The sequence below is a fragment of the Sycon ciliatum genome, chromosome 1 (genome assembly GCF_964019385.1).
Source record: "Sycon ciliatum chromosome 1, ocSycCili1.1, whole genome shotgun sequence".
Lineage (NCBI taxonomy): Eukaryota > Metazoa > Porifera > Calcarea > Leucosolenida > Sycettidae > Sycon > Sycon ciliatum.
The window spans coordinates 32,601,595-32,673,683 of record NC_088643.1 but is presented as its reverse complement, the minus strand read 5'-3'; the positions used below and the strand labels follow the sequence as shown (position 1 = coordinate 32,673,683).

The 72,089-nt window shown below is 45.2% G+C and overlaps 2 protein-coding genes across 2 annotated transcripts; both read right to left on the bottom strand.

Annotated features, from left to right (window-relative positions):
• Positions 1–23,127: 23,127 nt before the first annotated feature.
• LOC135829163 (uncharacterized) lies at positions 23,128–28,062 on the bottom strand. Its single transcript, XM_065341597.1, has 2 exons — positions 24,918–28,062; positions 23,128–23,183 (listed from the first exon to the last, which is right to left on the bottom strand). Exons 1-2 carry the CDS (start codon positions 28,060–28,062, stop codon positions 23,128–23,130), a joined length of 3,201 nt encoding a protein of 1,066 aa, XP_065197669.1.
• A 26,483-nt stretch (positions 28,063–54,545) lies between these two features.
• On the bottom strand, positions 54,546–55,814 carry LOC135829066 (uncharacterized). Its single transcript, XM_065341505.1, has one exon. The coding sequence runs from the start codon at positions 55,812–55,814 to the stop codon at positions 54,546–54,548; it is 1,269 nt and encodes a 422-aa protein (XP_065197577.1).
• Between the last annotated feature and the right edge of the window lie 16,275 nt (positions 55,815–72,089).

The following is a 72,089-nucleotide window of genomic DNA, read 5'->3' as shown; positions in this document are numbered from 1 at the left end:
ACATCATTCGACTTGCTGAAAATCTCAAGATTGCAGTCCTGCAAGTCAGCGTTAAAATGCTCCCAATTTATCCTCCACACTCGCCTCTTTCGAGATGCGACTCGTTCGGACTGCCGGGTGGCGACGATAATGTTGGCCACAAATGCGTAGTGGTCGCTGATGTCACACTTGATGACCGTGCATGTTCCAACTAGAGAGTTAGGGGCGAGGAGCAGATCTATTAGGGTGGAAGTTGATGCCGTTACTCTTGTCGGTGTCCGGATGTGGTTTTCCAGATCAAACCGCTGGAGCATGGTGTGCATCCGGCTGTGTCCCGAGCACATGTCCACATTGAAGTCACCAATGGCGACCACGCGGTTGTTTCGTCGCAAGGTTAGATTGTTCAGACTGATTTCTAGGTCTTGCCATACTGCAGCAGTAGTGGAAGGCGGAAGGTAGAACGTAGCGAGGGTGATGGGTTCACCGGATTCTGTCTTCAAGGTGAGTATCAGATTTTCGATTGTGTCACTCTCGAGTTCAGCGTGTCTGGAAACAGCCAGGGTATCTCGACTGTATACAGCTATACCGCCACCAGGTCTGTGCCCGCGATCGCGCCTAAAGAGTCTATAATGAGGTATATGAATGGATGAGTCAGAAATCGAACAATCAAGCCAAGTTTCAGCAATGCCGAAGATATCTACATTGTGGTAGTTTATGAAGTTTTGGATTTCGCCTAACTTCTTTCTAAGGCTGCATACATTCAGAAAAGCAAGTTTACAAGACTTCTGTCGACCGACAGTAGCTCTATGTAATTGTGGATTCATTTAATAGATCTATAAGGAAGAACTACATCTAGAAACTAATCCAAAACCTAAAACAAAAATACACAGGCAGTTCAAGCATACTATTTCAAGGTGCAGTTCACTGCACCACTTCATGACGGCTCCTACCGCGGCCGTCGTCACCCTCACACTCTTCCTCCCAGTCCGACCCAGTACCATAGAAGTCGTCTGTCTTGGTGGTCGGGCAGACAGCCTTCGCGGACAAGTCGGCACTGGATGATGCGTCACTCCTGGCTCCTCGCTTACGCTTCCTCTCCATGGAGTGCTCCAGCGCACTAAAGCGGTTCGCGACAGAGGGAAAAGCGGAGGCGGTTTGTTGCAAGATTATTGGAGAAAAAGTAGAACACTTTCCACCTGCGACGTGCCAATCTTGCACCGGGGTAGGGACAGAAGATCCAGGAGCTGGAGTGGAAGTTACAGCTGCTTCAGTACCGGTTACATGTACTGCATTTGTATTGGACGCAAGGCTATTGTTGTGTTGCACGTGGTCGTTAGAAGATGCAGCCACAAAAGGTTTCTGGGGAGTTGTGTTGTCTCCTTTACCACCGGGTTCAGTTACGTTTCCCGCGGCAGGTGGGACTGGTACGGCTGTGTCATGGTGTTCTGAAGCTCGTACTGTCACTGCCTCAGGTACCTGGATGACGTCCTCCGTGCTTGGGCCCGCAGTAGCACTGGCCATACTCAGCGTGGATGTAGGTTGCTGTGCTTTTGTGCGTGTAGTGGGCATGCTAGATACACTGTCACCGTGCTGGGATGTGTTGGAGTTCACTTCAGAGTTTGAACCTACGCAATTCGTACGGGTACTCCCACGTTCGCAGGTCAACTGAGGTACAGAATCTGAAGGTTCAGAACTAGAGTTACTGTTAGTACGACTTGAACTTTCAGGCTCTCTGCCCACCCTTACTTTACACTCTCGTGCTTCATGACCCGTTGTGCCACAGCGCCAGCACGTCTGGGTCTGCCCCCTGTGCCACACCCGCAACTTTCTCTTCCCAACGGTCACACACGACGGTACGGGTTTAGACAGTACGATATTGACGTACCTGATTCCTGTCTTGAAGGACGTGCCTTCGAAGCTGATCTTGCCGTGTGATGGCGGACCAATGAGCTTGCCGAAAACCGACAAAGATGCCGAAAGTGGGCCATCAGGCATTCCGACAGGGCAACCAAACACATGGAGCTGAGTGGAGCCCTCGTCGGGGAGATGCAGTTCCAACTGCTCACCTCGTATGCAAAGTCCCTTGCTCAAAACCGTCTCGCGCTGAGCTCTACTTGAAAGTGTGACTTGGCACCAACCAGGTTTCCCATGCAGATCAATCTGCTTGACAGACTCTTTCACGTTTAAGGAATTGCCAGACAGTTCCTGCAGTATAAACTTATGGTCAGAAGGCCAATCTTTCGATACTTTGAAACAAAACATGGATGGAGCAGGAGCTCCAAAATTTGCTCCTGCCTCCATCGCGTACGTTTGCTGTACCAATGCTGGCGAAAACGATCAAAAAACGATAAAAAACATTAACCCTAGCCTTAACCCTAACCCCAACCCTAACGCTAATCCTAAACCAAAATATAATATCAAGCTATACAGCTAATTGCAATTCTAAGAAACAGGCTAACCCTAACCCTAACCCTAACCCTAACCCTAACCCTGACCCTAGCCCTAACTCTAGCCCTAGCCCTAACCCAAAGGCTAATAGTAAGGGGTACAGCTATTTGCAATTCTAAGCCTAATCCTGAACCTATGCTGGCGAAAACGATCAAAAAAACGATCAAAAACATTAACCCTAGCCCTAACCCTAATCCTAAACCAAAATATAATATCATGCCATACAGCTTATTGCAATTCTAAGAAACAGGCAATGCGAAGCTGGTGCAAACGCAAAACTAAACGCTAACCCAAACCCTAACCCCAACCCTAACCCTAACCCTAACCCTAACCCTAACCCTAACCCCAACCCTAACCCTAACCCTAACCCTAACCCTAACCCTAACCCTAACCCTAACCCTAGCCCTAACTCTAGCCCTAGCCCTAAACTAAAGGCTATTAGCAAGGGGTACAGCTAATTGCAATACTAAGCCTAATCCTGAACCAATGCTGGCGAAATAGATCAAAAACATTAACCCTAACCCTAACCCTAACCCTAACCCTAACCCTAACCCTAACCCTAATCCTAAAGCAAAATATAATACCAAGGCATCCAGCTTATTGCAATTCTAAGCTACAGGCAATGCGAATGCAGGTGCAAACGCAAAACCGAACGCTAACCCTAACCCTAACCCTAACCCTAACCCTAACCCTAACCCTAACCCAAACACTGACCCTAGCGCTGAACCAAATCTAATACCAAAGCTTTCATTTATTTGCAATTCTAAGCCTGGCCTTGAACTAACGCTGTTGAAAACGAGTAAAAAACGACAAAAAAACATTAACCCTAACCCTAACCCTAACCCTAACTCTAGCCCTAGCCCTAAACCAAATCTAATACCCAAGCTTACATTTGTTTGCAATTCTAAGCGTGGCGTTGAACTAATGCTGTTGAAGACGAGTAAAAAAACGACAAAAAACATTAATCCTAACCCTAACCCTAACCCTAACCCTAACTCTAGACCTAGCCCTAACCAAAGGCTATTAAGAAGGAGTACAGCTAATTGCAATTCTAAGCCTAATCCTGAACCAATGCTGGCGAAAACGATCAAAAAACGATAAAAAACATTAACTCTAACCCTAACCCTTACCCTAACCCCAACCCTAACCCTAATCCTAAACCAAAATATAATACCAAGGCATACACCTACTTGCAATTCTAAGAAACAGGCAATGCGAATGCTGGTATAAACGCAAAACCAAACACTAACCCTAACCCTAACCCTAACCCTAACCCTAATCCTAGCCCTAACTCTAGCCCTAGCCCTAACCCAAAGGCTATTAGCAAGGGGTACAGCTAATTGCAATTCTAAGCCTAATCCTGAACCAATGCTGGCGAAAACGATCAAAAAACGATAAGAAACATTAACCCTAGCCCTAACCCTAATCCCAACCCTAACCCTAATCCTAAACCAAAATACAATATCAAGCCATACAGCTAATTGCAATTCTAAGAAACAGGCAATGCGAAGCTGGTGCAAACGCAAAACTAAACGCTAACCCAAACCCTAACCCTAACCCTAACCCTAACCCTAACCCTAACCCTAACCCTAACCCTAGCCCTAACTCTAGCCCTAGCCCTAAACTAAAGGCTATTAGCAAGGGGTACAACTAATTGAAATTCTAAGCCTAAACCTGAACCAACGCTGCGGAAACGATCAAAAACATTAACCCTAACCCTAACCCTAACCCTAACCCTAACTCTAGACCTAGCCCTAAACCAAAGGCTATTAGGAATGGGTACAGCTAATTGCAATTCTAAGTCTAATCCTGAACCAATGCTGCCGAAAACTATCAAAAACATTAACCCTAACCCTAACCCTAACCCTAACCCTAACCCTAACCCTAATCCTAAAGCAAAATATAATACCAAGGCATCCAGCTAATTGCAATTCTAAGCCACAGCAATGAGAATGCAGGTGCAAACGCAAAACCGAACGCTAACCCTAACCCTAACCCTAACCTTAACCCTAACCCTAACCCTAACCCTAACCCAAACACTGACCCTAGCGCTGAACCAAATCTAATACCCAAGCTTACATTTATTTGCAATTCTAAGCCTGGCCTTGAACTGATGCTGTTGAAAACGAGTGAAAAACGACAAAAAACATTAACCCTAACCCTAACCCTAACCCTAACCCTAACCCTAACTCTAGCCCTAGCCCTAAACCAAATCTAATACCCAAGCTTACATTTGTTTGCAATTCTAAGCGTGGCCTTGAACTGATGCTGTTGAAAACGAGTAAAAAAACGACAAAAAACATTAACCCTACCCCTAACCCTAACCCTAACCCTAACCCTAACTCTAGACCTAGCTCTAAACCAAAGGCTATTAGGAATGGGCACAGCTAATTGCAATTCTAAGCCTAATCCAGAACCAATGCTGGCGAAAACGATCAAAACACGATAAAAACATAAACCCTAACCCTTACCCTAACCCTTACCCTACCCCTAACCCTAACCCTAACCCTAATCCTAAAGCAAAATATAATACCAAGGCATCCAGCTTATTGCAATTCTAAGCCACAGGCAATGCGAATGCAGGTGCAAACACAAAACCGAACGCTAACGCTAACCCTAACCCTAACCCTAACCCTAACCCTAACCCTAACGCAAACACTGACCCTAGCGCTGAACCAAATCTAATACCCAAGCTTTCATTTATTTGCAATTCTAAGCCTGGCCTTGAACTAATGCTTTTGAAGACGATTAAAAAAACGACAAAAACTTTACCCCTAACCCTAACCCTACCCCTAACCCTAACCCTAACCCTAACCCTAACTCTAGACCTAGCCCTAACCAAAGGCTATTAGGAAGGGGTACAGCTTATTGCAATTCTAAGCTTAATCCTGAACCAATGCTGGCGAAAACGATCAAAAAACGATAAAAAACATTAACCCTAACCCTAACCCTTACCCTAACCCCAACCCTAACCCTAATCCTAAACCAAAATCTAATACCAAGGCATACACCTAATTGCAATTCTAAGAAACAGGCAATGCCGTTGCTGGTGCAAACGCAAAACCAAACGCTAACCCTAACCCTAACCCTAACCCTAACCCTAACCCTAACCCTAACCCTAACCCTAACCCTAGCCCTAACTCTAGCCCTAGCCCTAACCCAAAGGCTATTAGAAAGGGGTACAGCAAATTGCAATTCTAAGCCTAATCCTGAACCAATGCTGGCGAAAACGATCAAAAAACGATAAAAAACATTAACCCTAGCCTTAACCCTAACCCCAACCCTAACGCTAATCCTAAACCAAAATATAATATCAAGCTATACAGCTAATTGCAATTCTAAGAAACAGGCTAACCCTAACCCTAACCCTAACCCTAACCCTAACCCTGACCCTAGCCCTAACTCTAGCCCTAGCCCTAACCCAAAGGCTAATAGTAAGGGGTACAGCTATTTGCAATTCTAAGCCTAATCCTGAACCTATGCTGGCGAAAACGATCAAAAAAACGATCAAAAACATTAACCCTAGCCCTAACCCTAACCTCAACCCTAACCCTAATCCTAAACCAAAATATAATATCATGCCATACAGCTTATTGCAATTCTAAGAAACAGGCAATGCGAAGCTGGTGCAAACGCAAAACTAAACGCTAACCCAAACCCTAACCCCAACCCTAACCCTAACCCTAACCCTAACCCTAACCCCAACCCTAACCCTAACCCTAACCCTAACCCTAACCCTAACCCTAACCCTAACCCTAACCCTAGCCCTAACTCTAGCCCTAGCCCTAAACTAAAGGCTATTAGCAAGGGGTACAGCTAATTGCAATACTAAGCCTAATCCTGAACCAATGCTGGCGAAATAGATCAAAAACATTAACCCTAACCCTAACCCTAACCCTAACCCTAACCCTAACCCTAACCCTAATCCTAAAGCAAAATATAATACCAAGGCATCCAGCTTATTGCAATTCTAAGCTACAGGCAATGCGAATGCAGGTGCAAACGCAAAACCGAACGTTAACCCTAACCCTAACCCTAACCCTAACCCTAACCCTAACCCTAACCCAAACACTGACCCTAGCGCTGAACCAAATCTAATACCTAAGCTTTCATTTATTTGCAATTCTAAGCCTGGCCTTGAACTAACGCTGTTGAAAACGAGTAAAAAACGACAAAAAAACATTAACCCTAACCCTAACCCTAACCCTAACTCTAGCCCTAGCCCTAAACCAAATCTAATACCCAAGCTGACATTTGTTTGCAATTCTAAGCGTGGCGGTGAACTAATGCTGTTGAAGACGAGTAAAAAAACGACAAAAAAACATTAACCCTAACCCTAACCCCAACCCTAACCCTAACTCTAGACCTAGCCCTAACCAAAGGCTATTAAGAAGGGGTACAGCTAATTGCAATTCTAAGCCTAATCCTGAACCAATGCTGGCGAAAACGATCAAAAAAACGATAAAAAACATTAACTCTAACCCTAACCCTTACCCTAACCCCAACCCTAACCCTAATCCTAAACCAAAATCTAATACCAAGGCATACACCTACTTGCAATTCTAAGAAACAGGCAATGCGAATGCTGGTATAAACGCAAAACCAAACACTAACCCTAACCCTAACCCTAACCCTAACCCTAACCCTAATCCTAGCCCTAACTCTAGCCCTAGCCCTAACCCAAAGGCTATTAGCAAGGGGTACAGCTAATTGCAATTCTAAGCCTAATCCTGAACCAATGCTGGCGAAAACGATCAAAAAACGATAAGAAACATTAACCCTAGCCCTAACCCTAATCCCAACCCTAACCCTAATCCTAAACCAAAATACAATATCAAGCCATACAGCTAATTGCAATTCTAAGAAACAGGCAATGCGAAGCTGGTGCAAACGCAAAACTAAACGCTAACCCAAACCCTAACCCTAACCCTAACCCTAACCCTAACCCTAACCCTAACCCTAACCCTAGCCCTAACTCTAGCCCTAGCCCTAAACTAAAGGCTATTAGCAAGGGGTACAGCTAATTGAAATTCTAAGCCTGATCCTGAACCAACGCTGGCGAAAACGATCAAAAACATTAACCCTAACCCTAACCCTAACCCTAACCCTAACTCTAGACCTAGCCCTAAACCAAAGGCTATTAGGAAGGGGTACAGCTAATTGCAATTCTAAGCCTAATCCAGAACCAATGCTGGCGAAAACGATCAAAAAACGATAAAAAACATTAACCCTAGCCCTAACCCTAACCCCAACCCTAACCCTAATCCTCAACCAAAATATAATACCAAGCCATACAGCTAATTGCAATTCTAAGACACAGGCAATGCGAATGCTGGTGCAAACGCAAAATCAAACGCTAACCCTAAACCTAACCCTAACACTAACCCTAACCCTAACCCAAATACTGACCCTAAAAAAAATAATAATAACGCTTCGCGTGAGACTCGGCTGGAAGCCGGGTTTTCCGGATCCGTAGGAACGCCACCACCCTTCAAGGATCAAGGCGCAGATGCAGCTCCTAAAGCGGTGGGAGGTGAGTAGATCAGCTCACCAGCAAGTGGTCAAAGACCGAAAGTCCCATTCACTGCATCCATGTTTTCCATGACCCTAGCCCTGAAACAAATCTAATACCTTAAGCTTCCATTTATTTGAATTTCTAAGCCTGGCCTTGAACTTATGCTGTTGGAAACGAGTAAAAAAACCGACAAAAAAACATTAACCCTAACCCTAACCCTAACCCTAACCCTAACCGTAACACTAACCCTAACCCTAACCCTAGCCCTAACTCTATCCCTAGCCCTAAACTAAAGGCTATTAGCAAGGGGTACAGCTAATTGCAATTCTAAGCCTAATCCTGAACCAATGCTGCCGCAAACGATCAAAAACATTAACCCTAACCCTAACCCTAACCCTAACCCTAACCCTAATCCTAAAGCAAAATATAATACCAAGGCATCCAGCTAATTGCAATTCTAAGCCACAGCAATGAGAATGCAGGTGCAAACGCAAAACCGAACGCTAACCCTAACCCTAACCCTAACCTTAACCCTAACCCTAACCCTAACCCTAACCCAAACACTGACCCTAGCGCTGAACCAAATCTAATACCCAAGCTTACATTTATTTGCAATTCTAAGCCTGGCCTTGAACTGATGCTGTTGAAAACGAGTGAAAAACGACTAAAAACATTAACCCTAACCCTAACCCTAACCCTAACCCTAACCCTAACCCTAACTCTAGCCCTAGCCCTAAACCAAATCTAATACCCAAGCTTACATTTGTTTGCAATTCTAAGCGTGGCCTTGAACTGATGCTGTTGAAAACGAGTAAAAAAACGACAAAAAATATTAACCCTACCCCTAACCCTAACCCTAACCCTAACCCTAACTCTAGACCTAGCCCTAAACCAAAGGCTATTAGGAATGGGCACAGCTAATTGCAATTCTAAGCCTAATCCAGAACCAATGCTGGCGAAAACGATCAAAACACGATAAAAACATAAACCCTAACCCTTACCCTAACCCTTACCCTACCCCTAACCCTAACCCTAACCCTAATCCTAAAGCAAAATATAATACCAAGGCATCCAGCTTATTGCAATTCTAAGCCACAGGCAATGCGAATGCAGGTGCAAACACAAAACCGAACGCTAACGCTAACCCTAACCCTAACCCTAACCCTAACCCTAACCCTAACGCAAACACTGACCCTAGCGCTGAACCAAATCTAATACCCAAGCTTTCATTTATTTGCAATTCTAAGCCTGGCCTTGAACTAATGCTTTTGAAGACAATTAAAAAAACGACAAAAACTTTACCCCTAACCCTAACCCTACCCCTAACCCTAACCCTAACCCTAACCCTAACTCTAGACCTAGCCCTAACCAAAGGCTATTAGGAAGGGGTACAGCTAATTGCAATTCTAAGCCTAATCCTGAACCAATGCTGGCGAAAACGATCAAAAAACGATAAAAAACATTAACCCTAGCCTTAACCCTAACCCCAACCCTAACGCTAATCCTAAACCAAAATATAATATCAAGCTATACAGCTAATTGCAATTCTAAGAAACAGGCTAACCCTAACCCTAACCCTAACCCTAACCCTAACCCTGACCCTGCCCTAACTCTAGCCCTAGCCCTAACCCAAAGGCTATTAGCAAGGGGTACAGCTATTTGCAATTCTAAGCCTAATCCTCAACCAATGCTGGCGAAAACGATCAAAAAACGATCAAAAACATTAACCCTAGGCCTAACCCTAACCCCAACCCTAACCCTAATCCTAAACCAAAATATAATATCATGCCATACAGCTTATTGCAATTCTAAGAAACAGGCAATGCGAAGCTGGTGCAAACGCAAAACTAAACGCTAACCCAAACCCTAACCCCAACCCTAACCCTAACCCTAACCCTAACCCTAACCCCAACCCTAACCCTAACCCTAACCCTAACCCTAACCCTAACCCTAACCCTAGCCCTAACTCTAGCCCTAGCCCTAAACTAAAGGCTATTAGCAAGGGGTACAACTAATTGCAATACTAAGCCTAATCCTGAACCAATGCTGGCGAAATAGATCAAAAACATTAACCCTAACCCTAACCCTAACCCTAACCCTAACCCTAACCCTAACCCTAACCCTAACCCTAAAGCAAAATATAATACCAAGGCATCCAGCTTATTGCAATTCTAAGCTACAGGCAATGCGAATGCAGGTGCAAACGCAAAACCGAACGCTAACCCTAACCCTAACCCTAACCCTAACCCTAACCCTAACCCAAACACTGACCCTAGCGCTGAACTAAATCTAATACCCAAGCTTTCATTTATTTGCAATTCTAAGCCTGGCCTTGAACTAACGCTGTTGAAAACCAGTAAAAAACGACAAAAAAACATTAACCCTAACCCTAACCCTAACCCTAACTCTAGCCCTAGCCCTAAACCAAATCTAATACCCAAGCTTACATTTGTTTGCAATTCTAAGCGTGGCGTTGAACTAATGCTGTTGAAGACGAGTAAAAAAACGACAAAAAACATTAACCCTAACCCTAACCCTAACCCTAACCCTAACCCTAACTCTAGACCTAGCCCTAACCAAAGGCTATTAAGAAGGGGTACAGCTAATTGCAATTCTAAGCCTAATCCTGAACCAATGCTGGCGAAAACGATCAAAAAACGATAAAAAACATTAACTCTAACCCTAACCCTAACCCTAACCCCAACCCTAACCCTAATCCTAAACCAAAATCTAATACCAAGGCATACACCTTGCAATTCTAAGAAACAGGCAATGCGAATGCTGGTGCTAACGCAAAAGCAAACGCTAACCCTAACGCTAACCCTAACCCTAACCCTAACCCTAACCCTAGCCCTAACTCTTGCCCTAGCCCTAACCCAAAGGCTATTAGCAAGGGGTACAGCTAATTGCAATTCTAAGCCTAATCCTGAAGCAATTTTGGCGAAAACGATCAAAAAACGATAAGAAACATTAACCCTAGCCCTAACCCTAATCCCAACCCTAACCCGAATCCTAAACCAAAATATAATATCAAGCCATACAACTAATTGCAATTCTAAGAAACAGGCAATGCGAAGCTGGTGCAAACGCAAAACTAAACGCTAACCCAAACCCTAACCCTAACCCTAACCCTAACCCTAACCCTAACCCTAACCCTAACCCTAACCCTAGCCCTAACTCTAGCCCTAGCCCTAAACTAAAGGCTATTAGCAAGGGGTACAGATAATTGAAATTCTAAGCCTAATCCTGAACCAACGCTGGCGAAAACGATCAAAAACATTAACCCTAACCCTAACCCTAACCCTAACCCTAATTCTAGACCTAGCCCTAAACCAAAGGCTATTAGGAAGGGGTACAGCTAATTGCAATTCTAAGCCTAATCCTGAACCAATGCTTGCGAAAACGATCAAAAAACGATAAAAAAACATTAACCCTAGCCCTAACCCTAACCCCAACCCTAACCCTAATCCTAAACCAAATTATAATACCAAGCCATACAGCTAATTGCAATTCTAAGACACAGGCAATGCGAATGCTGGTGCAAACGGAAAATGAAACGCTAACCCTAAACCTAACACTAACTCTAACCCTAACCCTAACCCAAATACTGACCCTAAAAAATAAATAATAATAACGGTTCGCGTGAGACTCGGCTGGAAGCCGGGTTTTCCGCATCCGTAGGAATGCCACCACCCTTCAAGGATCAAGGCGCAGATGCAGCTCCTAAAGCGGTGGGAGGTGAGTAGATCAGCTCTGCAGCAAGTGGTCAAAGACCGAAAGTCCCATTCACTGCATCCATGTTTTCCATGACCCTAGCCCTGAAACAAATCTAATACCTTAAGCTTCCATTTTTTTGAATTTCTAAGCCTGGCCTTAAACTTATGCTGTTGGAAACGAGTAAAAAACCGACAAAAAAACATTAACCCTAACCCTAACCCTAACCCTAACCCTAACCCTAACACTAACCCTAACCCTAACCCTAGCCCTAACTCTAGCCCTAGCCCTAAACTAAAGGCCATTAGCAAGGGGTACAGCTAATTGCAATTCTAAGCCTAATCCTGAACCAATGCTGCCGAAAACGATCAAAAACATTTACCCTAACCCTAACCCTAACCCTAACCTAACCCTAACCCTAACCCTAACCCTAACCCTAACCCTAACCCTAATCCTAAAGATAAAATATAATACCAAGGCATCCAGCTAATTGCAATTCTAAGCCATAGCAATGAGAATGCAGGTGCAAACGCAAAACCGAACGCTAACCCTAACCCTAACCCTAACCCTAACCCTAACCCTAACCCTAACCCTAACCCAAACACTGACACTAGCGCTGAACCCAATCTAATACCCAAGCTTACATTTATTTGCAATTCTAAGCCTGGCCTTGAACTGACGCTGTCGAAAACGAGTGAAAAACGACAAAAAACATTAACCCTAACCCTAACCCTAACCCTAACTCTAACCCTAACCCTAACCCTAACCCTAACCCTAACCCTAACTCTAGCCCTAGCCCTAAACCAAATCTAATACCCAAGCTTACATTTGTTTGCAATTCTAAGCGTGGCCTTGAACTGATGCTGTTGAAAACGAGTAAAAAAACGCCAAAAAGCATTAACCCTAACCCTAACCCCAACCCTAACCCTAACTCTAGACCTAGCCCTAAACCAAAGGCTATTAGGAAGGGGCACAGCTAATTTCAATTCTAAGCCTAATCCAGAACCAATGCTGGCGAAAACGATCAAAACATGATAAAAACATAAACCCTAACCCTTACCCTAACCCTAACCCTACCCCTAACCCTAACCCTAATCCTAACCCTAATCCTAAAGCAAAATATAATACCAAGGCATCCAGCTTATTGCAATTCTAAGCCACAGGCAATGCGAATGCAGGTGCAAACACAAAACCGAACGCTAACCCTAACCCTAACCCTAACCCTAACCCTAACCCTAACCCTAACCCAAACACTGACCCTAGCGCTGAACCAAATCTATTACCCAAGCTTTCATTTATTTGCAATTCTAAGCCTGGCCTTGAACTAATGCTTTTGAAGACGAGTAAAAAAACGACAAAAAACATTACCCCTAACCCTAACCCTAACCCTAACCCTAACCCTAACCCTAACTCTAGACCTAGCCCTAACCAAAGGCTATTAGGAAGGGGTACAGCTAATTGCAATTCTAAGCCTAATCCTGAACCAATGCTGGCGAAAACGATAAAAAAACGATAAAAAAACATTAACCCTAACCCTAACCCTTACCCTAACCCCAACCCTAACCCTAATCCTAAACCAAAATCTAATACCAAGGCATACACCTAATTGCAATTCTAAGAAACAGGCAATGTGAATGCTGGTGCAAACGCAAAACCAAACGCTAACCCTAACCCTAACCCTAACCCTAACCCTAACCCTAACCCTAGCCCTAACTCTAGCCCTAGCCCTAACCCAAAGGCTATTAGCAAGGGGTACAGCAAATTGCAATTCTAAGCCTAATCCTGAACCAATGCTGGCGAAAACGATCAAAAAACGATAAAAAACATTAACCCTAGCCCTAACCCTAACCCCAACCCTAACCCTAATCCTAAACCAAAATATAATATCAAGCTATACAGCTAATTGCAATTCTAAGAAACAGGCTAACCCTAACCCTAACCCTAACCCTAACCCTAACCCTAACCCTAACCCTAGCCCTAACTCTAGCCCTAGCCCCAACCCAAAGGCTATTAGCAAGGGGTACAGCTAATTGCAATTCTAAGCCTAATCCTGAACCAATGCTGGCGAAAACGATCAAAAAACGATCAAAAACATTAACCCTAGCCCTAACCCTAACCCCAACCCTAACCCTAATCCTAAACCAAAATATAATATCATGCCTTAATGCTTATTGAAATTCTAAGAAACAGGCAATGCGAAGCTGGTGCAAACGCAAAACTAAACGCTAACCCAAACCCTAACCCTAACCCTAACCCTAACCCTAACCCTAACCCTAACCCTAACCCTAACCCTAACCCTAACCCTAACCCTAGCCCTAACTCCAGCCCTAGCCCTAAACTAAAGGCTATTAGCAAGGGGTACAGCTAATTGCAATACTAAGCCTAATCCTGAACCAATGCTGGCGAAATAGATCAAAAACATTAACCCTAACCCTAACCCTAACCCTAACCCTAACCCTAACCCTAACCCTAATCCTAAAGCAAAATATAATACCAAGGCATCCAGCTTATTGCAATTCTAAGCTACAGGCAATGCGAATGCAGGTGGAAACGCAAAACCGAACGCTAACCCTAACCCTAACCCTAACCCTAACCCTAACCCTAACCCTAACCCTAACCCTAACCCAAACACTGACCCTAGCGCTGAACCAAATCTAATACCCAAGCTTTCCTTTATTTGCAATTCTAAGCCTGGCCTTGAACTAACGCTGTTGAAAACGAGTAAAAACGACAAAAAAACATTAACCCGAACCCTAACCCTAACCCTAACTCTAGCCCTAGCCCTAAACCAAATCTAATACCCAAGCTTACATTTGTTTGCAATTCTAAGCGTGGCGTTGAACTAATGCTGTTGAAGACGAGTAAAAAAACGACAAAAAACATTAACCCTAACCCTAACCCTAACCCTAACCCTAACTCTAACTCTCGACCTAGCCCTAACCAAAGGCTATTAAGAAGGGGTACAGCTAATTGCAATTCTAAGCCTAATCCTGAACCAATGCTGGCGAAAACGATCAAAAAACGATAAAAAACATTAACTCTAACCCTAACCCTTACCCTAACCCCAACCCTAACCCTAATCCTAAACCAAAATCTAATACCAAGGCATACACCTACTTGCAATTCTAAGAAACAGGCAATGCGAATGCTGGTATAAACGCAAAACCAAACACTAACCCTAACCCTAACCCTAACCCTAACCCTAACCCTAGCCCTAACTCTAGCCCTAGCCCTAACCCAAAGGCTATTACCAAGGGGTACAGCTAATTGCAATTCTAAGCCTAATCCTGAACCAATGCTGGCGAAAACGATCAAAAAACGATAAGAAACATTAACCCTAGCCCTAACCCTAATCCCAACCCTAACCCTAATCCTAAACCAAAATACAATATCAAGCCATACAGCTAATTGCAATTCTAAGAAACAGGCAATGCGAAGCTGGTGCAAACGCAAAACTAAACGCTAACCCAAACCCTAACCCTAACCCTAACCCTAACCCTAACCCTAACCCTAACCCTAACCCTAACCCTAACCCTAACCCTAACCCTAGCCATAAAAATATAATACCAAGGCATCCAGCTAATTGCAATTCTAAGCCACAGCAATGAGAATGCAGGTGCAAACGCAAAACCGAACGCTAACCCTTACCCTAACCCTAACCCTAACCCTAACCCTAACCCTAACCCAAACACTGACCCTAGCGCTGAACCAAATCTAATACCCAAGCTTACATTTATTTGCAATTCTAAGCCTGGCCTTGAACTGATGCTGTTGAAAACGAGTGAAAAACGACAAAAAACATTAACCCTAACCCTTACCCTAACCCTAACCCTAATTCTAGACCTAGCCCTAAACCAAAGGCTATTAGGAAGGGGTACAGTTAATAGCACTTCTAAGCCTAATCCTGAACCAATGCTGGCGAGAACGATCAAAAAACGATCAAAAACATTAACCCTAGCCCTAAGCCTAACCCTAACCCTAATTCTAGACCTAGCCCTAAACCAAAGGCTATTAGGAAGGGGTACAGTTAATTGCAATTCTAAGCCTAATCCTGAACCAATGCTGGCGAGAACGATCAAAAAACGATAAAAAACATTAACCCTAGCCCTAAGCCTAACTCCAACCCTAACCCTAATCCTAAACCAAAATATAATATCATGCCATACAGCGTATTGCAATTCTAAGAAACAGGCAATGCGAAGCTGGTGCCAACGCAAAACTAAACGCTAACCCAAACCCTAACCCCAACCCTAACCCTAACCCTAACCCTAACCCTAACCCTAACCCTAACCCTAACCCTAACCCTAACCCTAACCCTAACCGTAACCCTAACCCTAACCGTAACCCTAACCCTAACCCTAACCCTAACCCTAACCCTAACCCTAGCCCTATCTCTAGCCCTAGCCCTAAACTAAAGGCTATTAGCAAGGGGTACAGCTAATTGCAATACTAAGCCTAATCCTGAACCAATGCTGGCGAAATAGATCAAAAACATTAACCCTAACCCTAACCCTAACCCTAACCCTAACCCTAACCCAAACCCTAATCCTAAAGCAAAATATAATACCAAGGCATCCAGCTTATTGCAATTCTAAGCTACAGGCAACGCGAATGCAGTTGCAAACGCAAAACCGGACGCTAACCCTAACCCTAACCCTAACCCTAACCCTAACCCTAACCCTAACCCTAACCCTAACCCTAACCCTAACCCTAACCCAAACACTGACTCTAGCGCTGAACCAAATCTAATACCCAAGCTTTCATTTATTTGCAATTCTAAGCCTGGCCTTGAACTAACGCTGTTTAAAACGAGAAAAAAACGACAAAAAACATTAACCCTAACCCTAACCCTAACCCTAACTCTAGCTATAGCCCTAAACCAAATCTAATACCCAAGCTTACATTTGTTTGCAATTCTAAGCGTGGCGTTGAACTAATGCTCTTGAAGACGAGTAAAAAAACGACAAAAAACATTAGCCCTAACCCTAACCCTAACCCTAACCCTAACCCTAACTCTAGACCTAGCCCTAACCAAAGGCTATTAGGAAGGGGTACAGCTAATTGCAATTCTAAGCCTAATCCTGAACCAATGCTGGCGAAAACGATCAAAAAACGATAAAAAACATTAACTCTAACCCTAACCCTTACCCTAACCCCAACCCTAACCCTAATCCTAAACCAAAATCTAATACCAAGGCATACACCTACTTGCAATTCTAAGAAACAGGCAATGCGAATGCTGGTATAAACGCAAAACCAAACACTAACCCTAACCCTAACCCTAACCCTAACCCTAACCCTAACCCTAGCCCTAACTCTAGCCCTGGCCCTAACCCAAAGGCTATTAGCAAGGGATACAGCTAATTGCAATTCTAAGCCTAATCCTGAACAAATGCTGGCGAAAACGATCAAAAAACGATGAGAAACATTAACTCTAACCCTAGCCCTAACCCTAACCCCAACCCTAACCCTAATCCTAAACCAAAATATAATACCAAGCCATACAGCTAATTGCAATTCTAAGACACAGGCAATGCGAATGCTGGTGCAAACGCAAAATTAAACGCTAACCCTAAACCTAACCCTAACACTAACCCTAACCCTAACCCAAATACTGACCCTAAAAAAAAAAAAAAATTAACGGTTCGCGTGAGACTCGGCTGGAAGCCGGGTTTTCCGCATCCGTAGGAACGCCACCTACCTTCAAGGATCAAGGCGCAGATGCAGCTCCTAAAGCGGTGGGAGGTGAGTAGATCAGCTCACCAGCAAGTGGTCAAAGACCGAAAGTCCCATTCACTGCATCCATGTTTTCCATGACCCTACCCCTGAAACAAATCGAATACATTAAGCTTCCATTTATTTGAATTTCTAAGCCTGGCCTTGAACTTATGCTGTTGGAAACGAGTAAAAAAACCAACAAAAAAACATTAACCCTAACCCTAACCCTAACCCTAACCCTAACCCTAACCCTAACCCTACCCCTAACCCTAACCCTAACCCTAACCCTGACTCTAGCCCTAGCCCTAAACCAAATCTAATACCCAAGCTTACATTTATTTGCAATTCTAAGCCTGGCCTTGAACTAATGCTGTTGAAAACGAGTAATAAAAGACAAAAAAACATTAACCCTAACCCTAACCCTAACCCTAACCCTAACCCTAGCCCTAACTCTAGCCCTAGCCCTAAACTAAAGGCTATTAGCAAGGGGTACAGCTAATTGCAATTCTAAGCCTAATCCTGAACCAATGCTGCCGAAAACGATCAAAAACATTAACCCTAACCCTAACCCTAATCCTAAAGCAAAATATAATACCAAGGCAACCAGCTAACCATGCAAAACCGGGCGATCCGATGCATTGATGGCAGCCCGCCATGTTCCGCGATGCAGCCCCTCCTGGCTGCCAACTCGATTTACCGCGTCACTGAACTTTTCAAACAAAAACTCCTGATCTTCATCTGGCGTTGTCTAAATGACTCCACTAGCCTTGCTCTAGCCCAGCTTCTCAAACCAGCAGCATGCAGCGGCAGAAGTACGCGCCATCAGCATGCCAATGGTCTGCTCAGCCAGCCAGCTCGCAGTCGGTGTGGCCAAACGAGATTCGCCACCGCAGGAGCATTGCTGTGGAACAGTTTGCCTAGAGAGGTGCGCACCGTATCCAGATTGCAAGATTTTAAGCTAGCCTGCCTTCCTTATGTATGCCTGAAATAGGTTGTGTTTCGTCAGGTTTTGACATGTTCCTTTCTTCTCAGTATTCTCGCTCGCATAGTACTCCACTTCTATGATAATATTGCCTATGCTGTTGCTCATTAGGATTTTGGCAAATTCTATCCTTCGCTTTCATATAACTGGGCCAGGAACCCGTTTGAACTTGCGAAGTAAAATAAAATCAATCAGCTAATTGCAATTCTAAGCCACAGGCAATGCGAATGCAGGTGCAAACGCAAAACCGAACGCTAACCCTAACCCTAACCCTAACCCTAACCCTAACCCTAACCCTAACCCTAACCCAAACACTGACCCTAGCGCTGAACCAAATCTAATACCCAAGCTTACATTTATTTGCAATTCTAAGCCTGGCCTTGAACTAATGCTGTTGAAAACGAGTGAAAAACGACAAAAAACATTAACCCTAACCCTAACCCTAACCCTAACCCTAACCCTAACTCTAGCCCTAGCCCTAAACCAAATCTAATACCCAAGCTTACATTTGTTTGCAATTCTAAGCGTGGCCTTGAACTGATGCTGTTGAAAACGAGTAAAAAAACGGCAAAAAACATTAACCATAACCCTAACCCTAACCCTAACCCTAACTCTAGACCTAGCCCTAAACCAAAGGCTATTAGGAAGGGGCACAGCTAATTGCAATTCTAAGCCTAATCCAGAACCAATGCTGGCGAAAACGATCAAAACACGATAAAAACATAAACCCTAACCCTTACCCTAACCCTAACCCTAACCCTACCCCTAACCCTAACCCTAACCCTAATCATAAAGCAAAATATAATACCAAGGCATCCGGCGTATTGCAATTCTAAGCCACAGGCAATGCGAATGCAGGTGCAAACACAAAACCGAACGCTAACGCTAACCCTAACCCTAACCCTAACCCTAACCCTAACCCTAACTCAAACACTGACCCTAGCGCTGAACCAAATCTAATACCCAAGCTTTCATATATTTGCAATTCTAAGCCTGGCCTTGAACTAATGCTGTTGAAGACGAGTTAAAAAACGACAAAAAACATTACCCCTAACCCTAACCCTAACCCTAACCCTAACCCTAACCCTAACCCTAACCCTAACCCTAACCCTAACCCTAACCCTAACCTTAACCCTAGCCCTAACTCTAGCCCTAGCCCTTAACTAAAGGCTATTAGCAAGGGGTACAGCTAATTGCAATACTAAGCCTAATCCTGAACCAATGCTGGCGGAATAGATCAAAAACATTAACCCTAACCCTAACCCTAACCCTAACCCTAACCCTAACTCTAGACCTAGCCCTAGACCAAAGGCTATTAGGAAGGATACAGCTAATTGCAATTCTAAGCCTAATCCTGAACCAATGCTGGCGAGAACGATCCAAAAACGATGAAAAATATTAACCCTAACCCTAACCCGAACCCTAAGTAGTATAGGAGGAGGGGGTTCTGGCTCACCTTCCAGGTGAGCCAAAATCGAATTTCTCGATCGGCCCTTCGGGGCCGCTCTTGAAAGTCTCCCCCTCCCACTATACTACTATGCTAAAGGATAGACACCCAAGTACTAATATTACAACTCCAAGTACTAATTGTACACCTCCAAGTACTAGTTTTACAACTCCAACCACTGATCCCATGTTGGCTCAACCCAGTTCCAGAAAAGTGAGTCAACTTGCTGTCTCCGAGAAAATCGGAAGTGAGCCAACTTCAGCTTTTTCACTTACCCCATCTTGGCTCACTTCGAGGACTGATGTGGGATCGGTTTCTGAGGCAACTTCAGCTTCTTCACTTACCCCATCTTGGCTCACTTCGAGGACTGATGTGGGGTCGGTTTCTGAGCCAACTTCAGGTTTTTCAGCTTTGGATGATGATCCTAATTATTCTGTATTAGAGGAACGGTTGCCATAGGTATAACCAACGATTCTACACAAACTTTCCAAGATGATAAGCAAGAAACCAACCCCGTTTGACACAGCTGCTATTCTCACTGACTCCATTGATTGTCGAATTACAATCAAGGATGGGAATAAATGTGGATCACTGACAATCAATGATAAGGAACCATACATAAAATTCACTGATGAGACAAATATCATGAATGTTGTGAAGAAAGGACAAGAGGACTCTCTGAAATTTTCTACTGACAGTGACATTTGTAAATCCATCCGTCGGATCGAGAAGCAGATAGAATCCGAAGGAAATGTGGTTAGAAGCAGAATTAACACAGCAAAGTGTGACCACCCAATACTGTTTCTCCAGATTTCTCCTGATTGTACAACCTTTGATGAGGACAACAAACCATCAAAAACCAACAAGATCAAGCAAGGTGACACCGTCAATGGTATCGTTCACCTGAAGTGGGTTTACAAAGACAAGACCGATGACACTCTCAGTCTCAAACTTGTTGTTGTTGCTATAAAGCATTTCCAGAAAGAAGAAGTGAAATTCTCAGCAAACGATTTGTAAAAATAGTCAAACAATCCACAAAAACAAAAAGCAAAAAATATTTTTTTAGAAGTGAAATCATGGATGACTGGTTTGATGACGACTACTCCATCATCAACCCAATTTCCCTCGAGTCATTCACGGCATGTCGCTTGGTGCCTCTGGATAAGAAGCCCGGGGTGCGCCCAATCGGCATATGTGAAGTCCTCAGAAGGATAGTAGGCAAAGCCATCCTCACCATAATCGGAGAGCAGATCCAACAGGCGGTCGGGTCGCTTCAGCTGTGTGGCGGCCAAGAATGTGGTGTGGAAGCAGCAATCCACGCAATGCGGCACCTATGGAATGAGGATGAGACCGAAGCAGTCCTCCTAGCAGACGCGAGCAATGCGTTCAACAGGCTGAACCGCAGTGTGTGCTTGCACAACATCCGTCACCTCTGTCCGGCCATCGCGGGTGCCGTCACCAACACCTACCGGCATCCCGCACGGCTGTTCGTCGATGGGGAGTGTCTTCTTTCTGAGGAGGGCACCACCCAGGGAGACCCGATGGCAATGCCCATGTATGCCATTGGGCTCCTCCCACTCATGCAAAGCACATCTGGTTTGCGGATGATTCCACAGCAGCAGGCCGTATGCGTGCGCTGCGTGTATGGTGGAACACGCTCGAGGAGGAGGGCCACAAGTACGGATACTTCATCAATGGTTCCAAGTCCACTCTCCTGGTGAAACCACAGTTTGCCAAAACCGCGGAGGAAGTGTTCCATGGGACTAACATCGCGATCATGCAAGATGGTTGCCGTCACCTGGGTGCGGGACTGGGCACTGCTACTTTCTGCAAGCAGTTTGTTGCAGCGAAGGTCATGGAATGGGTGAAGGAACTGAAAGTCCTCACCAGGTACGCCCAATCGCAACCACAAGCAGCGTACACGGCGTTCACGCAAGGGCTGAAGGGCAAGTGGACATTCCTCGCTCGCACCATGCCAGAAGCGACGGAGAATTTCCAGCCACTGGAGGAGATTATCCACGGCGAGTTTATCCCGGCGCTCACAGGACACCCCGCTCCTGATCAGACCACCCGCACTCTCCTCGCTCTGCCTTGTCGCCTAGGGGGCATGGGTCTAATCAACCCGTGCGATCTCGCCAGCCAGTTGGATGACTCCAGGACCATCACGCAGCCATTGGTGGAGCGGATCATCGTGCAAAACACGGACCTAGGTGATGTTCACCACACCATGAAGGCAGAGAAGGCGAAGGTGCGCAGGATCCACTCCGTAAGGGAGAAGGAGACCCTAGTCGCTGTGGAAGAGAGCATCGCTTCGGACTTAAAGCGGTCCAGGGAGCTGGCGGCGGAGAAGGGTGCCTCGTCGTGGCTGACATGCAAACCACTGAAGATGTTTGGCTTCACGCTATCGAAGGGCGCATTTCACGATGCGGTTTCATTGCGATATGGCTGGCTTCTGAAGCGTTTGCCCTCTGCTTGCAGCTGTGGTAAATCATTCACCGTGGCCCATGCTCTCTCCTGCTCAACCGGCGGCTACCCTAGCCTCCGCCACAACGAGGTACGCGACCTCACAGCATCCATCATGAAGGAAGTTGCGCACCAAGTTGTGGTGGAACCGCTGCTAGAGCCGCTGACAGGTGAGAGGATGACGCTACGGTCAGCTTCAACTGAAGACAACGCCCGCCTAGACATCGGTGCCAGTGGAGTCTGGGGAGGTCGGTACGAGCGTTCGTACTTTGATGTCCGGGTTTTCAACCCCCACGCCCCCACCAACGCCAAGTTTGCCTTGCCCGCTGTGTACAAGCGACATGAGCAGGAGAAGCGTCGCCGCTACGAGGAACGGATCACCAACGTCGAGCACGCCTCCTTCTCACCAGTTGTCTTGTCCTGCACTGGAGGGTATGGCAAAGTTGCGACAGCACTCTATGCTCGGCTGGCATCGATGCTCGCCGATAAGAAGCAGGAGCCGTACGCTGCCACAATGTCCTACATCCGATGTAAGCTCAGCTTTGCCCTCATCCGTGCGGCTGTTGCCAGTCTGCGAGGCCATCGGCACCGCGTGCCCACAGATGCAAATGACTCGGCCCGATTTGCGGTTGCCATGAGCAGCATCGGTTAAAGCTCCCTCCCGAGGCTCCGTACTAGACTGTTTTCACAGCCATTTTTGCTCTCAGCCTTTTTTTGCTCTCTCGACTGTTTTCACAGCCATTAATTTTTTGCTCTCTCGACTGTCTTCACAGCCATTTTTTGCTCGTTTTTCTGCCGGTGCTGTTGAGGTTGCACTCGTAATTGTGTTTATTTTGCCCGTATAAGAGGCTTGGCAGTTGACTACTCCACAAACAAAGAAGAAGAAGTGATGGATACAGGGATAGATGATGAACACTCTACCAGGAAAGATAAGATGATAGCGGACTACATTGACTATAGAAACCAGGAATGGTTTCCTACAGATATAGAATTGATGATTTTGGAAAATGAAGTAACTCCAGAGGATCTTGAGGTGTATGAGATGAAGAAAAATGATCTGTATGATACCACATCTTTCTTCGAAGAAATAGACAAATCCAAAACCAGAACAGGAATCGAAACAAGGTTGGAGATAACCCTGAACAAGGTTGGTTTACCAAAATATCTTAGCAAAACCCCATTCAACAATCTTGTTGATGAAATTCAGCGGATCAAGGTAGTAGCAAATAAAGAGAAAAAAGTCAAAAAGTCAAAGAAAAAATCCATTCCTAACTTACTTTCGAAACTCATTGATGATGAAGATGATGTGATCAAGATCAAACCATTCATCCCAAAGTGTAAAACGTCACAACAAAGACTTGATGCTATATGGGAGGATTATAGAAAATCGAATGTGTAAGAAAAAGTAAAAAAATGTCTTTCTTTCTTTTTCCTTTTTTTTCCTTTTTTTTCTTTCTCATGATCACTGGACGAACTGCTTCATCATATCCGGAGCATAACTCATGAATGAAATGCTACTATCAAACCCCTCCTCAGCCAGATATCTTGGTATTTCATGGTGTCCGAACGCTAACGTGCTACATCCATCTTCTATGATGTATCCTTTTGTGTCCAATGGTGATAAGGCTATCTTATTAAAGGGGAAGTTAAGGCAAAAATTAAAATTTCACCAGTTGTAGTCTTCGGGGTGCTGAGTCGAATGGTCTTGGTCCGAGGAAGCTGAGACGATCCCTTCCTACTTGAATCCCAATCGAACTCGCGCACTTCCACCGAAACTGGGTGACTGCGCCCTACTAGATGGGGATTTGTATGCAAAATGTCACTAAAAGCGCCATTTCGTTCTTATAAAAGCACGGATGACCGCGATTGGCCCATATGTTGTAGTCTTTTGGACGCTGAGTCGACTGGTTTTGGTCCGAAAAGGCTGCGATGCAGCGTTCCTCATTTATTCCCAATCGAACATGGTTGAAGAAGCAGTCACGTGCTCCTGGGTGCCAAAATCACCTGGTCACCACGCCAGCAGGCGACAACTTTCACAACAAGGTTCAACTCGAGTGACAGGACTGCACCCAAAAAAGGTCAAAACAGGCTGTAAGTTGTACCCTGAAGGCACGGTGACCAGGTGACTGGTGTACGCAGGAGCACGTGACCGCTTGTTCAACCATGTTCGATTGGGAATTAGGGGCGAACGCTGCATCGCAGCCTTTTCGGACCAAGACCAGTCGACTCAGCGTCCAAAAGACTACAACATATGGGCCAATCGCGGTCAGCTGTGCTTTTATAAGAACGAAATGGCGCTTTTAGTGACATTTTGCATACAAATCCCCATCTAGTAGGGCGCAGTCACCCAGTTTCGGTGGAAGTGCGCGAGTTCGATTGGGATTCAAGTAGGAAGGGAGCGTCTCAGCTTTCTCGGACCACGACCATTCGACTCAGCACCCCGAAGACTACAACTGGTGAAATTTTAATTTTTGCCTTAACTTCCCCTTTAACCGTTTCTCCGAAAATAACGTGACTATGACTCCGGAGTGTTGTCATTTCTCGATGGAACACGGATTGATCCAAGAGACAATTTCGGAAATCATCATGTGTGATAGTTTTCTTGAGCACTGCTTTTTTCACCCCCTTTGCTCTTTTTCCACTTTCCTCACCAGAGTAACTGTACATCTTGGAACGAAGTCCTACAAACTCAGTGATCAGTTTCCCACCGAGTTCATCTTTGAACAGACCAACAACTTTCTTGTTTTTCTCGGAATATAACGGATGTGATTGATCATAATTGCTTGTATCATACTTCTCAAGAAACTCACTCATGTCATCAAACAGATCATCAGTAAAGAAATGAAGAACCAAGCTGTCTGTATCGGTGTACAAGAGTCTCACATCAGAGCCATACATCACTTTCAGGTGATTGTAGTAAAAGTCATACATGAGTGTCTTTGAGAGATCCAAAATCGACATCCCAACATATATGGGCTTGTTGAGGACGACCTTTGTCCTGTTACTTTGTACCCCGACCAGGTCATCGTTGAAGATCACATGGCGGTTGTACGTTGGTTTGGCAACAAGCTGTTTGATTTTTTTCTCCTCACGACTTCTCAACAATTTTATGTTGACTCTCCTCCGAACGTTCTCCATAGTTTTCCCAAACACCGCATTGTTCATCAGTTTACAGAAGTCCTTAGAGAAATCATCCTTTGCCTTCTTCCGGAGGTCTGTATTCTTCTCGATGTAGTTTCTCATCCACGGTGTCTGAGTAAATTTCAGAGCACGATGAATTTTGACACAACGTAGTCCGAGCTGAGTGTAGAGTTTCAAGTTTCGGTAATGGAGAACGTACTTTGTCTTGTCCCTCAAGTTTGGTACAAGTTTGAGAGCATCTACTCCGGAAGAATTGAGCTTATCAACAAGCTCCTGCTGGTATGGAGATAGCATGTCCTCATTGACGGAAAGACGTTCCGGAGCAACTGGATAATCGTTGTGCTTCTCATGAAGTTCGTGTGGATATTCCAGATCACACTCGACGATATACCCCGGTGAGGAATCATCTTGAGTATTCAGTATCTTGTTCAGGAGTTTCTCTGATGGTTTCTCCCACCGAAAATCAGACACTGGGAGATGTTGTGACATTGCCCAACCATAGAGATTGTTGGCATCGAGATACTGGATAAATGACGATGGCTGATCAGCATCAAATTTCTCCTGATAGTGATTATTAGCAGCAGCATATCGTTGTGAGACCATCGACACACCGCCTCTCATTCCTGATTCTACAAACAAGTGCTGATCATAGTCTGTTAGTAATTCCAAGGACACACCTGAGTACATCAACAGAGCATCCCAGGCAAATCCAGGCAGAGTGTAGTAATTTGCTGGATCCAGCTGATACGTTCTGACAGCTTCTACTCTGAAATTCTCAAAGATGTCAGCCAAGAGAAACACGTCGGTCTTGAGATACAAGTCGTGATAATCACCAAGAGTCTGACAGTCGAATTTCATCCACATTGTCTCAGCATGTTTGTAGTCATCGTCACTCACCCCCTCATCAGACAGTGAAGAATAGAACTTACTCTGTGCTGGTAGCTGAGTCTCATCGAACCTGGAGAAGCTGTTCATGTACTCATAGGGGTATACTCCTTTCCTCATCAACAGCTGATGGTTTGGCAACGTCTTGGTGTGAGTGAATGACTCATCTGGTGTCGTTTTCACAAGTCTATCGAGTGACGCATTGAGAAACTCGCAGCTGTCGATGAACCGGAACTGTCTCCATGTGAATGAGATGAATTTCTCCATGTTGTTGGGAATGACTGATATCTCACCCACAGTTTTACTCTTACACACACCGTCCTTATCCGTGTATGTGACGGTCTCAACATCTGTCTTTCCGATTGCTCCGATGAGATGATGACTGTCATAGCCTTTCAGGTTGTGAAAAACCACAGGGATGTGCTGCTTGTATGGATAAATTCTGAGTTTGATGTTACAGTCATTGTGTGCGGCACCGCGGAAATCACCAGTGATGTGGTCGTGATCACGGACTCTGTCCTCACCAAGTTTCTTTCTACAAATCCAACAGTCTTCTGTCTCTCTGAACAATTCTTCTTGTTCCTTAGTGAGATCCATCGGTGCTGGATTATTGAGTGCTGATTGGATTTTCTTCTCCTCATCTTTGAGTTTATCAAAGAATACATCCATGGCATCAGCACCCCGGTAGAAACACTGACTTGTCATCACTCCGTCAGAACGTACCACGACATAACCAAAACCACAAGGAACATGTTGTGAATCCCGGCTGGTTTGTTGGCTTTTCACTCCCTCAATTTTCTTGATCAGTGCCTCAGTGTCAGCATAGATGACATAGGAACATTGTAGCATTTTGTGATGATTAATGAACTTCAGTGTTGGTGGATTTCCATCTTCGTCTGGTTCTGGTAGTACCATGTGTGCTGATAATCCAGTGACATTATCACAATACTCCTGATGATTGCTCAGGGATTTCTCTGTGTTGTGTGGTTGGAGACATCTTGTACAGAAGAATTTCCTGGCTTTATGCTTTGACTGATCGTAGCACAATCTGCTGAAATCTTTGATCCAACAGTAGTGATTCTGATCTTCTTTTTGGTATAGTAGAAGATTGATCACTTCCTCACCTCTTTTCTTTGTCAGCAGTAGTGGATAGATCACGTTATCCTCATACCCAAAGACATTGATAGCTAGGTTGTTTTGCTTCTCGACTTTGGAAATCTGACTCAGTGGTGTTGGAAAATCGATTCCGAACAGATCAAGTTTGTTGCTATAGTCTGTATACTGAGTTACCCTGTCACTACTTTTCTTTGCTGGATACAGAGCTGAGAGCAGTGCCCACATCAGACATTTATCATCCTTATTCTTGACATTGATGATTGCCTTCTTTTTCTTGAGCTCGTTCGGTAAATCAATGTAGGATTTACCTCTCATTGGCTGATATGCTGCTACATCAACATTAAATCTGGTGATGTGATTGATGTGCCAGTTTGATCCATTCTGTATCCACTTATCGATATTTGTATGAATTTGTGTGTGTGCCGTTTGAATACCGTTATCAATCTCATGAGATGTTGTGACTGTCATTGGTCCACTCCTGAAGTATGGTGTGTCTGTGGTTGTTATGTCATCTCCTTTCTCCATTTCTACTTGTAATGTCAGACTGACTTTCACACCCTTGAGATTTTCCAGTTCTTTCTGTATCAATGTTCTCAGTGGGATGTTGATACTATCAAAGAATATACAGATCTGGATGATTCTCTTTCGGTTCATAGATGAACGATTTCAGAATCCCTTTGGGTACTGACTTTGAGACTGTGAACGGTGGTGTGACAATCGGTTTCCTCTTCCGATTCTCCCGATTCTTCCGAATCCGTTTCTTGAGAAGTTCCCGATTCTTTCTTTGCTCTAATTTTTTGTGAATCCACTGGAGTTGTTTCTCAGTCTTGAGTTTCTTCCCATCATAGGTGATAGTGAGTTTGCTCAGGTCAAATTCCATCTTTACACTACACAAGGATTTTTTCGATCAGTGATAGCATTACTGTATAATCACTACCCTCTAATGTACATTAATCTACATCCTAGAAAGAAAGAAAAAAAGAACGGGGTGTCCAAACCTAGATTCGAACCCACGATCTTGTGATTGGAGACACAGTCATCATCAGCTGACGTCACTGTGAGATTTGACCTTTCTCGGAGTTTTTCAGTTTCCGAGTCTGAGCTTTTTCAGAGCTCACATATTTTTCAGTTTCCGAGTCGGGACTTTTTCAGAGCTCACATATTTTTCAGTTTCCGAGTCGGGACTTTTTCAGAGCTCACATAATAATTTTTCAGTTTCGGAGTCGGAGCTTTTTCAGAGCTCACATATTTTTCAGTTTCCGAGTCGGGACTTTTTCAGAGCTCACATAATAATTTTTCAGTTTCCGAGTCGGAGCTTTTTCAGAGCTCACATATTTTTCAGTTTCCGAGTCGGGACTTTTTCAGAGCTCACATAATAATTTTTCAGTTTCGGAGTCGGAGCTTTTTCAGAGCTCACATATTTTTCAGTTTCCGAGTCGGAGCTTTTTCACAACCAGCTGAGTTGATCAAACGGGACCCAGCTGTCGAATCTTGCCGAGTAGCCTTTCCACCTCACAAGGGCTTGTTTCTTCTTGTTGTCCTTTCGGAGCACTTTCTCGATCCGGTAGATTTCTTGAGTAGTTTTCTGGAGCTCTTGTTCATAGAACGACCCGTCAACGGATTCACCATCGAGGTCCTTGACAGAGTACGTAGTGGGTCTGGTCGGGAGAATATCGGTGATCCGGAATCGAAATGCTGATTGGATGTCAACACCTTTCTTGCATTCGAGCGGGACAACCCAAGCATATCGGCTGAACAGATCAATGACAGTAAGCAGAAATTTGATTTCATCATTGTATTTACGAAAAGCTGTCATGTCCACGAGATCGGGAGACCAGATTTCATCAATCTCACTTACAGTCACTTGTCTCCTTGTGAAATTCACACGCTTGGGCTTGTGTAACTCATCAGCCAGATCGTCCGTCCATTTCGTATCTATCTTTTTTTTACTCCTAAACCTTGAACAAACCGGACAGGAATCCAAACTTCTCTGATTTCCGATTTCTTAATAAATTGTGAACATGATCGACCACATACTGAGCATTTACCCTTGACATATGGTTGACCAGTTGATGTGACTTCTCCTTGTATTCCCCTCATCTGTTGCTTTTTCTTACACGACAGGCAATGAACATTCATCTTTATCTATCTATCTACTTTTTTATTTCTCATGGATACAAAGATGTACCAACAATCCCATATTTTCACAGTGATCTTCCATGCTCTCGTCAATCTTTTCATCATAAACAAGTCTGAAATTTCCATTATCCATCTTGTCAAGCTCTGCTTTTGTCAATGACATAAAAATGGATTATTGGTATATATGTGGATGTTGATCGTGTCATGCTCCTGATCATCTTTCGTGAGTTCCAAACTCACCCCCAGAATATTGTCACGGAACTGTGGAATGTTGGAGAGAGAGTATCCAAACCCAACTGTCCCACGGCAGATTATGTGGTACATTTTCATGTTTGTCTATCTATCTTTTTTTCTTTCCACACATATCACCAATTATTTTTATCTAAACTGTACACGTTTTATGGTAAGATCCAACAAGTTTGATAGAATTTGTGAAATCAATTACCTACAACGATGGCTGCGTCTTTTCCAAGTGACTATTTCTCCTATGATGACTTCCACTCTGAACCTGATACTCCTGATTGTGGTGATCCAAGGGAGGATGCCGCGGTTTGGTATGGTGATCCAAGGGATGATCCCGCGGCTTGGGATGAGATGAATGATAGAATAATGGTAGATAGTCCTTCACTGTTCAGTGATTTCTTTGATGATGTGTATGAAAATGCTCTTGATGAAGAAATGAATATCATCCCAAGCATTTTCCTGAGAATTTGTGAAAAAAAGTATGTAGTACTCTCGAGTTCCTACTCCAACAATCGTCTGTCAGAGATGGTTCAGGAAATTCTTGATGAATATTTGTGAGAAAAATAGAAGAGAGAAAGAAAAGAGAGAAAGAAAAGAGAGAAAGAAAAGAGAAGAGAAAGGAGACTGTTGCGGCCCTGTGGCCATGGTAGACAAGATTTCCTTCGAACCATTACTTGTTCTTGTTCTTTACAAAGTGGAATCAAACTGAATCTCAAAGAGTTCTGAAAAGCAAAGCGTGACACGCATACATGTAGCCTCAAGCAGAAAAGCTCGCAGCGCAAAAGGAAACATGCAGCCAAAAACATGCCTAGCTCTGGCGTACATTGTAGAGGTCACTGCGCATCCGGTGCACTGCGCCCTAAAGCCAAGGTGCAGGCACGGCGCCCCAAGGAGTGACGACATCCATAAACTGCATCGCGTCATGCAGATAGAGCGATAGCGTACAAAGTACAAACAAAACAAAAATAACTGAGAGAAGCGAAAATAAATAAATTGAAGAGAAGAAGCGAGAGAGAAGAGAGCAGGAATTTAATTCTAATTATTTAGAGCTGGACAGGAATTATCAAGGAGACATGCAGATACACAATAGAATCGACTCGACTGCATGTAGAGTAGCTGCCTCTAACTGCAGCAGAGTGGAGCACGCAGGTACGTGATCAACTCAGGAATAGTGAAAGGTGAGAGAGACAAAATACAAATAAATTCGAACGAGCAAATACAATAATTGTGAATTCATGTGCAAGGGTCTGTAACATTCTCCCCCCTGGTAACAGGGAACCGATGACCTGTTACAAGTCACAAACAAAGTTAGCGCAGCACGTCCAGCTTGGCAAGCTTAACGACTGGGCGCCGGTACAGTCCAGACTTGGTGCGCACATCTGCCACCCGCACAACGCCATCACTGCCCGGGTGTACAGCCTCTAGTCGGCCCCGAGGCCACTGCCCTCGTGGCTGGTTGCTGTCGACGACCACCACAACATCACCTACAGCCAGTGACGGTGTGCCGTCCTGCCACTTCCTCCGCCTGGTGAGTTCTGGCCGGTATTCCAAGATCCACCTCTTCCAGAATTCGTCGGTGATCTTCTGTGCAATCCGCCAGTGCTTCCTCAGGCACAAATCAGCATCTACAAACACGCCTGGCCGACTAGTTGCACTACTGGACCCAATGAGGAAGTGGTTGGGTGTGAGGGACTCGTCATCATCAGGATCTACTGAGACATGAGTCAGCGGCCGACTATTCACGAGTTGCTCGGCTTCAGCGAAGACTGTGGCTAGTACTTCTTCTGTCACGACACGCTCCTTCATGACGGACTTCATAGCGATCTTCACTGCTCTGACGAGGCGCTCCCAGCTTCCACCCATGTGGGGAGCAAGTGGCGGGTTGAAGTGCCATGAGATGCCCTTACTGGAACACTCAGCAGCTAGTCGGTCTTGGCGGAAATCTTCCAATGCCGCCTTCAGCTCCCTGTCAGCTCCTCGGAAATTGGTTCCATTATCCGAGTGGATTTCTTGGGGGCAACCTCGCCGGGCGCACATTCGCCTGATTGCCATGATGGCACTATCAGTGTTCAGAGAGTGAGCCACTTCCAAATGTACAGCGCGAGTACTCAGACATGTGAACAACGCACCGTAGCGTAGTTCGCGGCGCCTCCCGATCTTGATGTGCAACGGCCCGAAATAGTCCAGCCCGGTGAACGTGAATGGTCGCAGGAACGGGGTCAAGCGCTGGACAGGTAGATTTCCCATTACAGGTGGCTTGGGATTGGCTCGTTGGTTCTTGCAGTATTGACACTCAGACCATGCTCGCTTCACAGCTGCTCGACCTGCCGTCACCCAGTACTGCTGGCGAAGCTCATTCAATGTCCTCTCGTGTCCATGATGGCCAGAACGCAGATGGTATTCATGGACTAGGAGCTGTGTGTACCTATGCTTCGGACACAGGATAGCCGGATGTTTCGCACTGTACGTCATTTCCGTCGCATGTGTGAGGCGACCCTGAACCCGCAGGATCCCGTCCTCATCAATGGCTGGCGCTAGCTGTCGTAGACGACTGCTGGTGCTGACAGGCTGGCCATCGCTCAACAAAGCCACTTCTTCGGCAAAACACTCTGCCTGCACAGATTTCATCCAGAGCTGCTCGGCCGCATCCATTTCCTTGGCTGAGATGGCTGCGGTTGATTCGACAGTTTGGCCGCGAACTCTGGCCCGTGTGTTTGCGATGAACCTGGCAACATACGCGGTTGTGCAGATGAGACGTTTCCATGACGAGAATCGGTTGACGTCAGGCAGCGCTTCGGCAATTTGCTGGGGCCTTGGCGGAGATGTTGTCGCCGCAACGAACTCCTTCTTCACTTCGGTCGTGTCGATGCACTTATCCGACGTTGGCTGCGAGATGTGGTAGATCGCCTCCGGTTCGAGTTGATCTTGGTGAGCCCGGGCTCCAATGCGACCGTGCACTACCCAACCAAGAAGGGTTCTCGTCAGCATAGGTGCATTTGGCGGGCCTTCGACGACTTCACGTGCCACTGTGAGGTGTCCATTGTCTTGCCCAATGAGCATCCGTGGTTGTACTGCTGGGTACGACGCCACTCTGGAGTCATCTAAATGAGGCCATCGACTCGCCAGCCCTCTGCCATCTATTGACTGCGAATGCAACTTGAGGTCCTTGGCTGTTCTCACATCATCCATTTGATGCTGGGTGCCATCGCTGCAATTGACCAATACAGAGACTCTGCATGATGAGTTGTCCGTGTGCGTCGTCGAATTCGTCCATGCCATATGCAGGGGATCCGACTGTCCAACAGCACCTATGTCATCCGCTAAGGCCTTGTCCATTAGCGTGACAGTTGAGGCTTCGTCCAGCAGAGCAAGTGTCTCCACACAGCCCTTTGGGCCACTAACCGTCACTGGCAACACTCTCAGCAACACTCGGGTTGTACCAGGAATACCAGTGTGCCCACAAGTGTCGACTGGCTTCTCTGCGGCCTTGCCCTTGTGCAGGAGCACATGATGGTGGTACTTGCAGTCAGGCTCACTGCACTGCTTCCTGCTGCCACACTCCCTGGTAGCGTGTCCACTGGCCAGGCAAGAAAAGCAAAGACGATGACGTTTTACCAGCTCAAAACGGGCTTTCTGGCCAAGCTTCGTGAATGTTGAACACTTACTGAGGGCATGCTGCACTTGTTTGTAGCAAAGGCAGGCTGACTGAGTTTTACTGGTTGCACTTGCTGGTGCCGTCGCTGCTGCTGTGCTGTGTACTGTCGAAACTTCCTGGTGACTGTACACCCGCTGTGTCTTGTCGGTTCGGGTACCCAGCAGATCCACGACGCGCACAGCTGCTTCAGCCTTGTCCGCCAGCCACAAAGAAAACACTCGCAAGCTGATGTCATGGCTACCCTGACGCACAAGTACTTCTCCCCACTGCAGTCGCAGGGATGTTGGCAACCTACCAACAAGCTCTTGACGTAGCTGAGGGTTATACATGTGACCTTCACTTCGAAGGTGCTCCATGGTAGTAACTAGAGTCGTCACAGCAGTGGACAGGTTGATAAGACTATCAAAGTCTCCTGGCTTGACCTGTCCAATGGCCTTGGCTTTCCCGATCATGGCAGCAATCACAGCATCCGGTCGACCAAACCGGCTTTCCAGGACCTGGAGTACCGTCGGCAGGTTCTCCGGCACGGTGAGCATCGCTCCGACGGCAGCCTTGGCTGGGCCTTTTAGGCAACGTTGCAGACGAATTACATTTTCCGATGGCGAAAACCCACACTCGTCTGACGTCCTCTGGTAGGTCGAGGCGAATATGGGCCACTCCTCCGAGTCGCCAGAGAACGCCGGCAAGTCACGACCAACCGTCTGTCGGATCAGAAACTTCTGCATGCCGTTTGCTGCTTGCGCTGGGTGCAGGCCTCCAGCCTCAGGACTCTCCTGAGCTGGCTTTGTTGCTGTTGTCCCTGCCGCAAGTGTGGCGTGTGCAGTGCCGGGTTTCTGGGTCTCTACCCAATGCCTAGTAGCGGTCAAGGCGGACTTTCCCGGAAGTTTACACACTGTTTCTAATCGGGGCTGAGATGAGCTTACTTCTACTTTATTCTCCTGGCCAGAGCTGATCAACGACGCTGCTGATCGGGTAGTCGACGATGCCAACAACGGCCTCAAATGCTGAGTCGGCGCACTGGATGCAGGACGAGACGATCGTCGCGAACGAGAGGACGAGGTGCTGTCGATTTGGGCATGGCGCGCCTCCAACTCCAATTGAAGCAAACGCCTCTGCCTATCCAGTCGTTCTTGCGCATCCGCCTCCTCAATTGCCATCAAACGTCGTGCCATCTCCAAATTGGCCTCCGCTTTTTGCCGTTTCACAGAGGAGGACGATCTCATCGATGAGGCGAGTGAGGCAGGGGATGCTGGCAACTCCAGCTCAGCAGCCTGCTCGGCGACATCGGCCATATCCGTTTCGCCCTTACCTCTACGATTTCGCAGCAACATTGCTGTGTACATGTGTTTCTGTAATCTGAAGACTGTATATTTCTTTAGAACTGCTCATCCGGCTCGAAGGACCATGTTGCGGCCCTGTGGCCATGGTAGACAAGATTTCCTTCGAACCATTACTTGTTCTTGTTCTTTACAAAGTGGAATCAAACTGAATCTCAAAGAGTTCTGAAAAGCAAAGCGTGACACGCATACATGTAGCCTCAAGCAGAAAAGCTCGCAGCGCAAAAGGAAACATGCAGCCAAAAACATGCCTAGCTCTGGCGTACATCGTAGAGGTCACTGCGCATCCGGTGCACTGCGCCCTAAAGCCAAGGTGCAGGCACGGCGCCCCAAGGAGTGACGACATCCATAAACTGCATCGCGTCATGCAGATAGAGCGATAGCGTACAAAGTACAAACAAAACAAAAATAACTGAGAGAAGCGAAAATAAATAAATTGAAGAGAAGAAGCGAGAGAGAAGAGAGCAGGAATTTAATTCTAATTATTTAGAGCTGGACAGGAATTATCAAGGAGACATGCAGATACACAATAGAATCGACTCGACTGCATGTAGAGTAGCTGCCTCTAACTGCAGCAGAGTGGAGCACGCAGGTACGTGATCAACTCAGGAATAGTGAAAGGTGAGAGAGACAAAATACAAATAAATTCGAACGAGCAAATACAATAATTGTGAATTCATGTGCAAGGGTCTGTAACAGAGACCAACTCTCTTCTTTTTTTCTACTTCAAGTACACCGAATTGTCATCATAAACGATTATTTGAATCCTGTTACGTAGAAGTATACCGATGAGAATTTCAAAGATTTTCTATCAGCAAAGATGACTTCTCCTTGTAGGATTTACAAACTTGTGAGCCAACACACCGATCAGGTATATGTGGGGTCCACTTGTCTACCACTGAAAAATCGGATGTACTGTCACCGATCAGCTTACAAAGCCTACCAAAAAGGTGAACGGGGTTTTATGACCTCATTCATTCTGCTTGATCTCGGACATGTAGAAATTGTCCAGATCGACTCTCTGTCAATGTTTGATGAAGATGAGCTTAAGAGGAGAGAACGATACTGGATCGAAAAACTGGATACCGTGAATAAAAACAAGCCTGGAAGATCAGCATCAGAGTGGTATCAAGATAATCACAAGAAAATCAGACAATATGCCAATGAAAGAGTTGTCTGTGAGAAATGTGAGAAGTCTTATCCAAGAAATCACAAATCCCATCATGAAAAAACGAAATTCCACAGGCTCCGTGAATGATAAAATTGATAAAATCTTTTTTTGGTATTCATTGTATAAGTACAATGAATACCAAAAAAAGAGTTTTTGTGTTTTCCTTTTCTCCTTTTTTTCTTTCCTTTTTTACAATACCAACTGCTCATTTTCTTGACTGGGGTTCCATTTATTTATTTTTTTATTTTTTATATTTTTTTTGATACGAAAGTCCACTATATTCCCGAATATGTGCGAGAAGTGGTGGCGGGGCCAGGCTGCTCTGCCGACCTCAAAGGTCTCGGCGTCTACGCAGATAAAGCGCGCCATAATGCAGTAAAACCATGAAGAGGGGAGGAAGAGGGGAAATGAATATTTGCAATTCTAAACCTGGCCTTGAGCTAATGCTGTTGAAAACGAGTAAAAAAACAAACCAAAAAAACATTAACCCTAACCCTAACCCTAACCCTAACCCAAACCCTAACCCTAATCCTAAACCAAAATATAATACCAAGGCATACAGCTAATTGCAATTCTAAGACACAGGCAATGCGAATGCTGGTGCAAACGCAAAGTCAAACGATAACCCTAACCCTAACCCAAACACTGACCCTAGCCCTGAACCAAATATAATACCTTAAGCTTCCATTTATATTCAATTCTAAGCCTGGCCTTGAACTAATGCTGTTGAAAACGAGTAAAAAAAAACACAACAAAATATTAACCCTAACCCTTACCCTAACCCTAACCCTAACCCTAACCTTAACCCTAACCCTAACCCTAACTCTAGCCCTAGCCGTAAACCAAAGGCTAATAGGAAGGGGTACAGCTAATTGCAATTCTAAGCCTAATCCTGAACCAATGCTGGCGAAAACGATCAAAAAACGATAAAAAACATTAACCCTAACCCTAACCCCAACCCTAACCCTAATCCTAAACCAAAATATAATACCAAGGCATACAGCTAATTGCAATTCTAAGCCACAGGCAATTCGAATGCTGGTGCAAACGCAAAACCTCAACGCTAACCCTAACCCTAACCCTAACCCAAACACTGACCCTAGCCCTGAACCAAATCTAACACCTTAAGAGAGCATGTCTGAGAATACCAAAGTATGTGTGCAAGTGGATCTCTCCGATTTCGCTCAAACATTTCCAGGTAGGTTCCCTTTGGGGTGTGGATCGATTGTGCAAAGCCCTTGAAAAAGTTTCTGAAGGGAACCTTGAAATTTGCATACCCCTCAAAATGGCCGAAATATCACATTATTTATGGGTCTAGAACGAGTCACGCCACAGCGTATACCAACAAGCTATGAACAAAACTCCATCAAGCCAACATTGCCTCGCCTTAGAAGAGTTCCAGGAGCAGTACCGCTTAGCCACGCCAGCATCCCAGAAGACGAGGTCCATCACCCCCTGACGCCACAAATGATCGTCTTGAAAATAGCTAATTTACAAGCGATGGCAAAACAGCCATCTACGTTCTCAATTGGCCAGAACTATACACCGGCAGATAGTAGAACACCTCTTCTAGCGCTGAGGACATGTCCCCCATCTTCCTTTTGGGGTTTTCTTGATATAAACATTTTTGAAGTTTTAAACTCGACCATGCTGAAATACGGCCAAAGTCATACCTGCGCAGGAAAGCTCGCCACTCCGCGACGTCTCCTCAGCAATTTCTACTCCAACACTACTCCCAAGGCCGCAGAACAAAGTGCAGTGTTGACTCTGACAAGGAAAAGCAGCGGTGATCACTTGTCACTCCAAACGACAAGCTTCTCCTTGTGCCACCAATAATTTTTGTGCGACTGTTGATGCAAAAGTGACTGAAGGCCTGGGCGCAGTTTTTTATTTTTATTGCCAGATGCACGGTGAGATCGCGTGCTCTGTGACGTAGGATGACGCTTCCTGCATCACGATACGCGGCCATCGATCGCGAATGTGCCTGGAACGCTACTCGGACCAGACCATGATCTGATGATGGCAGAGGTAAGAATGAGCTTCATTTCCTGCTTGAACTGCTGAGAACCCCCACAAACTGTCCTAGGAGTGTTGCAATGGCAGCAAGCCGTTGAAATATGCCCCGTACAGCATGGAGAGTTATTCGTCTTTCAAACTTACCTCCTGCAATCCCGAACATAGTCCAACAGTAAAAGTCCCTTGTTTTCATGTCGATGCTCGACAAAAGCGGCTAGCTCGGTCCCTTTGTGTTGACTGGCACGCGAGCAGCACTGGCTGCACGCACTTGTCGCGTGAACTGCATGAGAGATTTCTTACGTCATAAAGAATGTCATGTCATCATCATTTCACTGGTCTTCGACCTACATGGTCAGGGAAAGTCCCGGTTCGTAGGCCTACAACACGGTCAGCGTGTTCTTGAGCGCAGTAACAACACAAGTGTGATCACTTCCAGACCAACGGGCGTTCAAGGCGAGTAACAAGCGCACTTGACAAAGGTATCTCTGAAATCTCGTGAGCCGTGGGCCACGCGACTTGGCATTCTTGCGTCACAAGGCACGTGATTTCACCGTGCATCTTGCAATAAAATTCAAAAACTGCGCTCAGGCCTTCAGTCACTTTTGCATCAACAGTCGCACAAAAAATTATTGGTGGCGCAAGGAGAAGCTTGTCGTTTGGAGTGACAAGTGATCACCGCTGCTTTTCCTTGTCAGAGTCAACACTACACTTTGTTCTGCGGCCTTGGGAGTAGTGTTGGAGTAGAAATTGCTGAGGAGACGTCGCGGAGGGGCGAGCTTTCCTGCGCAGGTATGACTTTGGCCGTATTTCAGCATGGTCGAGTGGAAAAAATAAATAAAAATATTTCAAGAAAACCCCAAAAGGAAGATGGAGAACATGTCCTCAGCGCTAGAAGAGGTGTTCTACTATCTGCCGGTGTATAGTTCTGGCCAATTGAGGACGAAGCTGGCTGTTTTGCCAGCGCTTGTAAATTGGCTATTTTCAAGACGATCATTTGTGGCGTCAGGGGGTGATGGACCTCGTCTTCTGGGATGCTGGCGTGGATAAGCGGTACTACTCCAGGAACTCTTCTAAGGTGAGGCAATGTTGGCTTGATGGAGTTTTGTTCATAGCTTGTTCGTATACGCTGTGGTGTGACTCGTTTCTAGACCCATAAATAATGTGATATTTCGGCCATTTTTGAGGGGTATGCAAATTTCAAGGTTCCCTTCAGAAACTTGTTCAAGGGCTTTGCACAATCGATCCACACCCCAAAGGGAGCCTACCTGCAAATTTGGAGCGAAATCGGAGAGATCCACTTGCACACATACTTTGGTATTCTCAGACATGCTCTCTTTTAAAAGCTTCCATTTATTTAGTAGTAGTAGTAGTAGTAGTAGAATTTATTATTTTACTAGGGAACTCCCAACAGGCGTTGCCCTTTTACTGGGAGCCCTAGGAATGACTTGGTGCTTGTGACAAATGCAGAAAGGGGCTTAGCTTGACGACATCCAGGTGGAAGCATGTTCCATCTGTCTGCTGCCAAAAATGAAATAGCATTCAGGCCGTCACGAGACGTAGCTCTGCAATTCTAAGCCTGGCCTTGAACTAATGCCGTTGAAAAGGAATAAAAAAACGACAAAAAAACATTAACCCTAACCCTAACCCTAACCCTAACCCTAATCCTAAACGAAAATCTAATACCAGGGCATACAGCTAATTGCAATTCTAAGACACAGGCAATGCGAATGCTGGTGCAAACGCAAAACCAAACGCTAACTCTAACCATTACCCTAACCCAAGCCCTAACCCTGAGCCTATGCCTAACCCTAACCCTAGCCCTAAACCAAAGGCTATAAGCAAGGGGTACAGCTAATGGCTAAGCCTAATCCTGAACTAATGCTGGCGAAAACGATCAAAAAATGATAAAGAAACATTAACCCTAACCCTAACCCTAACCACAACCCTGACCCTAATCCTAAACCAAAATCTAATACCAAGGCATACAGCTATTTGCAATTCTAAGCCGCAGGCAATGGGAATGCTGGTGCAAACGCAAAACCGAACCCTAACCCTAACCCTAACTCTGACCTAAACACTGACCGTAGCCCTGAACCAAATATAATACCCAAGCTTATATTTGTTTGCAATTCTAAGCCTGGCCTTGAACTAATGCTGTTGAAAACGAGTAAAAAAACGACAAAAAACATAAACCCTAACCCTAATCCTAACCCTAACCCTAACCCTAACTCTAGCCCTAGCCATAAACCAAAGGCTATTAGCCAGGCGTACTGCTTATTGCAATTCTAAGCCTAATCCTGAACCAATGCTGGCGAAAACGATAAAAAAACGATAAAAAACATTAACTCTAACCCTAACCCTAACCCTAACTCTATCAGTTCATTCGCACCCAGCGTCCCAGTGTCTCTCGCGCCCGAATTCAGTGCTTGATTGATCCTGATGGCAACCGTCAGTCTGAGGCAAAGTCCATTGCGGACACTCTGAACAAACAGTTTGTCTCTCCCGGCCTTCCCGACGATCCGAACTGGGTTATCCCGCCCCTGCACCCAGCTCCAGAGCTGCGCGCTCCACTTCTGGAGGTCTTTACAACAACTGGTGTGGTCCGCAAACAACTGAAACGTCTTAAGAGCTGCAAGTCTCCTGGAAAAGATGGTATTCCAAATGAAGTCCTTAAACTGCTGGTGCCTTTCTTGTCGTATCCCCTGTGCTTGCTCTTCAACTTGTCATATCGTGCAGGAGTCTTCCCATCTGCGTGGAAATCTGCTATTGTTGTCCCGATCTTTAAGAAAGGATAACGCTCCCAAGCTGTTAATTACAGGCCCATCTCCCTCCTACCAACTGTATCCAAGGTCTGTGAACGCATCTTCTATGAATCTCTCTACCACCATGTCACCCCTGCCCTCTCCTCTGCACAATCCGGCTTCTGTCGTGGCGACTCAACTACTTTGCAATTGACACGCTTAATCCAGGATATTTACGGACATCGTAACCTGAAGAAGCATGTAGGTCTTGTCTTTTTTGATCTGTCAAAAGCGTTTGATACAGTCTGGCATCGAGGCCTACTTGCAAAGCTTGAGCACATGTTCCTAGTACGTGGTACAGCTCTGCAGTGGCTGTCGTCATATTTGTCGTCCCGTCATCAAACTGTCCGTGTCGCTGCTTCCTTGTCCGATCCTTTACCTGTAGTGTCTGGTGTTCCACAGGGGTCCATACTGGGTCCACTCCTTTTCCTAACTTATGTGAACGATCTGCCCTCTCTAGTTCCAGACGTCAGCCTTTTTGCTGATGACACTGCACTGTTGTGCTCTGACAGTTCGCCGTCCAACCTCGTTACCTCCATGCAGACCGGCATTAACTCCACCATAGCATGGATGGAAGCTTGGAAGCTGAGGCCCAACATCGCGAAGACCGAAGCAATGTTCATCAGCCCATCGCCGCCTACTCAGCCGTTGCACTTTCCAGGAGCCAATGCTAACGTTAAAATTGTTCATGAACACAAACACCTTGGTGTTATATTCGACAGCCATATGTCCTGGTCCCCACAGGTCCAGTCAGTATGCAAGCGAGCTAGCTCCTCCCTTGGCATGTTGCAACCTCACTGCCACCATTTAAATGACCATTGCCGAAAATTGTTCTTTACGTCGTATATTCTACCTATATTTGATTACTGTGACACAGCGTGGTGCGGTCTGTCTCAGGCCCTTGTTCAAACTCTGGAAATACACCAGCGTCTGCTTCTAAAAATCCTGTTTCGCAAAAATCAAACATTCTCCTCCCAACGTCTCTACAGTTTAGCTTCAGTATCTCCCCTCTTAGAGCGACACCAGCAACATCTTTGCATCCTTGTACACATGATCTTGTTAGACCTGGCTCCCAAACACTTTGCTAAGTATAACTGGTTTGTGTCCACCAGATCAACACGTCATTCCTTCTCATTACCCCGTGCCAATACCTCCCTGTTTCTGAAATCTCCTATCTTCTCTGCGTACACTCTCTGGTCTTCCCTGCCAACTAGCCTTAAAGCATGCACAGACATTAAGGAGTTCAAGCTTCAGCTTCTTCGTCCTAAATAATCTCACCATTTTCGTCATGCCTCCCCTTGCAGTACTCTCTTTGATTCTCTCCTTATTATTCAGTTCGCCGTGGTTGGCTACCACCCGACTTCTCATATATATTGGCAGTCTTCTGACGAGCCAGGAGATGTTGAATTAATAATAATAATAATAATAATAATAATAATAATAATAACACTATCCCTAACTCTAGCCCTAGCCCTAAACCAAAGGCTATTAGGAAGGGGTACAGCTACTTGCAATTCTAAGCCTAATCCTGAACTAATGCTGGCGAAAACGGTCAAAAAACGATTAAAAACATTAACCTTAACCCTAACCCTAACCCTCACCCTAATCCTAAACCAAAATCTAATACCAAGGCATACAGCTAATTGCAATTCTAATCCACAGGTAATGCGAATGTTGTTGCAAACGCAAAACCGAACGCTAACCCTAACCTAACCGTAACCCTAACCTAAACACTGACCCTGGCCCTGAACGAAATCTAACACCTTAAGCTTCCATTTCTTTGCAATTCTAAGCCTGGCCTTGAACTGATGCTGATGAAAACCAGTAAAAAAACGACAAAAAACATTACCCTAACCCTAACCCTAACCCTAACCCTAACCCTAACCTTAACCATAGCCCTAACTCTAGCCCTAGCCCTAAACCAAAGGCTATTAGCGAGGGTTACAGCTAATTGCAATTCTAAGCCTAATCCTGAACTAATGCTGGCGAAAACGATCAAAAAACGATAATAAAACATTAACCCTAACCCTAACCCTAACCCTAACCCCAACCCTAACCCCAATCCTAAACCAAAATCTAATACCAAGGCATGGAAACCCCAACCCTAACCCTAATCCTAAACCAAAATCTAATACCAAGGCATGGAAACGCAAAACCAAACGCTAACCCTAACCCTAACCCTAACCCTAACCCAAACACTGACATTACCCTGGCCTTGAACTAATGCTGTTAAAAACGAGTAAAAAAACGACAAAAAACATTAACCCTAACCCTAACCCTAACCCTAACCCTAACCACAAACCTAACCCTAATCCTAAACCAAAATCTAATACCAAGGCATACAGCTATTTGCAATTCTAAGCCGCAGGGAATGGGAATGCTGGTGCAAACGCAAAACCGAACGCTAACCCTAACCCTAACCCTAACCCTAACGCTAACCCTAACCAAAACACTGACCGTAGCCCTGAACCAAATATAATACCCAAGCTTACATTTATTTGCAATTCTAAGCCTGGCCTTGAACTAATGCTGTTGAAATCGAGTAAAAAAACGACAAAAAACATTAACCCTCACGCTAACCCTAACCCTAACCCTAACCCTAACCCTAACTCTAGCCCTAGCCATAAACCAAAGGCTATTAGCAAGGCGTGCCGCTAATTGCAATTCTTAGCCTAATCCTGAACCAATGCTGGCGAAAACGATCAAAAAACGATGAAAAACATTACATCTAACCCTAACCCTAACCCTAACCCTAACCCTAACTCTAGCCCTAGCCATAAACCAAAGGATATTAGGAAGGGGTACAGCTAATTGCAATTCTAAGCCTAATCCTGAACTAATGCTGGCGAAAACGATCAAAAAACGATTAAAAAAATTAACCCTTATCCTTACCCTAACCCTAACCCTAACCCTAACCCTCACGCTAATCCTAAATCAAAATCTAATACCAAGGCATACACCTAATTCCAATTCTAAGAAACAGGCAATGCGAATGCTGCTGCAAACGCAAAACCAAACGCTAACCCTAACCCTAACCCTAACCCTAACCCTAACCCTAACCCTAACTCTAGCCCTAGCCCTAACCCAAAGGCTATTAGCAAGGGGTACAGCTAATTGCAATTCTAAGCCTAATCCTGAACCAATGCTGGAGAAAACGATCCAAAAACGATAAAAACATTAACCCTAGCCCTAACCCTAACCCCAACCCTAACCCTAATCCTAAACCAAAATATAATATCAAGCCATACAGCTAATTGCAATTCTAAGAAACAGGCAATGCGAAGCTGGTGCAAACGCAAACTAAACGCTAACCCAAACCCTAACCCTAACCCTAACCCTAACCCTAACCCTAACCCTAACCCTAAACCTAACCCTAACCCTAACCCTAGCCCTAACTCTAGCCCTAGCCCTAAACTAAAGGCTATTAGCAAGGTGTACAGCTAATTGCAATTCTAAGCCTAATCCTGAACCAATGCTGGCGAAAACGATCAAAACACGATAAAAAACATTAACCCTAACCCTAACCCTACCCCTAACCCTAACCTTCGCCATAATTTTTTGGCATGATTTTACTTTCGCCATAATATTCTACCTTCCTGCCATAATTTCGACTTTCCTGCCATAATTTGAGGACAAAGGTTGGAATTTTTGAATTTTTTTTAATTGCATAACGGTCGCCTAGTGATCAATCGTACGCTAAAATAAATGATTTTCCAAAAAAGGAAGAAACAAAAAACTTGCCAAAATTTCCAAAATATTATGGCAGGAAAGTAACAATTTATGGCAGGAAAGTAGAATGGCATGGATTTTTTTTGGATTTATTTAAATTTTACAATTGCATAATATAAAGCGTATGTTGAATATTACTCTACGTATTTCGCCTTGCGCGGTTCCTCTCCGCATTATCATCTTGAGAGCTAGGTGGAGGCTCTTTGGGCACGTCCTCCGGCTCCCGGCTGACTCCCCACCATCCCTGGCCATGGGAGCGTACTTCGCAGAGCCTCGTCCAGCGGGCTGGAGGGGACGACCAAGACACACACTACCGACGCTACTACAAGATGATGCCAAGCGGATTGGATTTTCCTTGTCAAGCAAAGTCGATCTGGAGGCGTTCCGTGCCCTTGCTGCTGACCGAAGCGGTTGGGTGGGCATCTGTGCCCGAGTGGTGTCGGCACCCTAGTTTTTGTCTTCTTTTCGCATATTTCTTTTTTTTTAAACTGTTATGGTCTTTTGTATCTATTCGAAGTGGCTTATGCGAACATTTTTGGCTGGTTTGCATGATTCGCATGCCCATTAATGCAGCTGCAGGCCATGCTGATGTCTACGCGAACAAGCACAAGCACATAATAATAATAAATTTCATTTTCCATTTTGACATAAACACAACACTTTTACATATACATACATATTATGGCAGGAAGGTAATAAATTATGGCAGGAAAGTAGAAGTGGCATGATATTTGAACAAACGGCGAGGAGACAACAAATTGATAACCGCAATCAGTAATACAAGCTGGATCGACATTTGTGTACACTGTATTCATGTATTGTAAAACTGTGGAGACAATGTGCAATAAAACGATGAAAAATGTGAAGAAATTGTGTAGAGAAAGAAAGGGATTCAAACAAGTTTTCGTACAACACTCATCAGGAATCGTCGTTGTACTAAAGGACACTGAAACAAAAATTGAACTATTATAGAAAATCTAAGTTAGAGAAATAACACTAAGAGCACCAACAGTGAAATTTACAAGTGTGAATTTTAACAATCAAAGCGAGAAATGAACAAAGGAGAAAGGAAGGAAAGACAACGTGATAACACATAACAGCAGTACATTAAACCTAGAACATTAACGGCTAAGCTTGGCCGCACTAAACACGACACGTTATTTGAACAATTTCAACCCAATTATACTATCTTTCTGTACACACAAATTAGGCTTGTACAGACGCTGATAGATAGCTTCCAACACTTTTAACTGTAGTCCATAACCATGACGACCACGGCACAATACAGTGAACGAAGAGTCGGAATACGCACCGCAACAATCAGGACTAGCCAGCAGATGATTGTACACTGAAGACTTGCTACCACGAAACCTACGCACAACACTAACACTCTCACCGGCACTCTCACCACCACTCCCATCACCGCTCTCCGACTCACTGCTCCCTCCGCCGTCCGTTCCATCCTCCGCTTCCTCTGTACTCTCTCTGTCTCGTCCATCACGCCTGACCGGGTCCATTGAACTCAACTCGGCCGTCCCCCTGCTATCACGTCCCTCCTTTCGCCCTCGTCCGCTGAGTGCGTAGCTTCTGTTGTAGTTGGCTGTTGATCGTCTTGGTCTTTCAATTATGGGCTTGGATGGTGGATTAGTTGTAGTTGCTGTAGATTGCGTTGTTGGTGTTGGCGTGGGAGTTACTGATATGCAAGGTGGGTCTTTTTGAGTCGGCATTTGTAGTGTTAATGCAGCTGTCAGTGTTGCTCGCGGTCTGCCACTGGCAAGCTCCACCGCCGCAAGAACCGATGGCGGAGGATCAGGAGGAGGCAGTGGGACCGGGACCGCAAGCGGCACCGCCCCAGCCAAAGCCGCCGGGGGCACTGACGAGGGAACCACCGACGGCCGGAGCAAAGGCGGCGACACAAGCCGACCCGATGAGCCACCACGCCCATTCTCCTCCACCACCGCCACCAACGACGGCGGAGCAAGCACAGTCTGAGAGCCAGGATCCGCGGGTTGTGTAGGCAACGACTGTGTGGTTAATGGTTGTTTTCTAGGTCGCCCTCGCTTCGGTCTCTGTTGTTGTGCGCAAGGTGGAAGTATGTGACGTGTTGTGTGTTGTTTGATGCGTGCGTTCAGGTGCTGAACAGTCCTACCAACATACCGACTAGCGCATTGTCGGCATTCAAAGTTGTAAATAAGATGACTAAGGTGAAGGGCTGGTAGGACATCCTTCCGCACCGTAAACGCACGCATCGTCGTAAAAACTGGCACAAAGTGTACTGCATAGTATGTTGGACGAACAACGGACTTGACTGCACTACAAACATTAGTCGACTCCTGTCCTTTCCAAGGCAAACATTAATAGACGGGACAACGAGCAGGACCAAACAAAGGAGCCTTAGTAGTTTGTTCGACTTTCAACAACTTCTGCAGCAAAAACTCAGGGTACCCGTTCTTAACGAAAACTGACCGGAGAAAGTCAAGCTCTTCCTGCAGCTTACAGGACGAACAAATACGCTTCGCACGGTCTACAAGGTTACGCACTAAGTTTACTTTATATTGAGACGAACAATAAGAGTCATATACAATGTACTGACCAGTAAACGTCGGCTTACGATAAACGGTTGTCAGAACTAAGGCTCCTTTGTTTGGTCCTGCTCGTTGTCCCGTCTATTTATGTTTGCCTTGGAAAGGACAGGAGTCGACTAAAGTTTGTAGTGCAGTCAAGTCCGTTGTTCGTCGAACATACTATGCAGTACACTTTGTGCCAGTTTTTACGACGATGCGTGCGTTTACGGTGCGGAAGGATGTCCTACCAGCCCTTCACCTTAGTCATCTTATTTACAACTTTGAATGCCGACAATGCGCTAGTCGGTATGTTGGTAGGACTGTTCAGCACCTGAACGCACGCATCAAACAACACACACCACGTCACATACTTCCACCTTGCGCACAACAACAAAGACCGAAGCGAGGGCGACCTAGAAAACAACCATTAACCACACAGCCGTTGCCTACACAACCCGCGGATCCTGGCTCTCAGACGGTGCTTGCTCCGCCGTCGTTGGTGGCGGTGGTGGAGGAGAATGGGCGTGGTGGCTCATCGGGTCGGCTTGTGTCGCCGCCTTTGCTCCGGCCGTCGGTGGTTCCCTCGTCAGTGCCCCCGGCGGCTTTGGCTGGGGCGGTGCCGCTTGCGGTCCCGGTCCCACTGCCTCCTCCTGATCCTCCGCCATCGGTTCTTGCGGCGGTGGAGCTTGCCAGTGGCAGACCGCGAGCAACACTGACAGCTGCATTAACACTACAAATGCCGACTCAAAAAGACCCACCTTGCATATCAGTAACTCCCACGCCAACACCAACAACGCAATCTACAGCAACTACAACTAATCCACCATCCAAGCCCATAATTGAAAGACCAAGACGATCAACAGCCAACTACAACAGAAGCTACGCACTCAGCGGACGAGGGCGAAAGGAGGGACGTGATAGCAGGGGGACGGCCGAGTTGAGTTCAATGGACCCGTCCAGGCGGGATGGACGAGACAGAGAGAGTACAGAGGAAGCGGAGGATGGAACGGACGGTGGAGGGAGCAGTGAGTCGGAGAGCGGTGATGGGAGTGGTGGTGAGAGTGCCGGTGAGAGTGTTAGTGTTGTGCGTAGGTTTCGTGGTAGCAAGTCTTCAGTGTACAATCATCTGCTGGCTAGTCCTGATTGTTGCGGTGCGTATTCCGACTCTTCGTTCACTGTATTGCGCCGTGGTCGTCATGGTTATGGACTACAGTTAAAAGTGTTGGAAGCTATCTATCAGCGTCTGTACAAGCCTAATTTGTGTGTACAGAAAGATAGTATAATTGGGTTGAAATTGTTCAAGTAACGTGTCGTGTTTAGTGCGGCCAAGCTTGGCCGTTAATGTTCTAGGTTTAATGTACTGCTGTTATGTGTTATCACGTTGTCTTTCCTTCCTTTCTCCTTTGTTCATTTCTCGCTTTGATTGTTAAAATTCACACTTGTAAATTTCACTGTTGTTGCTCTTAGTGTTATTTCTCTAACTTAGATTTTCTATAATAGTTCAATTTTTGTTTCAGTGTCCTTTAGTACAACGACGATTCCTGATGAGTGTTGTACGAAAACTTGTTTGAATCCCTTTCTTTCTCTACACAATTTCTTCACATTTTTCATCGTTTTATTGCACATTGTGTCCACAGTTTTACAATACATGAATACAGTGTACACAAATGTCGATCCAGCTTGTATTACTGATTGTGGCATGATATTATTATATATAACCCTAACCCTAACCCTAACCCTAAATAGAAGCCTAAACCTAACCCTAACCCTAACCCTAACCCTAAATATAAGCGTAAACCTAACCCTAACCCTATCCCTAACCCTAAACATTAATATAATCATAATATTAACCCTAACCCTAACCCTAAGTATGATTATGCATAATGAAAAAATGCCAAAATATTATGGCAGGAAAGTAGCAAATTATGGCAGGAAAGTAGCCAAATTATGGCAGGAAAGTAAATTATGGCATGCCAAAATATTATGGCAGGAAAGTAGCAAATTATGGCAGGAAGGTAGCAAATTTAGGCAGGAAAGTAGCCAAATTATGGCAGGAAGGTGGGATCTTATTTTTCGTGTATCCACTAGTAATTTGGTTTTTTTAGGAACTTTTTAATATAAAGGGTCTGCCAATACATTTTTCTGATATGCCAACCCCAAATTATATCTGCCAACCCCAGAAAATTTCTGCCAATTGTCACCTAACACCATCAGATTATGGCGAGTCCTAACCCTAACCCTAATCCTAAACCAAAATATAATACCAAGGCATCCAGCTTACTGCAATTCTAACCCACAGGAAATGCGAATGCAGGTGCAAACGCAAAACCGAACGCTAACCCTAACCATAACCCTTACCCTAACCCTAACCCTAAAGCAAACACTGACCCTAGCGCTGAGCCAAATCTAATACCGAAGTTTTCATTTATTTGCAATTCTAAGCCTGGCCTTGAACTAACGCTGTTGAAAACGAGTAAAAAACGACAAAAACATTAACACTAACCCTAACCCTAACCCTAACCCTAACCCTCACCCTAACTCTAGCCCTAGCCCTAAACCAAATCTAATACCCAAGCTTACATTGGTTTGCAATTCTAAGCGTGGCCTTGAACTAATGCTGTTGAAGACGAGTAAAAAAACCACAAAAAAACATTAACCCTAACCCTAACCCTAACCCTAACCCTAACCCTAACTCTAGACCTAGCCCTAACCAAAGGCTATTAGGAAGGGTACAGCTAATTGCAATTCTAAGCCAAATCCTGAACCAATGCTGGCGAAAACGATCAAAAAACGATAAAAAACATTCACCCTAACCCTAACCCTTACCCTAACCCCAACCCTAACACTAATCCTAAACGAAAATCTAATACCAAGGCATACACCTAATAGCAATTCTAAGAAACAGGCAATGCGAATGCTGGTGCAAACGCAAAACCAAACGCTAACCCTAACCCTAACCCTATTCCTAACCCTAGCCCTAACTCTAGCCCTAGCCCTAACCCAAAGGCTATTAGCAAGGGGTACAGCTAATTGCAATTCTAAGCCTAATCCTGAACCAATGCTGGCGAAAACGATCAAAAAACGATAAAACACATCAACCCGAGCCCAAACCCTAACCCCAACCCTAATCCTAATCCTAAACCAAAGTATAATATCAAGCCATACAGCTAATTGCAATTCTAAGACACATACAATGCGAATGCTGGTGCAAACGCAAAATCAAACGCTAACCCTAAACCTAACCCTAACACTAACCCTAACCCTAACCCAAATACTGACCCTAGCCCTGAACCAAATCTAATACCTTAAGCTTCCATTTATTTGAATTTCTAAGCCTGGCCTTGAACTTATGCTGTTGAAAACGAGTAAAAAAACCGAAAAAACAACATTAACCCTAACCCTAACACTAACCCTAACCCTAACCCTAACCCTAACCCTAATCCTGACTCTAGCCCTAGCCCTAAACCAAATCTAATACCCAAGCTTACATTTATTTGAAATTCTAAGCCTGGCCTTGAACTAATGCTGTTGAAAACGAGTAAAAAACGACAAAAAAACATTAACCCTAACCCTAACCCTAACCTTAATCCTAACCCTAACCCTAGCCCTAACTCTAGCCCTAGCCCTAAACTAAAGGCTATTATCAAGGGGTACAGCTAATTGCAATTCTTAGGCTAATCCTGAACCAATGCTGGCGAAAACGATCAAAAACATTAACCCTAACCCTAACCCTAACCCTACCCCTAACCCTTACCCTAACCCTAATCCTAAAGCAAAATATAATACAAAGCTTACATTTGTTTGCAATTCTAAGCGTGGCCTTGAACTAATGCTGGTGAAAACGAGAAAAAAACGACAAAAACCATTAACCCTCACCCTAACCCTAACCGTAACCCTAACCCTAACTTTAGACTTAGCCCTAAACCAAAGGCTATTAGGAAGGGGTACAGCTAATTACAATTCTAAGCCTAATCCAGAACCAATGCTGGCGAAAACGATCAAAACACGATAAAAAACATAAACCCTAACCCTAACCCTAACCCTACTCCCTAACCCTAATCCTAAAGCAAAATATAATACCAAGGCATCCAGCTTATTGGATGTCTAAGCCACAGGCAATGCGAATGCAGGTGCAAACGCAAACCCGAACGCTAACGCTAACCCTAACCCTTACCCTAACCCTAACCCTAACCCAAACACTGACCCTAGCGCTGAACCAAATCTAATACCAAAGCTTTCAATTATTTGCAATTCTAATCCTGGCCTTGAACTAACGCTGTTGGAAACGAGTAAAAAACGAAAACAACAACATTAACCCTAACCCTAACCCTAACCCTAACTCTAGCCCTAGCCCTAAACCAAATCTAATACCCAAGCTTACATTTGTTCGCAACACTAATCCTAAACCAAAATCTAATACCAAGGCATACACCTAATTGCAATTCTAAGAAACAGGCAATGCTAATGCTGGTGCAAACGCAAAACCAAACGCTAACCCTAACCCTAACCCTAACCCTAACCCTAGCCCTAACTCTAGCCCTAGCCCTAACCCAAAGGCTATTAGCAAGGGGTACAGCTAATTGCAATTCTAAGCCTCATCCTGAACCAATGCTGGCGAAAACGATCAAAAAACGATAACAAACTTTAACCCTAGCCCTAACCCTAATCCTAAACAGAAATATAATATCAAGCCATACAGCTAATTGCAATTCTAAGAAACATGCAATGCGAAGCTGGTGCAAACGCAAAACTAAACGCAAACCCAAACCCTAACACTAACCCTAACCCTAACCCTAACCCTAACCCTAACCCTAACCCTAACCCTAGCCCTAACTCTAGCCTTAGCCCTAAACTAAAGGCTATTAGCAAGGGGTACAGCTAATTGCAATTCTAAGCCTAATCCTGAACCAATGCTGGCGAAAACGATCAAAAAACGATAAAAAAACATTAACCCTAGCCCTAACCCTAACCCCAACCCTAACCCTAATCCTAAACCAAAATATAATATCAAGCCATACAGCTTATTGCAATTCTAAGAAACAGGCAATGCGAAGCTGATGCAAACGCAAAACTAAATGCTAACCCAAACCCTAACCCTAACCCTAACCCTAACCCTAACCCTAGCCCTACCTCTAGCCCTAGCCCTAAACTAAAGGCTATTAGCAAGGGGTACAGCTAATTGCAATTCTAAGCCTAATCCTGAACCAATGCTGGCGAAAACGATCAAAAACATTAACCCTGACCCTAACCCTAACCCTAACCCTAGCCCTACCTCTAGCCCTAGCCCTAAACTAAAGGCTATTAGCAAGGGGTACAGCTAATTGCAATTCTAAGCCTAATCCTGAACCAATGCTGGCGAAAACGATCAAAAACATTAACCCTGACCCTAACCCTAACCCTAACCCTAACCCTGACCCTAACTCTAGACCTAGCCCTAAACCAAAGGCTATTAGGAAGCGGTACAGCTAATTGCAATTCTAAGCCTAATCCTGAACCAATGATGGCGAAAACGATCAAAAAACGATGAAAACCATTAACCCTAACCCTAACCCTAACCCTAACCCCAACACTAACCCTAATCCTAAACCAAAATCTAATACCAAGGCATACACCTAATTGCAATTCTAAGAAACAGGCAATGCGAATGCTGGTGCAAACGCAAAACCAAACGCTAGCCCTAACCCTAACCCTAACCCTAACCCTAACCCTAACCCTGGCCCTAACTCTAGCCCTAGCCCTAAACCAATGGCTATTAGCAAGGAGTACAGCTAATTGCAATTCTAAGCCTAATCCTGAACCAATGCTGGCGAAAACGATCAAAAAACGATAAAAAACATTAACCCTAACCCTAACCCTAACCTTAACCCTAACCCTAACCCTAACCCTAACCCCAACCCTAACCCTAATCCTGAACCAAAATATAATACCAAGCCATACAGTTAATTGCAATTCTAAGCCACAGGCAATGCGAATGCTGGTGCAAACGCAAAACCGAAAGCTAACCCTAACCCTAACCCTAACCCTAACCCTAACCCTAACCCTAACCCTAACCCAAACACTGACCCTAGCCCTGAACCAAATATAACACCTTAAGCTTCCATTTATTTGCAATTCTAAGCCTGGCCTTGAACTAATGCTGTTGAAAAGGAATAAAAAACGACAAAAAAACATTAACCCTAACCCTTACCTTAACCCTAACCCTAACCCTAACCCTAACTCTAGCCCTAGCCCTAAACCAAAGGCTATTAGGAAGGGGTACAGCTAATTGAAATACTAAGCCTAATCCTGAACCAATGCTTGCGAAAACGATCAAAAAATGCTGTTGAAAACGAGTAAAGAAAACGACAAAAAAACATTAACCCTAACCCTAACCCTAACCCTAACCCTAACTCTAGCCCTAGCCCTAAACAAAATCTAATACCCAAGCATACATTTATTTGCAATTCTAAAGCCTGGCCCAGAACTAATGATGTTGAAAACCAGTAAAAAAACGACAAAAAAACATTAACCCTAACCGTAACCCTACCCCTAACCCTAACCCTAACCCTAACTCTAGCCCTAGCCCTGAACCAAAGGCTATTAGTAATGGGTACAGCTAATTGCAATACTAAGCCTAATCCTGAACCAATGCTGGCGAAAACGATCAAAAAACGATAAAACACATTAACCCTAACCCTAACCCTAACCCTTATCCTAAACCAAAATCTAATTCCAAGGCATACAGCTAATTGCAAATCTAAGACACAGGCAATGCGAATGCTGGTGCAAACGCAAAACCAAACGCTAACCCTAACCCCAACCCTAACCCTAACCTTAATTCTAATTCCAACCCTTGCCCTAACTCTAGCCCTAGCTCTAAACCAAAGGCTATTAGGAAGGGGTACAGCTAATTGCAATTCTAAGCCCAATCATGAACCAATGCTGGCGAAAAAGATCAAAAAACGATAAAAAACATTAACACAAGCATCTGCATGCCGCACTCACACAACGAGCAACCAGTTTGGGGAATAGGAGGGTTTGTCAATTGCTTTGCCAGGCTCCGAGTGAGTGACAGCTTAGAGCTGTGTGAATGTGTGTGTATGGCAGCTGGGCAGGGCCCTGCTGCGGAGGCTGAGTGAGCCGTATGGAGGCAGCCGGGCAGGGCCCGGCTGCGGAGGCTGAGTGAGCCGTATTGAGAGGCTGAGTGAGCCGAGGCTGAGTGAGCCGTCTGAGTGTGAGAGGCTGAATGAGCCGTATGAGGAGCCTGGTAAGCAAGGTTGACTCCCCAAATAGAGAACCTCCTATTCACTGTTAACTGTAGAGGGGGTGCCACAGATTGTGGACAATAGTAGAGTGATATTGAGTTACTGAGTGTACAGTCGGTACATAGGTGGCATTCGGTTATGCTCTGGCACCCACAATAAGTGGGCTCAGTCTGTCCCATCAGCGCTTACCCAGGACCGGTGCTGCCAGCTTTCATGGCAGTTTGCATGTGGGCTTCCGTCACTCGGCTGTGCAAGGCACGGCCGAAGTCTCCCCAGGAATGGACGTAAGAGCACGCACGGGAGTGGGCATGTGAGCGGCGGTAGGGTGGCACGAATGGAATCGCTTGAAATCTTGCCTGGAGAGAGCGTCAGCAAGGATGTTGGTAGTTCCCGGTATGTGACGGGCGGTGACCATAAAATTACCCTTGGCGCAGATGAAGAAGAGCTGCCGTAGGAGTGACATCACATTAGGGCAGCGACTGGTGCCAGACTTGAGAACAGCGGCGACAGCTTCGTTGTCGGTATGGAAGCGGATACGCTTGCGACACCACTGGTGGCCCCACGTAGCACATGCAATGCAGATGGGGTACAGCTCCTTGAACGTAATGCAGAGCGGAGTGTGTTGTGGTGACCAGGTGTCGGCGAACCAATGCGTGCCGTAAACTGCGCCATGCCCAATGGCGCCAGATGCGTCAGTTTCTATCAGGATGTCGCTGGCCAGAGTCTCCTGCAGATCGAGGAAGAATGACTTGCCATTCCAGCCATCGAGTAGGTGAGACCACCAAAGAAGGTCCAGATGACATTCTGGGGAGAGACGGATGCGGTGGTAGGGCTTGGAAACGTTGCGCGTGGCATCGTACAGTCGGCGCATGAATGTACGGCCCGGCGTGATGACGCGGCTGGCAAAGTTCAGCTTGCCCAACAGCTGTTCAAGCTCCCGTAGACGGCAGGATTGGCGTTGGCGAAAGGCCAATAGTCTGGAGCGGATGTCGTCAGCCTTGTCCTGTGGGAGACGAGCCACTTTCTGGACGGAGTCCAGTTCGATGCCCAGGAAGGTGAGACAGGAGGTTGGGCCGACTGTCTTTTCGTCGGCAATGGGAACTCCCAGGTAGCGGAATACGGAGAGGACTACGTTCAGACGCTGCGCACATAGCGTTGAGTTTGCAGGGCCACAGAGCCAGAAGTCGTCCAGAAGGTGCAGGAGGTGGGGAACCTGGAACAGTTCACAGCTTATCTGGCAAAGTGCGTCCGCAATGCAGTTAAACAAGTAGGGTGCGGACCTCAGCCCGAATGGCAGTACTTTGTCATAGTAGAATTGGCCCTGCCACTGGAAACCCAACAAATGGTATGCAGTGGGTGCGACCGGGACCAGTCGAAATGCATTGCGTATGTCGAGCTTCGCCATCAAGGCACCGGTACCTTGACGTTGCAGACGCTCAATGGCATCGTCCACTGTGACATAATGTAGGGAGAACGAATCCTTGTTTATTCCATCATTGACAGACATACGGTCAGGGTAAGACAGGTGGTGAATGAGGCGGAATTTCCCGTTGTTCTTGGGCACTACGCCGAGCGGAGAGCATACAAATGGGTGGAAAGGCTGGACCGAGAAAGGACCGGCCGATTCGTCACGTCGGACCCGGTCAGCAATTTGTTGTTGTACAAACTGAGCATGTTCAATGGCAGTTGGGAGGTTGCCGGAGATGATAGATAACCCTAACCCTAACCCTAACCCTAGCCCCAACCCTAACCCTAATCCTAAACCAAAATCTAATACCAAGGCATACAGCTAATTGCAATTCTATGACACAGGCAATGCGAATGCTGGTGCCAACGCAAAATCAAACGCTAACCCTAACCCTAACCCTAACCCTAACCCAAACAATGACTCTAGCCCTGAACCAAATCTAATACCTTAAGCTTCCATTTATTTCCAATTCTAAGCCTGGCCTTGAACTAATGCTATTGAAAACGAGTAAAATAACGACAAAAAACATTAACCCTAACCCTAACCCTAACCCTAACTCTAGACCTAGCCCTAAACCAAAGGCTTTTAGTAAGGGGTACAGCTAATTGCAATTCTAAGCCTTATCCTGAACCAATGCTGGCGAAAACGATCAAAAAACGATAAAAAACATTAACCCTAACCCTAACCCCAAGCCTAACCCTAATCCTAAACCAAAATCTAATACCAAGGCATACACCTAATTGCAATTCTAAGAAACAGGCAATGCGAATGCTGGTGCAAACGCAAAAACAAAACGCTAACCCTAACCCTAACCCTAACCCTAACCCAAACCCTAATCCTAATCTAACCCTAACCCTAGCCCTAACTCTAGCACTAGCCCTAAACCAAAGGTTATTAGGAACGGAGTTGTAATTCTAAGCCTAGTCCTGAACCAATGCGGGCGAAAACGATCAAAAACATTAACCCTAACCCTAACCCCAAGCCTTTTTTTTACAGTGTAGGTCGGAAGCAGTTTCCCACGCTCCTGTGTTTTTGGGCTTTTTTACCTGTGTAGAGACTGTCCGATGCCAGGTACAACACTGTCCTGGGCTATGGCGACAGGCGTGCCAATAGATGTCGAGCGTCCGGCAGATCTGGTGTCCCCCACCTTCGAATCGGCAAGTTCAAACCAGAGTACTAGTATGGAGAAATCTTACTTTCTGAAGATCGTTGAGATACTGGAGCTAGACCGCAGTGCAGCTGAGGATAGGGAGAAACGACTTCTAAATCGTATCGACCACCTTACGCGGAAGGTAGAAGCGCTCACAAACGAGATGACGGCCAAAGACGCCAAGGATCTCCCTCGGTGCAAAAATCATCCCAGAAGAAACAGAAGCGAGTTGCAGCTTCCAGCCCTGGCGTACCCGTACCCGTAGCTGGCTGTCCTCAAAAGGAACTAGTACGAGATTCGGTTGAACCATGCTCCTCAGTTGTACGTACCGAACAACAAGATACCGGCATGACTGAAGCGTCCAGGGTGCATCAAATGGACCCAGATGCTCCAACTGATGCAAAACCTGGCAAACAAGGACTTTCCAGAATGCTCCCTACTTTTGAAGAGGATGCGGAAGGCAGCAATTTATGGCAGCTGATCTGCACCAAGAAGCCAACAGGAAGGAAGGCTGTTCTGTTTGTGGGCAACCTCCGGAAGGATTGCGATGCAGATACCCTTTGTCAATACGTACAACAAAGGGCGCAAGAGGTTGGCGTGAAGGTGCAAATCCATGATTGCACGCTATTTCCCAAGGAGAAAGGTCACTCAGCCCGACTCATTCTCAACAGAACGAGTATTGAACTTGTAAATACAAAGGAATTTTGGCCATCTCCGTACTACAGTGGAAAATGGAACTTCGACAAGTACCCTGGATCTGGGAACTCAGTGGATATGCAGAAGCCTGACGGACCAAAAGATCAGTCAGCGACCAGCGATCTCAACGATGGAGTGCTTACCCGCAGCAAATCTAAAGGTCAATGCTGACAATCTCATTTCTGAATGTTTGCAGCATCAGACGGAAAGTGGATGAGGTGAAGGAGTTCCTGTCGGCCAGAGGAGTGCACATCTTTGGTATGTCAGAAACCTGGCTGAAACCCGATGTTGGTGATGGAGAATTGGCGATTCCTCATTATAAACCTTTCAGGAAGGACCGCCCCATCCAGCAAGGTGGTGGCGTCGGCATTTACTGCTATGAGTCTGTGGTTGTCCGAAGACGAATGGATTTGGAAGCTGCTGAGCTAGAGATTGTATGGCTGGAAGTCAGATGTCCTGGTGATACTCTCCTTGTCGGGTGTGGATACCGTCCTCCAGACAAGCCAGTGCCGTACTGGGACTCTCTTCAAGAGAACATAGAAACTGCTATGGAAGGCCCTCAGGCATCTACCGTTATCATTGGAGACTTCAACATTGATTACAGCTGTGAGAACTCTCCGAACGCACAACATCTGCACCGAGTACTATCCAGTAGTAATCTTCGGAATTATGTCACCTCACCAACTCGTGTCACGAGCCACACGGCTTCAACCATAGATCTGTTTCTGTCAAATACACCCATTTCTGGTGCCTGTGAAACGATTTACGGAGATATTAGCGACCATTTCGCCATCCTTGCACACTTGCCTGTAAACCAGACAGGGGTAAACCGAACATCACAACCCGGACAGAGTCGCCGTATCCACACCATCGACTGGGAGAAGTTTCAGACTGATCTGTGTGTCCACTTTCATCAGTTCCCTCGGAACGGCACGATAAATGACATGACAGGTGCATTCACGTCTGCTATTTGGAAACACTAGATGAGCACGCCCCCTTGGTGGCGAGGCGCAAGCGTGGTCGCCGGATCTGTCCTTGGTTAACTGAGGAGTTGGTATCTGCAGTACGGCACCGCAACAGGCTACACCATCGACTCATGAAGGATCAAGCCAATGAGGTGCTTCGTGAGCAACATCGGCTCGCCAGAGCTTTTGCCAGGAAGCTTAACCGAAAGCTTCGTAACCTGTACTTCGTAAACCAGTGCAACACACCTGATCAGCGGAAACTTTGGTCAGCAATGAACACAGTCACAGGGCGACGGAAGGAACGTCAAATACCTCAGGTTTCTGTTGAGGATCTCGGCCATGTCTTCGGTGAAATTGTCAATGACCCAAGCAGACCACAGAATCTGCACCCGCCACTTGGGCCAATGCCAGCCAACAGTCTTCACGTCTTCAAACCTGTAAGTGTTGCAGATGTCGAAAAGTGTCTTAAAGCTGTGGATCCATTCAAAGCTGCCGGCAGTGACTCTGTACCTGGAATTGTCCTGCGGCAATGTGCAAATGTGCTTGCTCCTCCACTTTCCTGTATCATTAATAGTTCACTACAGAGTGGTGTTGTGCCCACCACGTTCAAGCACTCCCACATCAGTCCCCTGCATAAAGCCGGAGACCGCTCATCAGCCCGCAACTACAGACATGTATCCTTACTCCCTATCGTTTCGCGTATCCTAGAGCAGTTTGTGAAGAGACAGCTGACAGAATATCTGTACAGCAATGATTTATACCCGATGACTCAATTTGCATATCGACCCCGCCATTCAACAGAAGATGCATTGGTACTAGCAGTGAATCGCTGGCTATTAGCGAAATCCGAGCGCAAGTACACCGGTTTGGTTATGATTGATATGTCGAAGGCGTTTGATCGTGTACAACATGAGAGGCTGGTTAATGAACTGCACACCCTAGGCATTGGAGGAGCACCCCTACACTGGTTCTGTGACTACCTCAGTGGCAGGTCACAGCAAGTGAGGGTGCTGGACAGCTTGTCTTGCTCTGTTGGCTGTACGCGTGGTGTTCCGCAAGGGAGCGTTCTTGGACCCATTCTCTTTGTGTTGTACACCCGTAATCTGCACACAGCACTTCCTGCAACTGTCAATCACCAAGAATTTGCTGACGATATAATCCTTGATTTCTCCCATCCTGACTTAGATTTTGTTGGCAGAACTCTGACGAGAGCAGTAACTGATATCTCCCGATGGCTTGAAGACATCGGCCTCGTAATGAATGCCAGCAAGACTCAGGTCATGTTCGTTCAGCCTCGTGGCGCAGCCATTGCCACACCCGATGTTTTCTGCAACAACGAGCAACTGGAGGTGACGGCCACCGCAAAATACCTTGGTGTGATCGTTGACGACCAATTGTCATGGTGGCCACATGTCGACTATGTGTCACGTAGAACTGCACAAACCATAGGGCAATTGTGGAGACACGGGCGTTCACTAACGCTTAGAGCTCGACGGTCGTGGTACACCAGTATGGTAAACAGCCAGCTGTGTTATGCTTCAGCAGCATTCTACCCAAGCCTCACAGCTCAGCTTCTCGACCGTTTGGGGAAGATCAGCAAGGCTGGAGTCAGAGCTGTGTTTCAGCTCCCTCGTCAAACACCGACCGCACCTCTTATTTCTAGATTAAATATTTCCCCACTGATCCACCATTTTCAGCTCAAGATTGTTGTTTTTGTCCATAGATGTCTTGCCTCCAATGCAAGCATGCTATTTTCGCCTTTCTTTCTGTTGATCGCTGAACCTGGTCTTGAGCAAAGCACACGCCGTGTTACACGTGGCCAGGTCTCACGTCTTCTCCAAATTCCGTTCGTTCGTGGACCAGCATCTCGAGCTTCCATGCAATTCGTGGGCAGCGTGTATTGGAACAGGCTTCCGGCAAATATTCGTTGCCATGAAGATATTCTGGGTTTCAAAGCCCTGCTGTGCTCAGATGTTCTTGACACGCTTTCTCTGTCTTGACTCATTCGTCAGACATGTGCATTTTGATCTTTTGGTTTGGTCTCTAATCGACAAACTGACTTTTCTCCTCAAATACCTCAACTTCTTTATTTCTATTTCATACATCTGCTCCGTTTATTCCTGACTGTTTTCTTTCTATCTTTTTCTTTTCTTTCCCTTGTCATTTAATCACTGTCACTCACATATAAATACCGTCATAAAATATATACCACAAGATTTTCTCATCTTTTTCTATTTCTTGTTTTTCATTAGCTTTAGCATGTTCATTCACATTCTTCATCATTTGTGAGAACTAGACCTGGTCTAGTGAGAAGGCATTCTACTGCCTGTAATTCTGGAGAAATAAAATAAAGTAACAACAACAACAACCCTAACCCCAACCCTAACCCTAATCCTAAGCCAAAATATAATACCAAGGCATACAGCTAATTGCAATTCTAAGCCACAGGCAATGCGAATGTTGGTGCAAACGCAAAACCGAACGCTAACCCTAACCCTAAACCTAACCCAAACACCCTAGCCCTGAACCAAATCTAATACCAAAGCTTACATTTATTTGCAATTCTAAGCCTGGCCTTGATCTAATGATGTTGAGAACGAGTAAAAAAACGCCAACAAAAACATTAACCCTAACCCTAACCCTAACCCTAACCCTAACCCTAACCCTAACCCTAAACCGACCTCTAGCCCTAGCCCCAAACCAAAGCCTATTAGGAAGGGGTACAGCTAATTGCAATTCTAAGCCTAATCCTGAACCAATGCCGGGGAAAAAGATCAAAAAACGATAAAAAAGATTAACCCTAACCCTAACCCTAACCCTAGCCCTAGACCCAACCCTAACCCTAATCCTAAACCAAAATCTAACACCAAGGCATACAGCTAATTGCAATTCTAAGATACACGCAATGCGAATGCTGGTGCAAACGCAAAATCGAACGCTAACCCTAACCCTAACCCTAACCCTAACCCAAACAATGACTCTAGCCCTGAACCAAATCTAATACCTTAAGCTTCCATTTATTTGCAATTCTAAGCCTGGCCTTGAACTAATGCTGTTGACAACGAGTAAAATAACGACAAAAAACATTAACCCTAACCCTAACCCTAACCCTTACCCTAACCCTAACTCTAGCCCTAGCCCTAAACCAAAGGCTATTAGGAAGGGGTACAGCTAATTGCAATTCTAATCCTGAACCAATGCTGGCGAAAACGATTAAAAAACGATAAAAAAACATTAACCCTAACCCTTACCCTAACCCAAACGCAAACCCTAACCCTAATCCTAAACCAAAATCTAATACCAAGGCATACAGCTAATGGCAATTCTAAGACACAGGCAATGCGAATGCTGGTTCAAACGCAAAACCAAACGCTAACCCTAACCCTAACCCTAAAACTAACCCTAGCCCTAACCCTAACCCTAACCCCAACCCTAACCCTAATCCTAAACCAAAATAAAATACCAAGGCATACAGCTAATTGCAATTCTAAGCCACAGGCAATGCGAATGCTAGTGCAAACGCGAAACAGAACGCTAACCCTAACCCTAACCCTAACACTAACCCTAACCCTAACCCAAATACTGACCCTAAAAAAAAATAATAATAACGCTTCGCGTGAGACTCGGCTGGAAGCCGGGTTTTCCGCATCCGTAACACTAACCCTAACCCTAACCCTAACCCTAACCCAAACACTGACCCTAGCCCTGAACCAAATCTAAAACCTTCAGCTTCCATTTATTTGCAATTCTAAGCCTGGCCTTGACCTAACGTTAATGCTGTTGTAAACGAGTACAAAACGACAAAAAACATAAACCCTAACCCTAACCCTAATCCTAACCCTAACTCTAGCCCTAGCCCTAAACCAAAATTTAATACTCAAGCTTACATTTGTTTGCAATTCTAAGCGTGGCCTTGAACTAATGCTGTTGAAAACGAGTATAAAAGCGAGAAAAAAACATTAACCCTAACCCTAACCCTAACCCTAACCCTAATCCTAACCTTAACTCTAGCCCTAGCCCTGAACCAAAGGCTGTTAGTAAGGGGTACAGCTAATTGCAATACTAAGCCTAATCCTGAACCAATGCTGGCGAAAACGATCAAAAAACGATAAAAAACATTAACCATAACCCTAAACCTAACCCTAACCCTAACCCTAACCCTAACTCCAGCCCTAGCCCTAAACCAAATCTATTACCCAAGCTTACATTTGTTTGCAATTCTAAGCGTGGCCTTGAACTAATGCTGTTGAAGACGAGTAAAAAAACGACAAAAAACATTAACCCTAACCCTAACCCTAACCCTAACCCTAACTCTAGACCTAGCCCTAAACCAAAGGCTATTAGGAAGGGGTACAGCAAATTGCAATTCTAAGCCTAGTCCTGAACCAATGCTGGCGAAAACGATCAAAAAACGATAAAAAACATTAACCCTAGCCCTAACCCTAACCCCAACCCTAACCCTAATCCTAAACCAAAATATAATATCAAGCTATACAGCTAATTGCAATTCTAAGAAACAGGCTAACCCTAACCCTAACCCTAACCCTTACCCTAACCCTAACCCTAGCCCTAACTCTAGCCCTAGCCCTAACCCAAAGGCTATTAGCAAGAGGTACAGCTAATTGCAATTCTAAGCCTAATCCTGAACCAATGCTGGCGAAAACGATCAAAAAACGATCAAAAACATTAACCCTAGGCCTAACCCTAACCCCAACCCTAACCCTAATCCTAAACCAAAATATAATATCATGCCATACAGCTTATTGCAATCCTAAGAAACAGGCAATGCGAAGCTGGTGCAAACGCAAAACTAAACGCTAACCCAAACCCTAACCCCAACCCTAACCCTAACCCTAACCCTAACCCTAACCCTAACCTTAACCCTAACCCTAACCCTAACCCTAACCCTAACCATAACCCTAACCCTAGCCCTAACTCTAGCCCTAGCCCTAAACTAAAGGCTATTAGCAAGGGGTACAGCTCATTGCAATACTAAGCCTAATCCTGAACCAATGCTGGCGAAATAGATCGAAAACATTAACCCTAACCCTAACCCTAACCCTTACCCTAACCCTAACCCTAATCCTAAAGCAAAATACACAGGCAACACAGGCAATGCGAATGCAGGTGCTAACGCAAAACCGAACGCTAACCCTAACCCTAACCCTAACCCTAAACCTAACCCTAACCCTAACCCTAACCCTAACCCTAACCCAAACACTGACCCTAGCGCTGAACCAAATCTAATACCCAAGCTTTCATTTATTTGCAATTCTAAGCCTGGCCTTGAACTAACGCTGTTGAAAACGAGTAAAAAATGACAAAATAACATTAACCCTCACCCTAACCCTAACCCTAACTCTAGCCCTAGCCCTAAACCAAATCTAATACCCAAGCTTACATTTGTTTGCAATTCTAAGCGTGGCGTTGAACTAATGCTGTTGAAGACGGGTAAAAAAACGACAAAAAACATTAACCCTAACCCTAACCCTAACCCTAACCCTAACCCTAACTCTAGACCTTGCCCTAACCAAAGGCTATTAAGAAGGGGTACAGCTAATTGCAATTCTAAGCCTAATCCTGAACCAATGCTGGCGAAAACGATCAAAAAACGATAAAAAACATAAACTCTAAACCTAACCCTAACCCTAACCCCAACCCTAACCCTAATCCTAAACCAAAATCTAATACCAAGGCATACACCTACTTGCAATTATAAGAAACAGGCAATGCGAATGCTGGTACAAACGCAAAACCAAACGCTAACCCTAACCCTAACCCTAACCCTAACCCTAGCCCTATCTCTTGCCCTAGCCCTAACCCAAAGGCTATTAGCAAGGGGTACAGCTAATTGCAATTCTAAGCCTAATCCTGAACCAATGCTGGCAAAAACGATCAAAAAACGATAAGAAACATTAACCCTAGCCCTAACCCTAATCCCAACCCTAACCCTAATCCTAAACCAAAATATAATATCAAGCCATACAGCTAATTGCAATTCTAAGAAACAGGCAATGCGAAGCTGGTGCAAACGCAAAACTAAACGCTAACCCAAACCCTAACCCTAACCCTAACCCTAACCCTAACCCTAACCCTAGCCCTAACTCTAGCCCTAGCCCTAAACTAAAGGCTATTAGCAAGGGGTACAGCTAATTGAAATTCTAAGCCTAATCCTGAACCAACGCTGGCGAAAACGATCAAAAACATTAACCCTAACCCTAACCCTAACCCTAACCCTAACTCTAGACCTAGCCCTAAACCAAAGGCTATTAGGAAGGGGTACAGCTAATTGCAATTCTAAGCCTAATCTTGAACCAATGCTGGCGAAAACGATCAAAAAACGATAAAAAACATTAACCCTAGCCCTAACCCTAACCCCAACCCTAACCCTAATCCTAAACCAAAATATAATACCAAGCCATACAGCTAATTGCAATTCTAAGACACAGGCAATGCGAATGCTGGTGCAAACGCAAAATCAAACGCTAACCCTAAACCTAACCCTAACACTAACCCTAACCCTAACCCAAATACTGACCCTAAAAAAAAATAATAATAACGCTTCGCGTGAGACTCGGCTGGAAGCCGGGTTTTCCGCATCCGTAGGAACGCCACCACCCTTCAAGGAGCAAGGCACAGATGCAGCTCCTAAAGCGGTGGGAGGTGAGTAGATCAACTCACCAGCAAGTGGTCAAAGACCGAAAGTCCCATTCACTGCATCCATGTTTTCCATGACCCTAACCCTGAAACAAATCTAATACCTTAAGCTTCCATTTATTTGAATTTCTAAGCCTGGCCTTGAACTTATGCTGTTGGAAACGAGTAAAAAAACCGACAAAAAAACATTAACCCTAACCCTAACCTTAACCCTAACCCTAACCGTAACACTAACCTTAACCCTAACCCTAGCCCTAACTCTAGCCCTAGCCCTAAACTAAAGGCTATTAGCAAGGGGTACAGCTAATTGCAATTCTAAGCCTAATCCTGAACCAATGCTGCCGAAAACGATCAAAAACATTAACCCTAACCCTAACCCTAACCCTAACCCTAACCCTAACCCTAACCCTAACCCTAACCCTAACCCTAACCCAAACACTGACCCTAGCCCTAAACCAAATCTTATACCCAAGCTTACATTTGTTTGCAATTCTAAGCGTGGCCTTGAACTGATGCTGTTGAAAACGAGTAAAAAAACGACAAAAAACATTAACCCTAACCCTAACCCTAACCCTAACCCTAACTCTAGGCCTAGCCCTAAATCAAAGGCTATTAGGAATGGGCACAGCTAATTGCAATTCTTAGCCTAATCCAGAACCAATGCTGGCGAAAACGATCAAAACACGATAAAAACAAAAACCCTAACCCTTACCCTAACCCTTACCCTACCCCTAACCCTAACCCTAACCCTAACCCTAACCCTAACCCTAACCCTAACCCTAACCCTAACCCTAACCCTAACCCTAACCCTAACCCTAACCCTAACCCTAGCCCTAACTCTAGCCCTAGCCCTAAACTAAAGGCTATTAGCAAGGGGTACAGCTAATTGCAATACTAAGCCTAATCCTGAACCAATGCTGGCGAAATAGATCAAAAACATTAACCCTAACCCTAACCCTAACCCTAACCCTAACCCTAATCCTAAAGCAAAATATAATACCAAGGCATCCAGCTTATTGCAATTCTAAGCTACAGGCAATGCTAATACAGGTGCAAACGCAAAACCGAACGCTAACCCTAACCCTAACCCTAACCCTAACCCTAACCCTAACCCTAACCCTAACCCAAACACTGACCCTAGCGCTGAACCAAATCTAATACCCAAGCTTTCATTTATTTGCAATTCTAAGCCTGGCCTTGAACTAATGCTGTTGAAAACGAGTAATAAACGACAAAAAAACATTAACCCTAACCCTAACCCTACCCCTAACCCTAACCCTAACCCTAACTCTAGCCCTAGCCCTAAACTAAAGGCTATTAGCAAGGAGTACAGCTAATTGCAATTCTAAGCCTAATCCTGAACCAATGCTGCCGAAAACGATCAAAAACATTAACCCTAACCCTAACCCTAACCCTAACCCTAACCCTAACCCTAACCCTAACCCTAATCCTAAAGCAAAATATAATACCAAGGCATCCAGATAATTGCAATTCTAAGCCACAGGCAATGCGAATGCAGGTGCAAACGCAAAATCGAACGCTAACCCTAACCCTAACCCTAACCTCAACCCTAACCCTAACCCTAACCCTAACCCAAACACTGACCCTAGCGCTGAACCAAATCTAATACCCAAGCTTACATTTATTTGCAATTCTAAGCCTGGCCTTGAACTAATGCTGTTGAAAACGAGTGAAAAACGACAAAAAACATTAACCCTAACCCTAACCCTAACCCTAACCCTAACCCTAACTCTAGCCCTAGCCCTAAACCAAATCTAATACCCAAGCTTACATTTTTTTGCAATTCTAAGCGTGGCCTTGAACTGATGCGGTTGAAGACGAGTAAAAAAACGACAAAAAACATTACACCTAACCCTAACCCTAACCCTAACCCTAACCCTAACTCTAGACCTAGCCCTAACCAAAGGCTATTAGGAAGGGGTACAGCTAATTGCAATTCTAAGCCTAATCCTGAACCAATGCTGGCGAAAACGATCAAAAAACGATAAAAACATTAACCCTAACCCTAACCCTTACCCTAACCCCAACCCTAACCCTAATCCTAACCCTAACCCTAACCCTAACCCTAATCCTAAAGCAAAATATAATACCAAGGCATCCAGCTTATTGCAATTCTAAGCTACAGGCAATGCGAACGCAGGTGCAAACGCAAAACCGGGACGCTAACCCTAACCCTAACCCTAACCCTAACCCGAACCCGAACCCTAACCCTAACCCTAACCCTAACCCAAACACTGACCCTAGCGCTGAACCAAATCTAATACCCAAGCTTTCATTTATTTGCAATTCTAAGCCTGGTCTTGAACTAACGCTGTTGAAAACGAGTAAAAAACGACAAAAAAAGGCTATTAAGAAGGGGTACAGGTAATTGCAATTCTAAGCCTAATCCTGAACCAATGCTGGCGAAAACGATCAAAAAACGATAAAAAACATTAACTCTAACCCTAACCCTTACCCTTACCCCAACCCTAACCCTAATCCTAAACCAAAATCTAATACCAAGGCATACACCTACTTGCAATTCTAAGAAACAGGCAATGCGAATGCTGGTACAAACGCTAAACCAAACGCTAACCCTAACCCTAACCCTAACCCTAACCCTAGCCCTAACTCTTGCCCTAGCCCTAACCCAAAGGCTATTAGCAAGGGGTACAGCTAATTGCAATTCTAAGCCTAATCCTGAACCAATGCTGGCGAAAACGATCAAAAAACGATAAGAAACATTAACCCTAGCCCTAACCCTAATCCCAACCCTAACCCTAATCCTAAACCAAAATATAATATCAAGCCATACAGCTAATTGCAATTCTAAGAAACAGGCAATGCGAAGCTGGTGCAAACGCAAAACTAAACGCTAACGCAAACCCTAACCCTAACCCTAACCCTAACCCTAACCCTAACCCTAGCCCTAACTCTAGCCCTAGCCCTAAACTAAAGGCTATTAGCAAGGGTCACAGCTAATTGAAATTCTAAGCCTAGTCCTGAACCAACGCTGGCGAAAACGATCAAAAACATTAACCCTAACCCTAACCCTAACCCTAACCCTAATTCTAGACCTAGCCCTAAACCAAAGGCTATTAGGAAGGGGTACAGTTAATTGCAATTCTAAGCCTAATCCTGAACCAATGCTGGCGAAAACGATCAAAAAACGCATAAAAAACATTAACCCTAGCCCTTACCCTAACCCCAACCCTAACCCTAATCCTAAACCAAAATATAATACCAAGTCATACAGCTAATTGCAATTCTAAGACACAGGCAATGCGAATGCTGGTGCTAACGCAAAATCAAACGCTACCCCTAAACCTAACACTAACACTAAACCTAACCCTAACCCAAATACTGACCCTAAAAAAAAAATAATAATAACGGTTCGCGTGAGACTCGGCTGGAAGCCAGGTTTTCCGCATCCGTAGGAACGCCACCACCCTTCAAGGTTCAAGGCGCAGATGCAGCTCCTAAAGCGGTGGGAGGTGAGTAGATCAGCTCACCAGCAAGTGGTCAAAGACCGAAAGTCCCATTCACTGCATCCATGTTTTCCATGACCCTAGCCCTGAAACAAATCTAATACCTTAAGCTTCCATTTATTTGAATTTCTAAGCCTGGCCTTGAACTTATGCTGTTGGAAACGAGTAAAAAAAACGACAAAAAAACATTAACCGTAACCCTAACCCTAACCCTAACCCTAACCCTAACCCTAACACTAACCCTAACCCTAACCGTAGCCCTAACTCTAGCCCTAGCCCTAAACTAAAGGCTATTAGCAAGGGGTACAGCTAATTGCAATTCTAAGCCTAATCCTGAACCAATGCTGCCGAAAACGATCAAAAACATTAACCCTAACCCTAACCCTAACCCTAATCCTAAAGCAAAATATAATACCAAGGCATTCAGCTAATTGCAATTCTAAGCCACAGCAATGAGAATGCAGGTGCAAACGCAAAACCGAACGCTAACCCTAACCCTAACCCTAACACTAACCCTAACCCTAACCCTAACCCTAACCCTAACCCTAACCCAAACACTGACACTAGCGCTGAACCAAATCTAATACCCAAGCTTACATTTATTTGCAATTCTTAGCCTGGCCTTGAACTGATGCTGTTGAAAACGAGTGAAAAACGACAAAAAAACATTAACCCTAACCCTAACCCTAACCCTAACCCTAACCCTAACTCTAGCCCTAGCCCTAAATCAAAACTTATACCCAAGCTTACATTTGTTTGCAGTTCTAAGCGTGGCCTTGAACTGATGCTGTTGAAAACGAGTAAAAAAACGACAAAAAACATTAACCCTAACCCTAACCCTAACCCTAACCCTAACTCTAGACCTAGCCCTAAACCAAAGGCTATTAGGAAGGGGCACAGCTAATTGCAATTCTAGGCCTAATCCAGAACCAATGCTGGCGAAAACGATCAAAACACGATAAAAACATAAACCCTAACCCTTACCCTAACCCTAACCCTACCCCTAACCCTAACCCTAACCCTAACCCTAATCCTAAAGCAAAATATAATACCAAGGCATCCAGCTTATTGCAATTGTAAGCCACAGGCAATGCGAATGCAGGTGCAAACACAAAACCGAACGCTAACGTTAACCCTAACCCTAACCCTAACCCTAACCCTAACCCTAACCCTAACCCAAACACTGACCCTAGCGCTGAACCAAATCTAATACCCAAGCTTTCATTTATTTGCAATTCTAAGCCTGGCCTTGAACTAATGCTTTTGAAGACGAGTAAAAAAACGACAAGAAACATTACCCCTAACCCTAACCCTAACTCTAACCCTAACCCTAACCCTAACTCTAGACCTAGCCCTAACCAAAGGCTATTAGGAAGGGGTACAGCTAATTGCAATTCTAAGCCTAATCCTGAACCAATGCTGGCGAAAACGATCAAAAAACGATAAAAAACATTAACCCTAACCCTAACCCTTACCCTAACCCCAACCCTAACCCTAATCCTAAACCAAAATCTAATACCAAGGCATACACCTAATTGCAATTCTAAAAAACAGGCAATGCGAATGCTGGTGCAAACGCAAAACCAAACGCTAACCCTAACCCTAACCCTAACCCTAACCCTAACCCTAACCCTAACCCTAGCCCTAACTCTAGCCCTAGCCCTAACCCAAAGGCTATTAGCAAGGGGTACAGCAAATTGCAATTCTAAGCCTAATCCTGAACCAATGCTGGCGAAAACGATCAAAAAACGATAAAAAACATTAACTCTAGCCCTAACCCTAACCCCAACCCTAACCCTAATCCTAAACCAAAATATAATATCAAGCTATACAGCTAATTGCAATTCTAAGAAACAGGCTAACCCTAACCCTAACCCTAACCCTAACCCTAACCCTAGCCCTAACTCTAGCCCTAGCCCTAACCCAAAGGCTATTAGCAAGGGGTACAGCTAATTGCAATTCTAAGCCTAATCCTGAACCAATGCTGGCGAAAACGATCAAAAAACGATCAAAAACATTAACCCTAGCCCTAACCCGAACCCCAACCCTAACCCTAATCCTAAACCAAAATATAATATCATGCCATACAGCTTATTGCAATTCCGAGAAACAGGCAATGCGAAGCTGGTGCAAACGCAAAACTAAACGCTAACCCAAACCCTAACCCCAACCCTAACCCTAACCCTAACCCTAACCCTAACCCTAACCCTAATCCTAACCCTAACCCTAACCCTAACCCTAACCCTAACCCTAACCCTAGCCCTAACTCTAGCCCTAGCCCTAAACTAAAGGCTATTAGCAAGGGGTACAGCTAATTGCAATACTAAGCCTACTCCTGAACCAATGCTGGCGAAATAGATCAAAAACATTAACCCTAACCCTAACCCTAACCCTAACCCTAACCCTAATCCTAAAGCAAATTATAATACCAAAGCATCCAGCGTATTGCAATTCTAAGCTACAGGCAATGCGAATGCAGGTGCAAACCCAAAACCGAACGCTAACCCTAACCCTAACCCTAACCCTAACCCCAACCCAAACACTGACCCTAGCGCTGAACCAAATCTAATACCCAAGCTTTCATTTATTTGCAATTCTAACCCTGGCCTTGAACTAATGCTGTTGAAAACGAGTAATAAACGACAAAAAAACATTAACCCTAACCCTTACCCTAACCCTAACCCTTACCCTAGCCCTAACTCTAGCCCTAGCCCTAAACTAAAGGCTATTAGCAAGGGGTACAGCTAATTGCAATTCTAAGCCTAATCCTGAACCAATGCTGCCGAAAACGATCAAAAACAATAACCCTAACCCTAACCCTAACCCTAACCCTAACCCTAACCCTAACCCTAACCCTAACCCAACAGGCAATGCGAATGCTGGTACAAACGCAAAACCAAACGCTAACCCTAACCCTAACCCTAACCCTAACCCTAGCCCTATCTCTTGCCCTAGCCCTAACCCAAAGGCTATTAGCAAGGGGTACAGCTAATTGCAATTCTAAGCCTAATCCTGAACCAATGCTGGCAAAAACGATCAAAAAACGATAAGAAACATTAACCCTAGCCCTAACCCTAATCCCAACCCTAACCCTAATCCTAAACCAAAATATAATATCAAGCCATACAGCTAATTGCAATTCTAAGAAACAGGCAATGCGAAGCTGGTGCAAACGCAAAACTAAACGCTAACCCAAACCCTAACCCTAACCCTAACCCTAACCCTAACCCTAACCCTAGCCCTAACTCTAGCCCTAGCCCTAAACTAAAGGCTATTAGCAAGGGGTACAGCTAATTGAAATTCTAAGCCTAATCCTGAACCAACGCTGGCGAAAACGATCAAAAACATTAACCCTAAC

Coding starts and splice junctions, on each gene's coding strand:
- LOC135829163 (XM_065341597.1), bottom strand. CDS start 28,062: ATGAACCGAAAGAGAATCATCCAGATCTGTATATTCTTTGATAGTATC. Junction 23,184..24,917: donor CAAGATGTACAGTTACTCTG/GTGAGGAAAGTG, acceptor CTTTCCTGGTAG/AGTGTTCATCATCTATCCCT.
- LOC135829066 (XM_065341505.1), bottom strand. CDS start 55,814: ATGTCTGTCAATGATGGAATAAACAAGGATTCGTTCTCCCTACATTAT.